Here is a 72,089-nt window from a genome sequence, read left to right as displayed (position 1 = left end):
TCTTCTGTAAGTTATATTCAGTTCAGTAGCACTTTCTCAGTATATCAGTAAAAACAAAGACCGGAGAATCCTCACATATTTATTTATTTACTTATTTGTTGTCTAGGACAATCTAACAAGGAAGTTTCATTTGCAGGGGAATCCATGGAAGACAATCTCCAGATGCAGGCAGAAACATGGTTATAATACAGTAAAAAAGATACAGTTGAACATAAGTAGGGTGATCTACAATCTCTGCTTAATATTGTTGTGCACAGCTGATAAAAGGCTCCTCAAGAAGGGGAAATGGTGTTAATGTAATTTTTACACTTTATTTGTGCTTTAAAATATATTACCAATTCTAGGCATATATATTGCATTTTATCTAGCTACTGCTTCTAGTGTGCCAGAAGGATCATGAAGTACCCTCCATGCAGTTTATTTGCGGCCAGTTAAGTCAACCTATCATTCCTCCTAGGAATAATAGCATGTACACTATCTAAGCCTACTGCCTCCATTCGCCGAGTTTTTTTGGCCATCCACAGACAATCACAGCCCTAAGTTTGCCTGTCTCTCTGCTTACATCTAATATGGGTATGCACTAGAATCCAGCTCTGGTGTACAGTTTTTAACACGAGTGTACTTTGCTCCTGTATATAACCAACCACTCACTGCTGGTCTGTCTATTCAGTATTTGCACACTACTAATTATTGTATTTAGGATATACATGTGGCCACACTGTTATTTAGTTTGTTTTCACATGTTTTTAAAACTGTAGCATACTATGTTTTATATTACTTGACTCTATATAACATAACTATATGAAACTTGACAGTTAACGCCATCTGGTGGCCAGAATGTTACAGTTCCTAAATCCAACTATTCCCACAGACATTTATTGAGACATTTCCTCTTTCCTGACATCACCCTTAGGCTTGATAAGCTACTTCTGGCTGCAAATAATACTATCCTTGGCATTTCCGGAATGTAGCAGTGCTATTGTTGATGTGCTGAGCATTATATTTCTATCATATATTAATTACTTGCCTCCATCTCTTTCTCATGACCATAGGGGGCACCTAACAGCCGAGTTAACTGCCCAGCACCCCCTCACACATACTACAGACCTACAGGAACCTCCTGCCAAAGACCTAATCAGACCAGAGAACAACCAAGCTCCCAATTAAAGAAACTAACAAGGTTACTATCTTACTTTTTTATCTGTAAGCACACCTACTGGGTTGGCCGTGGAAAGAGTTTTATTTAATCATTAGTATAGGAATTCTCATAGTTGTTTGCCCCATTCTACCCCTGTATCAGTCATACTGCTGCAAACACTTAGAACCCTTTCACAGATCTATCCTCCCTATCACACCCTTCCCTGATTCCTCCCCCCCCCCTCTTTGGGCAGTACTCAAATTAACTCATTCCCACTCAGTTTTTACTGTACAGATAGCCTTACCAATAATAGTTACTAAATGCACCTCTGGGGTACTCCTAACTTTCACATAGCCTCCTGCCCAACACACTGATTTTTTATTTTACAGCCACTTACCTGCACTGCTGGTGCAGCCCTGCTCCATTTGCCCTTGCTAATGCTCAAGCTCACTCCGCTCCCCTAGACTACCCACAATTCCCACCCCAGCCCCACCACCCCAACATTTATTCTAACCACTAATCCCACCCCTCTACCTCTTGACCAACCACATCAAATCTCCCCCACCCACCACCTACCTATTCTCATTGACTAAATCAACTATGCTTCTACAAACCATGCTTTCACTCTTTACTTGTACGCTCTTTGCACACCTTACATCTTACCAAGACACCATAATACACCCATTCAACCACTTTCACTGCACTACTACACTCACCACTAACCATCTCCCCATCTTACTATATCTCTCACACCAAATCAAACAACTACCTAATGCACCCTCCACATTATCTATCACCTGCAACACTCAAACAAAAAATCTCACTGAAATACAACAGACGAATCATCTCCTTCATAAAACTTATATCTACTGCCCTTTCTAAACTTACTCTCAGTGGTGACATACACCCCAATCCTGGTCCTATCATCTCCAACTCCACACCTAATAACCAGTCTAACAACTGCACCATCCCACAACTAACAGCCAATAGAAAGACAACTGATCTCTTTCTCCTAAGCCTAAATATCAGAAGTATAACCAATAAAACTCACAAACTCCATGCAAACATAGCCTTATACTCCACTGATATGCTCATCTTCACTGAAACCTGGCTCAAACCTCGCATTAGCAGTGAGAAAATCCTCCCAACAGGATATGCTACACTTTGAGTAGATATGGTATCTAAGAAAGAGGGTGGTGTAGCTCAAATATTTAAACACCATTGTGATAAGAGACCTTGGGACCCAGGTGGACAGTAGTCTCTCATTTGATAGTCACATCGTCACAGTAGTCAGGAAGTCCTTCTACGTGGCACACCTCATCATAAAAGGGTTCTCATCCAAGAAAAAAGAGGTAATTGTTCCCCTCTACTCAACACTCATTATAGAGTACAACTCCCCTTTTGGAATGTACCTTACAAGACATCTGCAGCAGCTGGAAAGGCCACAGAAGTACCTCACAAAGAGGATTACTGGCCTCAAACAAATGCCCTACACTGACTGTCTCAAAAAACTCCAGCTTTACTCCGTAGCATATCGCCTACTCCGAGGTGATCTCTGCCTAACATATAAAGCTATGTCAAACCCAGAGCTGTTGGACATGCTACACCTAAAGAAATCCCATTCCCTCCGAGCTACATGCTCTAGGGACCTAAACATTGTCATCACAATAAACAGGACATGCTGGAGGGATAGATTCTTGTCCCAGAGACTTCCCATACTCTGGAACAGGCTACCCATCTATGTCAAGCAAAGTTCTTCATTAGCACTCTTCAAGAAAAATCTTGATGAGTGGATGGGAAATAGGAAATACACCTTGGGGATCACGTCTGTGTCTCTGCTTGACAGTGGCTCAGAAAAATAACTTTCTTGGGTGGAGTAAGCCAGGAAACCTTGTTGGCTAGGCTTATGTAGGCACTTCGCCTGATAGCCTGGTACCTACCTATGAACCTATGAACCTAAATATTCAGATGCTAAACATATCAGCCTCCCCAAATTGGTAATGAACAAATCCTATATGCCAGCCTCAAACGAAAGCCAAACAAAACAATAAACATCATAGGATGCTACCACCTGGTTCATAACATCCCTCCACTAGAAAACCTCTTCAGTTGAGCTAACCATCACCTTCCCCAAGAAATCATAATTCTAGGTGATTTTAATATCAATCGGATATCCTGCAACAACAACCATCCAGTCCACTACATAAACATGCACGATTTCTCCCAACTTACCCAGTCACCCACCCAGATAAATAAAAACTCTAACAAACATTCTTCTCTTGATTGGATACTAATCAATAAAACCCCTCAATCATATTTAGCTGGCTGCCTACCAGACAGCCTCAGTGACCATACCACAACATTCCTACTAAAACACCACCAATACTGTGCTAAACCCATCATCTATCGGCAAATACATAACAAGATAAAGTTTAACCTGCTCACATTTATCTCATCCCTTAAAAATTGTAATTGGACCCCTCTAAAGTACCTCCATCTAGATAATGCAGTTCAGTTCTTCAATAGCACTTTCCTAAATATCTTAAATACTCATGCTCCCATAAGAAATACCAGAGTTAAAGCCCAGCACTCCTCATGGCCACAGAAATCCATTAGGTCAATAATGAAAATCAGAGACAGAGCCTAGGATCACTGGTGCACAACTAAAACCCACTATGCTAGACAAAAATTCCTCAAACTGCACAATACAGTCCAAAAACTACTAAACAGGACAAAACCCAATACTATCAGTCCTCCCTTAACACTTCCCAATTCAACCCCAAACAATTCTGGTCCTCTGTAAGCTCCATTCTCCACCCAGGTAAATTGGCACCTTTCCACCTAACAATCTCCCATTCTCTGAAAGTATCACCTCCTCATTCAACAAACACTTCATGGCAACCATTCTATCTCTAGCTAAACAACATAACCCTCTCCCCTCCCTCCCCATATCAACTCCTAATAATCTGCCCACTACCTTTTCATTTACTCCAGTTCCTACCTCCAACATAAAATAAACTCCTATTTAAAACTTAAACCAACTAAACTAGCTGTCGATAATCTCCCCTGTGAATACCTAAAAATGGCAACCGACACCCTAGCCTACCCATTCTGTATCTTGATTAACCAGTCCCTATCAGAATACTAAGTCCCTGCACTGTGGAATGTATCCCACATCATTCCCCTCCACAAAGGTGGCCTTCCACCGAATTCTCTAACTACCATTCAAACTTTATCCTCTCCCCACTTTCCAAGATACTTGAGAGATGCATTCATTCTCCAGTCCAAGATTACCTCCTCACTAACAACCTCTTCTCCAGCACATAAAATGACTTCAGACCATTCCATAGCACTACTACCACCTTACTCTCTTTCACCAACACTATCCTTCAGCATAAAAATAATGGCTTATACTCCTCTGCAACTCTCACCGATCTATCCAAGGCTTTCGACATGATCTCGCACAAACAACTTATCCCTGTTCTCTCTAATCTATCCTTTTCCCAATCAATTACTGACTGGTTTCATAGCTACTTAACTGGCAGCCTACAATCCATTGTTTGGCATAATGACATATCTCCACAACTCCCTGTCTCACTCGGTGTCCCCCAAGGATCCATCCTTACACCCCTACTTTTCCCATTTTCACCATTAATCAATACATTGCTACCAAACAGGCCTCTCTCATACAGTACGTGGATGACTCCACCATCATCTGCTTATTCCAATCCCTACCCAAACTGCAAAAGATCACTCAGGATGCCTTTACCTCTATAGAAACCTGGCTATCTAATTCCTAGTTAATACTTAACCCAAACAAGATGAAACTCTTCATCTTCCAGCCCTCAAAATCTAACCTAACCAACTCCCACTTTAAGATTACAGCCAAAGACAACACCATCATCTCCCCAAAAGAACATGCCAAACTACTAGGTGTTGAAATTGACAGCTGTCTCAAATTTGACATTTGCATTTCTCTGACTATAAAAAAAGTTCACAAAAAACTAGGCATTGTATAGAAATAAACAATTCCTCACCAAAACAGCCAGAATCTCAGTTGCCACTTCTCATCTTATTTCCACCCTACTCTACACCTCTCCAATATTTACCAAACTAAGACAAACTGACCTAAATAAACTCTAGCCTTGTTACAACAAAATAGCCAAGTTTGCCACTGGTGCTACCTATCGCAGTCACCACTGTATATCACTTACTGAACTTGACTGGCTCGAACTCCCTCAACTCCTTCACCTAAATCAACTCTCTCTTGCTCACAAGTTAGTGAATAAGCACCTTAAAGTCCCATCCCTCCAAAATCTACTCCAGCCCTACTGTACCACCGTACTACTACGCTCCAACAGTAAAAATCAACTTCAAGTAGCCAAAGCCAAGAACTCAGCCGGGGAAGCACTTTTCTCCTGTATAATATCTAAATTATTGAACACCCTCCCACCCTCAATAACCTCTATACAATCATGCAACCACTTCAAAGCTGTGCTAAAAACACACTTAAAAAATCACTGGTTATGCCCTTGCTCCAATCCAGACTAGAGATCCTCTTTTTCTACTTTTCCCTCCCCCTCCAGCCACTTAGACACCCGGCACATTTCATTTCTCACTTTCATCTCCTGTCACTGGCAGTACTGTGGACTTCTTAACTTCCTTATGACCTGACTTCATCACAATCACCTAAGGCATCTACCAACCTTCTATTGCCATCTATACTACCTACTCTGTATACTGTCTCTCTCCTTAATCTTAGGTTCATAGGTTCATAGGTTCATACTAGGCTATCTGCCCGAGGGCATTTACAAGCCTAGCCCTTCATTTTGTGGCTTACGCCACCCCTTTAGTATGGGGAACTATACCCATTATTTTGCTGTGCCTCTGTCGAGCAGTGACACTGAGGTAATCCCTGGGGTATATCTGCAATCTCCCATCCATTGGTCAAGATTTCTCTTGAACAAGGCCAGCGAGGTGCTCTGCCTCACATGTACCGGGATTTTGTTCCACAGCATAGGGAGTCTTTGGGTGATGAATCTATCCCTCCAGCACGTCCTATTAATAGCCGTGTCAAGGTTTAAGTCTCCCGCCCTTGTGGCTCTGATGGATCTAGATTTCTTGAGGTGAAGCATATTCATCAAATCTGGGTTTGACATGGCCTTGTATGTTAGGCAAAGGTCACCTCTGAGCAAGCGGTAAGACTGAATAGAGCTGGAGTTCTTTCAGTCGGGCAGCATAGGACAGATTTTTGAGACCCTTTATCCTTTTGGTGAGGAACTTTGTGGCCTCTCCAGCTGCTGCAAGTGTCGGGTCAGATACATTCTGAATGGGGCATTGTACTCAATCATTGGTCTGATGAGTGATGAGTAAAGGGAGACTATGACCTCCCTTGATCTAGATGAGAATCCCTTCATGATAAGGTGGGCAATGTAGAAGGTCTTCCTAACTACTTTAGCTACATGGGTGTCGAATGACAGACTACTATCAACCTGGGTCCCCAAGTCCCTGATAACTTCTTCTGTGCTCAGTGGATTGCCACCTATTTGGTAGCTAGTAGTAACCTTGTTTTTCCCAAGGGTATGACTATGCATTTTTGGCATTTAACTTTAGGCCGTGGCTCTGGCACCAGTTATCCGTTTCTGTGAGACCCTTCTGAAGGATATCTGTGTCAGATGTGTTTTCTACTATGGCGCCCAGTTTGCAGTCATCTGCAAACTTTGTCAGCCATAACCCTCCTGTGTTTGCTTGTACTTGAAAAGTAGATGCCAAACAAGAGTGGGCCCAGGACTGAGCCCTGTGGGACACCACTTGTGACAGGCTTTGAGTCTGACATGGCGCCAGCAGCTCTGACCCTGTGGTTTCTGTCACTCAGCCAGTTTGCAACCCATCTTGTGATGTATGGGTTGACATTTAAGCTGATGAGTTTTTCAATGATACCTGAATGGGGTATTGTATCGAAGGCCTTAGCCAGATCGAGGTAGGCTGTATGGACTGCCTTTCCCTCATCAATGGCTTTGGTGACTGTTTCGAAAAAGTCAACCAAGTTTAAAAGGCATGATCTGCCTTTGACAAAGCCAAACTGGGTTGGATCCAAAGTCTGCAAATTCCCTATGTCTTTATTTATGAGGTCCATTATGATCCTCTCCATGGCTTTGCAGATAAGGCTTGTCAAGCTAATGGGCCGGTAATCTTGCCCTGCTATTTTCAACTAGTCTCTGCACCTGCTTCTCCATCTCACCAAACACGGCTTTACATCTGACTCAGTCTACAGCCATAACTGTTATGTCCAGTAAGCTATATAACTTCATCATTGCTGTGACTGTCACTAGTATACTATGTTTCAATATGTGCAATCACATACCATCCTCCTATGTATATAAGAATGTATACTCCATGTATATCCACTGTCCTACATGTAACTTTGTTTACTCATATTTTATGATTGTGGCTTTGCTGACATTGCTTACTTGCACTTACATCAATTTTATTAACTTTTTATTATTAATTCTTTACTTAACTGTATCTTTGTGTGGAGCGTTTCACCCCGGGCCTCCACCAAAAAAGGACCTGTGTCCAGTCGGATTTTCAAAGTAAACAAATGTAAATAAATAAAATAAATAAATCTAGATACAGGCTAGAAGTATCATATAATATGCTGTATATCATGCAACATGTATAAAATATGGTGCAGGAAGAAGAATCAGTTCTAACATTAAAAAGTTCAAACTAGTTAAACACATGTAGTAAGCTGATATAGGAAATCAAAATGGAACTAAAACACATTACATTAAGCTACCCGACATAAGAAATTCTGATTAATCAGGAATTGTTTGTATACCTTTTTCATCCCTCTACCTGCCATCTAGTCCTTATTCCAGATTCCCATTCATTTCCTGTGGTGGGAAATCCCCAGATCCAGTAGGTCAGTAACCACTGGGGGGGGGGGGGTGCTATACAAACAGATGGACATTAGGGTCCTCTAGTTCTTATAGACATCCCAGGTAAGAGGGTGATTCTACTGAGAATGACATAACCCCTCCTCCTGTAGTGACATGAATGCTTGCATCACTATAAAGATTGCTGCTGGGAAACTGATACCTTTTTGTCTGTATGTGTTACTCCACATGACCTGACAAGGACTGCTGTCACTGACTTGGGGGGTTACATCCATGTCCTTCCTGCACCCGTTCCCTACATTCTGAAACAGCCCCATACTCCAGTACAGGCTACATCTGTACAGCAGCAGATCGAGCCAGCTACGACCCCCATCCCTCCCCAACAGGATGGGTATGTCCTTCCTACCTGTTTGTGCTTTCATGCACCTGAGTTAATAATCAAAGCTAAGTCACCTGGGCTGTAGTCAGAAGGATGCTTTTTTTTTCATTTTACTCTTGAATTGTTTTTTTTTTTTTTTTCTGGCATATTCCTCAGGCTGAATGGGAGTTTTTCAAAGCATTTACTGTGAAAGAGAGTGAATTTAGAGTTACAAAATTTAGTTTATGTAGTAGGTATCTGGAGACATATGCTAGTGGGTGTGCCACGATCTTGCTAAATCTGCGTTCAGTTCATTATCTGAGATACGAAGGGCTCATCATTTGAAAATGAGAATTTATGTCTGATGCAAATATGTTCAGATGTAAGATAATGATAGAACTCAAGCCAGTCTAGCTGACCTAGGACAAGAAAAGTGAACTGCAAAAAAAAAAAAAAAAAGTCTTGTTGTGGTGACCTACAGAAAAAACATTTTCAGAAGTATAATTCCATTTTATACAAGGATGGTGATAAATCCATCCATAGGTGAGTTGAGTGTAAGAGTGTGAGAAGAAAAAAAATTAGATGGCAGTAGTTACTTTAGCAAAGTCATGTGAAAATACAGCTTGCCTATAAAAAGCTTCATAGCTTTTGACTCATGGAACTCACAATGCTAATTAAATGTGGCTCAAACCTGAACTGGTTGCAAATCGTACAAACAAGTAGTTTGGATGAACTAAATTCACATAGGAGTAATATACTTATCAAAGTTAATGATTACTCTTAGATCTCATGAACTGCTAGTGATTACTAGCATTTATTTTTCTTTTTTGTGGGGAGGAACTATCTAGTGCCTAGTTACCATCAGCTCTCATGCCAGTTAATTGGTTCATTCATTTCATACAAAGTAAATCTCAGTTCTAGCTTTAGTCACTCCTCTGGAGTCATGTGCAGTGGGTATCATTCAAGCATCTGTCAATTTTTTCTTGTAAATGGCCCTAAGCCCACTTCACAGTTGCTGACATAAGTGCCTGCATCACTGCTAGGGCATACAATGTCCTTCCCTCATGCGTTCCCAATCCTCCCAACACATAGACACTGACCATTGCCATTAATGTTATTATCCATACCTTCTAGTTACCAGGCAAGCAACAGGGAAGTTACCTGAAAGTGAGAACATTGGCTATAGTTGAAAGTCACTGGTAATGTGATGCACTGCCTAGATGTACACAATGGTAAGAAGGGGGTTGCTGATACAAGTCTTAATTTGCCTGGTGGCAGTGAATGAACAGGAATCACTAACCCCCAACCCCTTGGAATGAGTAGGCTGACATCCACCCAGTCACTCTGACTCCTTCTCCTACTAGATTTTCCAATGTCTGAGTGACTAACTTAACTCTGGTCATTTGGTCATCTGGGGCACAGTTTGGGCTTCCTATCAGGACACAGTTATCACTGAACATGAGGAATACTGGAAGGAATGGCAGAGACTGACTTGGTCTTATCAGCACTGAGGTGTAGCCTTAGAATTATAAGCCTGACTTGGACATATGCGAATAAGCATGCAGTTTATCTTTGATAACTGCAATGTAGGTGGAAGAGCAATAACAGATTTATCTACATATTAAACAGCTCTGACATTACTACAGTGATTCACCATTTCATTCACAATGTTTGTGAATATAAAAGGACCTAGAACACAACACTGCAGTATACCTGTATCACGTGGAATGAGGAAAGGTAGTACAGAATGACCTTCATGATTTATATGTTAGTGTTAAACACTGTATGGTCTGTAAAAGGTTTGAGTGACTGGCCATGTGAAAAGCCATGGAAAGGTCAAGAAGGGCTTGACCTTCTCATCTGGCCTTGTCCCTTGTCCCTGGTTGATCAAATGAATTCAGCTATATACAGGAGTACAGTACTGATACTAATATTATGCTGATACTCACAATGTATAGTGGAGAAGAGATTAGAATCAGTGAAGCATTTCACAGCTGTTGATGGAGACAGTTCCCAAGGACTGTAAGTATACAAAATGGTTCTAGTAACAATTTTTAGAAATTTAGAAAGTTGTTTATCCCCTGATTGTGATCATGCTTAAGTTCTCTTAGATACTCATTTCAGTGCTGACAGCTGCTATGTGAATAATAAATATACAAAAGTATTGATAGATACGAGTTTAAACCTTTCAGTATATTTGACTGACATGAGTTTTTAGATGGGAATTTGTAAGGGTTTCTATCATATTAGTGATATCAGAGTCACTGAGATGATGGTAAGATGACGACGTAGTGCTGCTGTGGCCCAGATGGTAAGAAGGGGTTTCTAACATATTAGTGATATCAGAGTCACTGAGATGATGGTAAGATAATGATGCAGTGCTGCTGTGGCCCAGATGGTAGGAAGGGGTTTCTAACATATTAGCAATATCAGTCACTGAGATGATGGTAAAATGATGATGTAGTGCTGTTGTGGCCCCAATGGTAGGAAGGGGGTTCTAACATATTAACAATATCAGAGTCACTGAGGTGATGGTAAGATGATGAAGTCTTGCTGCTATGGCCCAGATGGTAGGAAGGTGCCATTAGCTTTGAAAAAGCAGCTTTTTCTTAGTATTCATAGTAATTTCTGACTTCGGTATAGACTTATCTGAACCTGACGTGAAACAAATTATCATTTGTTGGCCTGAAAATGTATCAAAGGTGATCTTTTGTTTTCATCATAGTTTTCATTTCTTGAAGTAACCCTTGGTAGACATATAGAATGGACCAACCTGTCAATCTTTGAATTAAAAATACAGTTAATGCAAGAAGCTGCTTCACAGAGGCCTACAGCTGAGTTCTTAAAAAGCCATCTCTAGAGTGTTTCCAATAAACATTTTAATTTTTCACAGAAATGAGCTCATATATGAAATCTGTGGTTAACCATTTAAATTATTCAACAGCTACTGCTGGGTTCATAACAAGAGGGTTGTGCCTCCATGCTAATCCAAGCAATTTAGATTTGTCAGTTTTATATTAATAATGAAAAACTCTCTCAATGGTAAGAATGGAAGTTGGTTGTCTGACATGAAACAGATGAATTAGTTGCGATAGAAAACTATAATCGCTCCAACACATTTATGGTTCATGTTGATATAATATACTGTAACCAGGTATAGTAAAGTTGTTATCCTTGCTTGCTAATTAACAGACAGCTATGTATTATGCCAGATTTGTTGCTTATGCTTTTATGTATAAGTAGAAGCATTTTTGATACCTGAGGCTTTATATAATTTAATGTTTATAGGTCCACTGGATACACATTTATTTTGAGGTCTAGGATTTTTTTGAATGCCACTAGACAGTAGTGGATTGTGAGATGTTGGAGATGCAATTAATAAATTTGTAATTTTGCTTTCTAATGTCTCTTATGATTTAAATGGAGAAAAATACTCCTTGTGCCACATTATGAGGACTCTAATACTTTGGAATGAAAAGATAAGAGTATACAAGAAAAAAATAATTAGGATACTGATAAATAGTTGCACATATTGTTTGTGGAACACAGCACTTATCAAGCAAGTAATAACTCAGTGAGTTAATAGCAAGAGGTGTGGCCTTTGGCTGATATAGTAGTACTTTATGTGATGATAAGAGGTATTGCCAGTCATGCCAGGAGAAGAAGGGCAGTGGATGCATAACTTATGCCAGCACAGCTAGCTGGAATTTTGTAAAGAATTGTATGTTAACTGTATATCAAACTGATTTGTACAAATGCTTGTGCAGAAAATGTATTTGTAAAGCTGATTGTGTTAGAAATGTATCAACAGTGTTTCCTGCTGGACAGAAAAGGAATGTACATGCATTATTGTAACTGTTTAAATGTATGTTTTAACAGAGGATGCTGGAAGAGCTGAGGTTAATCTTAATCCACCTGACTTTGCAAAATATATCTGAATTTAAATTATTTATGGGTTAAGCCATAAATATGTTATCCCACAGTTTTGAATGGAGCCAGAGATGCAATGTTTTTGCTAGAGAATATTTGGTAGCTCCTGTAGGAAGTGTGGAATGGTTTTATTATTTTATAGATCCAGATGCTTTAAAAAAAACTTAGCAAAAGGTGTAGTGAGTATTGTAGCACATAGGTGCTAAAACCCTAGCAGCTTCTAGTGATGGGGGGATACAGCAGGAAACAGAGTCAGATGACCAGATGTGTGTGATGTCATTCTAAAAGCCAGAAATAATATTTAGATATTAGTAGGAGATTGCTCTCATTCTTCTATATTTTGTCCTAGATCTGACAACAAGGACCATTCACCCATCTTGCCTTTCTCTTTCAGTAAGTAGTAACAGTAATTCTCTAGATCAGTTAGAAAAAGATACTAAGACTAGCTAAATACTGTTTTTTTCTGTATCTGAGTGAAACTTTCCATCAGTGTTGTTTTTAATATTTCATGTGACTGAAACTGTGGTATTTACTGTAAATAGATATTTAGTATTTTCATGTTCCATTATTATTCATTATTAAATATTATGAAATATAAACTTCGGACTCGACACGACTTTATAATGAAAGACAAAAAAGTTTATTTGTGGTAAGCGCTTTACCTTCCTGCTTCTTCAGACCATAAAACAACTCAGTAAAACAAACTGCTTTATACAAAGGGCTCTCCTACAATTAATCAATTCAATTAACAAATTACATATTCATTAAGTCAAAGATTAATTAATGTTTAAAGACAACTGCAGTTAAAAAAGAAGTAACAATAGTTGAAAACATGGTGGACAGCATAATTCTAAAGTACTTTCTTACCAAAGAAGTACATGTTTTGCAGACCAAAACAATATTTAAGCTTCCTTTTTAAAGAGGTTATAAACACAGTTTTCTAAGGTAAAATATTTCATTAAACATATATATTCAAACATATATTTATAGAAGTGAATCTGTGTGTATGTCCTATTTTAAAATTCCAGTTAAAAGTACTAAACTACACATTTAAGCTAAACTAATGTCCTAATCAAAAATATAAAACAATATATTACATACTAAGATGTTTTATAAGAGTCTGAACTTTAAGTTATGTCTATATGTAGTTTTTATGGAGTTTATTACACTACTCTTTCAGTTTTTTATTTTTTCCATTTTTCTATTTTTCCATTTTTCTTTTGCAGTTCATATTCTGTTGATAATTTCATAAATATGTTGCAATGAAGTGTAATAAACTCCATAAAAACTACATATAGACATAACTTAAAGTTCAGACTCTTATAAAACATCTTAGTATGTAATATATTGTTTTATATTTTTGATTAGGACATTAGTTTAGCTTAAATGTGTAGTTTAGTACTTTTAACTGGAATTTTAAAATAGGACATACACACAGATTCACTTCTATAAATATATGTTTGAATATATATGTTTAATGAAATATTTTACCTTAGAAAACTGTGTTTATAACCTCTTTAAAAAGGAAGCTTAAATATTGTTTTGGTCTGCAAAACATGTACTTCTTTGGTAAGAAAGTACTTTAGAATTATGCTGTCCACCATGTTTTCAACTATTGTTACTTCTTTTTTAACTGCAGTTGTCTTTAAACATTAATTAATCTTTGACTTAATGAATATGTAATTTGTTAATTGAATTGATTAATTGTAGGAGAGCCCTTTGTATAAAGCAGTTTGTTTTACTGAGTTGTTTTATGGTCTGAAGAAGCGTACAGGAAGGTACGCGAAAGCGCTTACCACAAATAAACTTTTTTGTCTTTCATTATAAAGTCGTGTCGAGTCCGAAGTTTATATTTCATAATATTTCTGTCTGTTGTTAACTACGGCCTCTTAGTTGTGGTGGATTTTATCTTTTTTTATATTCATTATTAAATATATTTAAACTTCTCATTGTGACTGGTACTTTTAGAAAAATATTTAAATGTTGAGAGTATTTGCATATATTTATTTGGTGATAACTGTGGTCACTCCTGAAGCCTGGCTGTTTGGTCAACATTACCATTTGTATTAATATTAATTTCACTCACTATAATTGGATACCTTTTTAAGAGCTATATGGTAACTATATGGTGGCAGTGAAATTACCTTATAGTCTGGACAGAAGGTAGCATAGCTAGTAAATCTGTTCCAGCCTTTCCCAGGTGTGTGTGTGTGTGTGTGTGTGTGTGTGTGTGTGTGTGTGTGTGTGTGTGTGTGTGTATGTGTACAAATTAAATATCATTGTGTGTGCATGTGTCAGTGATTTAGGGCAGGGACACGAAGCACTGGTTTCATAGTGCCAATGGGGAGCCTTATTGGAGACCTGGTGAGAGACAGAGAGAGAGAAAAACCCAGACACTGGACTGAGTATGTTACCTGTGTGCTCTTAAGGGAAATTGTACTTGATACAGAGAGGTCTGCATCTGGAAATACTGAGCATATTCATTTGGATTCCAAGTGAACATCTCTCTCCAGTGTCAGTGGTGAGGATTTAGGCTCCTTAATTACAGGCCCAGAGTGGGGACATCACATATTGGAGGCAGAGGTGGGATACTGAACTTCTGTAGCCTATAAGCAGTTGTTACTAAAGGTGTGCATTCTCTCAGCAGCTACACTGTTTCATATCACAGCCGTTTCATTTTTTTTTTTTGTTAGTTTAGTTAGGGAAAACAGGCAAAGATGTCAGCAGAGGATTACGGCAAGCTGACAAAGAACTAGTTGGCCAAGGTGTGTGAAGCCAAAGGACTGATGTATGCCAACCTGACTAAAGAGGAAATAATTTCAGCCTTAGTCACAGCTCAGACCAGCATCCAGGAGGATAACCAGTCTGGTGATGAGAATTTGCAGCCCTCAGAAAAAAGACAGTTCAACTTTTCTTCAGCGGACTTAAAAATCTATCTGGAATTAAAGAGACTTGAACTGGAGGACAAACATTTTGAACTAGAATTAACAGAGAGACTGTAGCATTTGGAAGCTGAAAAATGAAAGTGTTTGGCATTTGGAGGTTGAATAAAAAGAGGCACTGTGGTGTTTGGAGGCCAAAGAAAAGGAAACGCAATGTCAACATGAGAGGGAGATGCTCATTCTTCACCAGAGTCTTCAAGGTAATGAGGAAGGGAATAACTGAACCCCAGAAGAAGAAAAGGTCAGTAAATGTCTTCCACAATTTCACATGGTGATAATTTTGATAGTTTTATTAATATATTTGAAAGCATATATAAACAATATAATGTTGACCCAGGCCTCTCGGTACGGTTCCTAACCCTCTTACAACATGATAAAGCTGTAACTGCTGTTTCTAAATTGTCTAATACTTATTGCTTAAACTATGATACAGTTAAACAATGTTTATTGTAATGTTTTAAGTTAACACCTGAAGCTTACAGAAAAAAGTTTTGTAAGCATAGACACAAGACAGATGAAAGTGTATGCGATTATATTGCTGAGTGAAGCACTTATTTACATAGGTGGGTGACTGGGTGTCAGGTCACCACTTTTGAAGGACTGGCAGACCTTTTGGTGAGGGGAAAAAGCCATTAGCACTTTTCCTGAGGAAATGAGAATCTGGTTGCAAACCAAGAATGTAACTCCGCAGATGAGCTGGGGAAGAAAGGAGATCTCTACTTCATAAGCAGGGCATCACTCCACAGGAAGGGGTGGAATACCCAGTGCTGCACATGGATATAAGGGAACCATGGTGGGCAACCTAAACCCTGCCAACAATGTCCACCGGTAACAGAGGAAGCCACTAGTTCAGGTACACAGCCAGGCTCAAGGTTTAAATGTTTTAAATGTAACCAGTAGGGGCATGTATCATATAGATGTCCACGGAGGCAAGGTGGGGAACAAAAGGTGGGGTAGCCAGCAAGTGGGAATAACAGTATGCCAGTGGTAAGTTATCTTGAGACAACAGGGGTACCAAACTATCACAAGATGTTATATCCTATCTTAGTGGATGGAAAACAGGCCACTGCTAAGAGACACCACATGTGATATAACCATTGTAAAGCCTGCAGTTGTTAGAACCAAACAGTACTTGCTTTGGAAATCTTCTCCAGTCAACTTTAGGAGAGACCCCATTATAAATGCTTTTGGCCAGGGTTCACCTTGACTGTGAGGGTGGAAATGAAAGCAAGCAAGTATGTGTGTTTGAGTATATCCCTGCAGATATCCTGATAGGGAATGATTTTGATAATGCAATACATTATGTGCATGCAGTTATGTGCAGTCAGTCTTGAAGACAGGCATGTGGGTCTGGTAGCCTGGAGGAGAATCAGACAGACACCACACCTGAAGCTGGAGCTGGTAAGAAAGCTAGTGCAGGGATGGAGGTACCTTGTAGCAGTGAGTCTGAAGGTGAACCACAGCTACTGGTAGGTACTGATGCTCCCTTGGGCAGAGTGACTACAAGTGCAGAGGTGAGTGGTAGTACCCAGGCTGACAGTGAGGCACCACTCTCAGAGTATACCAGACTTCATGTGGAAGGGGAGCTGGGAAGGGTCATAAACATAGAGCTGAGACAGGCTCAGCTCTCAGAACCTACCCTAAAAGGCTTGAGGGAGGTATCTAGGGAGGCACTTGATCCTCAAAGAAAAGGGAAGTCTGTATACTGGAACAAAGGGTTGTTGGGCTAGAGGATGAGGTAATGCAGCAAGTGGTAGTGCCTTGAACCTACCATGTGGTACGTCTAGCCATAGCCAATGACATTTCATTTGCACGCCATATGGGCATAAAGCATACTAAAAGACATATTATGCAGAACCTTTATTGGCCTGAGATTGCAATGGATGTAACAGGGTACTGCAGGACTTGTCAGCAGTGCCAAAAAGTAGGGAAAGCAGGAGACAAGGTCAAAGCTACTTTGATGACTTTGCCTGTGAATGAGGAGCCATTTCAGATGGTAGCTATGGATATTGTGGGGCCTCTGAGTACCCCAAGCTGCAAATGGAAGAAGTATATCCTGGTGGTAGTAGATTATGCTACTTGATACTCTGAGGCAGTGGCTCTGTTCTCAATTGAGGCAGAGAAAGTGGTAAATGCTTTGCTAGAAATTTGTAGCAGGGTAGGCTTCACCAAGAGAAATTCTGACTGAAAGATATGCCAATTTCATGTCAGACCTGCTGGTTTGTCTATAGAAGCACTGTGGAGTGGAGCACCTGAAGACCACCCATTACCATCCCCAGACTAATGGTCTTGTGGAGAGGCTGCACTAAAGACCAGGTTACAGACATTTTCAGACCAGTTTAAGAGAGAGTGGGACAAATATTTGCCCCACCTACTGTTGGCATACAGAGATGTACCCCAGAAATCCACAGGTTTTTCACCCTTTGATTTGCTGTATGGGCATAGAGTGAGAGGGCATTTAGATTTGATTTGTGATGAGCAGGAGGGTGAGTGTGAATCCCACAAGGAGTCTATTATGGAATAGGTCCTAAATCTCAGGACAAGCCTCAGCTTTAACCTGGCAGGAGCCCAACAGCAGATAAAGGTTTGGTATGACAGAAATTCTTGAGCCAGAGAGTATCCTGTGGGGCAACAGGTTATGGTTTTCATTCCTGTCAGACACAATAATCTGCAGGCAGCTTGAGAGGGACCCTTTAAAGTGGTAAGGAAGGTCAGTGATGTTAACTACATGGTAGAACTGCTAGGCAGGAGGCACAGCCAGAAACTGTATATGTTCATACTAGGCAATCTGCCCTAGGGCATTTATAAGCCTAGCCAGAGTGTGTTTGGCTTTCGCCACCCATTTTAAATTTATTTTGCTATGCCCTTTTTCGAGGTTAGTATACTGTGCCTCTGTCTAACAGTGACACAGAAGTGATACCTGGGGTAAACCTACGATCTCCCATCCACTCATCAAGATTCCTCTTGAAGAGAGTCAATGAGGGACTCTGCTTAACCTGGACTGGGATTTTATTCCAGAGTGAAGGGAGTCTCTGGGTTATGAATCTGTCCCTCCAGCATGTCCTATTTATTTCAGTGCTAAGGTTCAAGTCTCTTGAGCACGTAGCTCGATGGGATTTGGATTTTCTGACGTGCAGCATGTCCATTAATTCCGGGTTGGACATGGCTTTATACATCAGGCACAGATTGCCTCTGAGCAGGTGGTATGCCACTGAGTAGAGCTGGAGTTTCTTTAACCGGGCAGCATATGGCATCTGTTTGAGCCCTTTGATCCTCTTGGTGAGGTACTTTTGGGGTCTTTCCAGTTGCTGCAGGTGTCTGGTAAGGTACATCCCAAAAGGGGTATTGTACTCAATTATGGGCCTGATGAGGGATGAGTAAAGAGGCATGATGACCTCCCCTGATCTAGATGTGAATCCCTTCATGATTAGGTGGGCTATATAAAATGTTTTTCTAACCACTTTGGCCACGTGGTTTTCACATGAGAGATTGCTATCAGCTTGGGTTCCCAGGTCCCTAATTACTTCTTCTGTACTTAATGGATTACCACCTATGTGGTAATTTGTGGGCACTTTGTTTTTGCCAAAGGGGATGACTATACACTTTTTGGCGTTCAGCTTGAGGCCATGGCTCTGGCACCAGTTGTCCATTTCTATGAGGTCCTTTTATAGGAAGCTTGTGTCAGCTAGAGAGTCAATTATGGTGCCCAGTTTGCAGTCATCTGCGAACTTGGTCAGCCACAGTCCTTCTGTGTTGGCCTGTACCTCCGAGAAATATATACCGAACAGGATAGGTCCCAGGACTGAGCCTTGTGGGACGCCACTTGTAACTGGTGTGGAGTCTGACATGGCTCCAGCAATTCTAACCATGTGGGTTCTGTCCTTGAGCCAGTTTGCAACCCATCTAATGACATAATTGTTTATATTTAAGCTGGTGAGCTTATCTATAATGCCCAAATGGGGTATTGTATCGAAGGCTTTTGCGAGGTCCAGGTAGGCTGTGTGGACCACCTTCCCCTCGTCAATGGCCTTGGTGACTGTTTCAAAGAAATCAACCAGATTTAAGAGGCAGAATCTGCCCTTAACAAAGCCGAACTGGGTAGGATCCAGTGTCTGTAGGTCCCCAATATCTTTATTTATGAGGTCCATGATGATCGTTTCCATAGCTTTGCAGACCAACTAGTCAGGCTTATGGGGCGATAGTTTCCAGGATCCGTTGAGGCACCACCTTTGTGGAGAGGGACCACTGTTGCTGTACGCCACTCTTTGGGCACATATCCTGTAGTAAGGCTGAGATTGAACAGTAGTTTTATGTTTAGGTTTAGCTCTTCTTGGAGTTCATGTAGGATGCAGCCTGGGACACTGTCTGGTACCATTGATGCTGTGTTTTTTACTTTGGAGAGGGTGGCTCTTACCTGAGCATCTGAGATGTCAGGAGGGCAGCACTCTGCTGGGATAGATATTTGCCCTTTTGGTGGGGGGGGGGTTTGTGCTGAACCTGTCAGCTAGGATGTTGGCAATGTCTGTGGGTTTGGTGTATTTTTTGCCATTTTGGACTAATTCTGAGCATACCTGGGAATTCCCACCCAGGCTCCTAACATAACTAAAGAAAGCCTTGTGATTATCCTTAGTGTCCTGTGCAATTTTTCTCTCGAAGCTGGCCTTAGACGATTTTATGAGTGCCCATAGTTTTTTGCTATTACTGGTCAGAGATGCCTTCCCTTTTTGGGATTTTGCTCTATCATGTAGCAGCTTCCTCCTTCTATTGTATAGTTTATTTATGGCTGGGGTCCACCAGACAGGACGCCTGCCTTTGGAGGATTGGGTCTTGGTTTTATTTGGGATTGCATGATCCATGCATTCCTGAAGGTGTTCATAGAATGCGTTTATAAAGGATTCTGTGGTCTGGGCCGTATTTTCCACAGGCCCAGGGGCTTTGAAGGATTCCACCTCGATTTTGAGGAGTGTAAAATTTGCTTTAGAGAAGTTTTTCACTGTGGTTTTCTGGGCAGGGGGTGGGGTCGGGATGCGAATATCCAGCGAGATTAGTTTATGGTCTGATCTTACCAGTGAGGGATACACTTCTGGTCTGGAGCATAGAGCCCCCATGTTGGTGATGATCAGGTCCAGTATGTTTTCCCCTCTTGTGGGAGTGGTAACAAGTTGTTCCATAGCATTTGAGTTTATAAATTCTAGGAACCTTTGGGCTAGGGTGTCGGAGCTAGAGTAATGCTCCCAGTCTATGTTTGGGTAGTTGAAGTTGCCCAATATAATGGTGTTTGGAGAGACCTTCATATTTTCCAGTGTTCTCAGGAAGGCCGAGTGGGGTTCCTGGATTTGGGAGGGTGGTCTGTAGCAGGCTATAAACTGGAAGGCAGTTTTACCCACTGTTAGTTGCACATGGATAGTCTCTGATGCTTTGTGCTGTGCCACCAACCTGGAGGTGTGGGTATCTTTGAACAATATTGATACTCCCCCTCCTTTTGTGGTTCAGTCCAAGTTTTGGGGCCAAAAAGCATGGTATGAGGTATAACCTGGTAGTGCTGAGGTGCTCTTGGGAGCCTTGAAGCAGGTTTTTGTTACTGCAGAGATATCAATGTTCTCCATGCTAAGGAGAGTTTTGAGTGAGTGCATCTTGAGGTTTAGACTTCTGGCATTGAGTAGCATTGCTCTTAGTTTCTTATCGCTTGTAATACCTATGGGGGTGGGTTTATCTTTTGAGCCTTGCCTAAAAAAGGCACTATGGGCTAGCAAGAGCCTTTGCCAATATCCGAAAGCCCAGGGGTGACAGGTGCAAGCCGTCCCTAGCGAAGCATCATGGCTTGTTGAGCATGTCATCCCAGGCTGACAGGCATTGGATCCCCTTTGAATGACACCAATACTTAAGCCAATTGCTGAAATTGATCATCTTGTCTTCATATTGTGTCATCATTCTTGGTGAGGGTAAGATACTACTCAAGGTCAGGGTCATACCAGCCTGGGCTACATGCTCAGAGAGCTCCTCTATGTCTCTTTTCATGTAGTCCAAAAAGGTACGTCTCAGGTCATTCACACGAGCGCGGACAATGACTGAGTCATATTTGTACTTGCCCTGGAGTGACCTGAGTGCTTGTGTTATGTGGCGGATCCTAGCGCCCGACAGGCAGATCACCGTGACCTTCTCCTTGTTCAGCCTGGTGAGTGGGACGTCAGTGTGCCTGACGATAGAGTCACCTATTACAAGTGTATCAGGTGTGTTGTTTAGCCTTAAGCGCTGTGACTTTTCGGCACACTGGCTTTGTGAGCTATGTGTTGCACGTGTTTTATTTTGGGGTAGCGGTTGCTTGGGTGTCTGCTTTGGAGGTCTCTGCTGCTTAGGCAGATTTTTATTTAGAGCCTCCAAGTATGTTTTTGTGTGTTTATGTGTTTGGTTTGCTGTCGTGGTAGGTCTATGTGAGACTGGAATTGTAGTGAGTGTGGTTTCCTTCTCCTCCTGAGTGGTTATGCCAGTACTGAGTTGAGAGAGCTTAGCCTCCAGTTTGGCTATATGGTTGCATCTCTCACATGTGTTGGAATTTGTTGGGAGGAGGAGAGGGTTGTCTGTGTACATGAGGCAGTTGTAACATTGCCTCAAGATTCCCAGATTCACCAGCTGGACCGGAGAGGAGATTGACAACTGACCTTTGGACATGCTAGAATAGTATTGGGAATTCCTTTATAATTGAAAAAAGGGCCAATGGGGAACAATGTACTCAAGGGGAGTTTGTGAGGGTGTAGTGCTTTTAATTTTTTAGTGCTGACTTATATAATTGCTTTAGTGAGTAAGTGCAAGGCTTTAGAGTTGGGATAGGGTATTTATTATGAGAACTAGATCAGTTCTAAGGGAAAAAGTGAAGAGCAGACTTTGTGGAGCCAAGAATGGTTTAAACACAATTAAGCAGCGCTGCCCGATGCTGCACTATGCACAAAATTGTGCAAAGCTGCGTTAAAGCAGGTTTTATACAGGGGGACTTGAAAGAGCTAGAAATTGGCCCAAAACAGCCAATAGACTACCAGATTCTTGTGCTGGGGACACTCCTCCAGGGATAGATAGGCTGCTCTAAGCTCCCCACTGCCACTGGTGAACAAAGAAGTCTCCCTTTATCCAAGAAAGGAAATGGGCAACACAGGAACTTTCCAAAAGTCCAGAATACAGCAAAGCCTGTATTTGGACTCCTCTAGGTCAGGAAAGACGGGAAACAAGGATCATTTTTTTTGTTTTGTTTTTTGCAACAAACAGCAGGAAAATGCAATAAATATGTAACACAGGCTAGCGCACTTGAGTGTGTAGCCTCAACGGGTAAATGCAACAAACAGGAAAAACTTTAAAAGTGCAGGTGCAAAAACAACTTTAAACAGTTTAAAACAGTTCAAGAAGCAGAAATACTTGCAGTTTAGCTAGATCGGACAGTCACCCAGGTAGTAGCAGGGAAAAAAACACTTTTATCAGGTTAGCAGTCGCTCTTTTAGCCTCTCTGCTGCTAGCACCACACTGCAGGATCACGAGGTGCTTGGCTGAGTAGTAACAAGCGCAAAAACTGCGCCAAAACGGGTTTTATACAGGGAGACTTGAAAGACCTAGAAATTGGCCCAAAACGGCCAATAGACTACCGGATTCTTGTACTGGGAACACTCCTCCAGGGATAGATAGGCTGCTCTAAGCTCCCCACTGCCACTGGTGAACAAAGAAGCCTACCTTTATCCAAGAAGGGAAATGGGCAACGCAGGAACTTTCCAAAAGTCCAGAATACAGCAAAGCCTGTATTTGGACTACTCTAGGTCACGAAAGACAGGAAACAAGGATAATTTTTTTTTTTTTTTTTTGCAACAAACAGCAGGAAAATGCAATAAATATGTAACACAGGCTAGCACACTTGAGTGTGTAGCCTCAACAGGTAAATGCAACAAACAGGGCAAACTTTAAAAGTGCAGTAGTATGTTAACATGATGAATCCTAACCATGACAGAGAGGTCCTTCTGCTAAGTATTTGCAATAGGAGGCTGGAGGATTCTGAGAGGGATATATGGCTACATCGAGCCAACCAGCAAAATGTCAAGTTACTGAGGTGGAGAATAGGGTTGTAGGCATATGATATGATGGTGCATCACCATAGTGGAGTCAGCAATGCCAAGACAAATGGGATCTCAAGACAGGTGGAGAATAAGGTTGCAGGCATATGATATGACAGTGTAGCACCATAGTGGAGTCAGCAATACCAAGGCAGATAGGATCTCAAGACAGGGTATGGGGTAACATATTTCCAGATAGGCTCATTCCTCTCAAGCAAAGTTTCTCAAGGGGCAATTGAAAAACTAGCTTGAGTCTTCAAAGAGGGGAGAGATGTGATGATAGGAGGTATTGCCAGTCATGCCAGGAGAAATAGGACAGTGGATGTATGACTTATGCCAGCACAGCTAACTAGACTTTTGGAAAGAATTACGTTATTTGTATATCAAACTGTTTTGTACAGATGCTTGTGCTGAAAAATGTATTTGAAAAGCTGTTTGTATTAGAAATGTATCAACAGTGTTTCCTGCTGGACAGAAAAGAAATGTACATGCATTATTGTAACTGTTTAAATGTATTTTAACAGAAGATACTGGAAGAGCCTTGGTTAACCTTAATCCACCTGACTTTACAAAATATATCTGAAATTAAATTACTTTATGGGTTAAGCCATAAAGATGTTATCCCACAGTTTTGAATGGAACCATAGACACAAACTGTGCTAGAGAATAGTTGGTAACTCCTGTAGGAAGAATGGAATGGTTTAATTGTTTTATGGCTTCCAGATGCTGTAATAACACTTAGCTAAAGGCTTAGTGTGTATTGTAGCAAATAGGTGCTAAAACCCTAGCAGCTTCTAGTGATGGGGGATAATGGGGGAAACAGAGTCAGATGACCAGATTTGTGTGATGTCATTCTGTAAGCCAGAAATAATATTTAGATATTAGTAGCAGATTGCTCTCATTCTTCTGTATTCTCTCTTGGACCTGACAACAAGGACTACTCATCCATCCTGCCTTGCTCTATTCAGCAAGTAAGAAAAGTAATTCTCTAGATCAGTTAGGAAAAGATAGTGAGACTACCTAAATACTGTTTTTCTGTATCCATGTGAAAGTTTATATTGATGTTGCATTTAATATGTCCTGTGGCTGAAACTGTGGTGTTTACTGTAAATAACTATTTCGTATTTTCATGTTCTTTTACTATTTATTATTAAGCATATTTAAACTTCTCATTGTGGCTGGTCCTTTTAGAAAAATATTTACGTTTTGAGAGTATTTGCATATATTTATTTGGAGCTAACTGTGTCCACGCCTGAAGTCTTGCTATTTGATCAACATTACCATTTCTTTTAATATGAACTTCACTCACTATAATTGTATACCCTATGAAGACCATTATAGTAACTAACTAGTGGTAGTGAAACTACCTTATAGTCTGGACAGAAGGTGGCATAGCTAGTAAATCTGTGCCAGCCTTTACCAGGTGTGTGTGTGTGTGTGTGTGTGTGTGTGTGTGTGTGTGTGTGTGTGTGTGTGTGTGTGTGTGTGTGTGTGTGTGCGTGTGTGCGTGTGTGCGTGTATGCGTGTGTGTGTGTGTGTGTGTGTGTGTGTGTGTGTGTGTGTGCACGCCCGCACGCAAATTAAATCTCAGAGTGTGTGTGTCAGCTACTTGGGGCAGGGATACAAAGCATTGGCTTCTCAGTGCCAGTGGGAGCCTTACTGGGGACCTGGGGAGAGACAGGGAGAGAAACTGAGACCCCAGGCTGAGTGCATTCCCTATGTGCTCCTAAGGGAAATTGTGCTTGATGCAGAGAGGTCTGCATCTGGAAATACTGAGTGTATCCATTTGTATTCCAAATGAACATCCCTCTCCAGTGTCAGGCTCCCTGATTACTGGCCCAGAGTGGGGATGTCACACCTTACTGGGTGCTTTTACATGTAATCTGGTGGGATGGCATTGCAGGAACATAGCCATCATGGATCTGTGACATTGATCTATAGGTCTACATAGCTTAGGGTAGAAAGAGGAGCTTTCGCATTGGGGCCTGATGAAGGCTGGGACAGACACATCTAACTTGGTCTATGATGTCTAGGTATCTTGACTGCAGTGGGTATGCTCCAAAAAATGGGGATGACCTAAAAGTTTTCTTCCTAAGTCCATACAAGGACCCATAGGAAATGTGAAATATCCAAGATGGACTAACCAGTGGAATTCACTGCTACCTATACTGCTTGATATGGAGAAAATAAGACTACTGCACCAATGGTGACCCCATGAGAATGAGGTAATGTTTCTTACACCATCCAAACCAGATTATAAGATCATCTCCCTTCTGCTCTGTATCTATCCTCCTTTCATATTCTAAACCTCACAGCTACTGCTTCCTTTTGTTTGCTCTCCCTCACTCCTACTTGCAGTTTTTCTTTCCAAAATGCATCCTATTTCTGTTTTAATCCTGTAAACCAGCAATTACTCACTTCCTACCACACCTCCTTTATTGTCAATTTTCCTATTTTTTTCTACCTTTCCTCCTTTAATGTTCTCTGACTTCCATGCCTTAACAGTTTCCTTTTTCAATTAATTCACCCTTAATAACAGTTCTCTCTTGGTTTCTTTCCCAGTTTAAGTATACTAACTGCCCTACTTCCATTTGCTTGTTTCTTACCAGCCCTAAGACTTTTAAGTCTTTCACTATTTTCCAAGCCTCATTCCATTTTTCATCACTGTTATACATCCCACCTTCCTTGCCCACCTTTCCCTTATATTTACCAAAGCAAACCATTTCTTTCTCTACCCCAAACTCTTTATCTATTCACACTGTACTTCCTTTCTCTACTCTGCTACATTCAAAGTGCTTTCTTCCTACCTCCTTTGAACTCTCCTTCCACCTCCCCTCTTCTTTTGCCTCAGTATCCTTCTAACCACTCCACTGTACATCAGCCAGTCCTACTTGCTCAGATTAAAAGCCCCTCCTATTTGCTCAAAAGTCATAAATTGTCCTTTACTGCAGTCATCCTGCCACTGCTTTACATATTTTAGTCCTTTTCCTTCCCATTCTCTTAACACCTTCCAGTATACTTACTGCCATCTGTCACAAGTTCCCTGTGGTGTTCTTAGTTCTGACTCCAAATCTACATCCCACTGTCTTTATCTACGTAAATATATTATTTCCCATCTTCTTGTCATTGATTTCCTACACTTTTGATCTAACTTTATTTTCTCTAAACCACTCAGTCTTCACACTGTATTTATCACTAGTGCATACCTCTTGAATGTGGTTGTACACCATCCCCCACAACCTTCCTCACTAACCTTCTTATTCTGTAAACCACTCAGTACTTGCACTGTATTTATCATTATTTCATGCCTCTAGAATGTGGTCGTGCACCATCCCTCAAAACCTTCCTTGCTAATCGATTTCTCTAAACCACTCAGCCCTTGCACTGTAGTTATCACTACTGCATACCTCTTGAATGTGGTTCTTCACCATTCCCAAAACCTGCCTCACTAACCTTCTTATCCTATAAACCACTCAGTCCTCACACTGTATTTATCACTACTGTATTCCTTTTGAATGTGGTTGTACACCATCCCCAGAGCTTTCCTCACTAACCTTCTTGTCCTATAAACAACTCAGTGCTCACACTGTATTTATCACTTGTGGATACCTCTTGAATGTGGTCGCACACCATTCCTCGCAACCTTTCTCACTCCCATTCTTTCCCTTCTAGGTCTATTTCTCATATCCTCTCGATACAAATCTATTGCAGTCAGCCTGCTTCCTGTCTAACCACACTGCTAATGACTTTTTCTCTATGTATCTTATTAAATAAATTACTAATACCAACATTCTTATCCTTACTATCGCTGTCCCCCTGCTCATCGTTTTCACCTTTGCTGTGTACTTGTCCAAGCCTTACCTTTACTGTATACCACAACTTCTCCCACTTTTCCTCCTTATCACCTCCACTGTAGGGTACATCTTGATTCCTATATACTTCTCCTCTCTCTTCAACCATGCCTGGTCTGGGTAATGAGCTCCCTTCTCCACCCCATTACTAGGAACTTCTTAGGATAGAACACCAAACCTTTTTCTCTGCCAAGCTGTTCAGATATATTTTACCACTTGAGGTAGCATGCCTACCAATCAGCAAATGGATTTATACTACTCTTTTTTTGTTTACTCCACAAATTTCTATCAAATTATCTTCCTGGCTAATTTTCCATTAATGTGAAAAATCCCCAATGATAAATGACAGCCCTTTCTTGTTCCTTTCCCTGAAAAGACCTTGTCCATGAAACACTTATTTACCATATTCGGAACACAGAGTTTTAATGCTTTGCACGCCATGTCCTGTGTCCAAAACCTGATCCAAACTTTTTACAAATGAATTCCCAATTTATTGAATCAAAAGTGTTCTGTTTATAAATAAGCATCACCCAAGCCCCTTTTAGTTTTTCCTCTTGTGCTTGCTCACAATGTTGAATAACAGCCACTGATGATCCATAGATGACCTAGCATTCACAAAACCCACTTGATGTTTCTCCTATTTCTGGTAGAAAGACATCTACTCTAGTTGCATATATACTCATTATATTGGCATCGCTATTGGCCTATAGTTTGACAGGTCCTGGTCATCCCCTCTGCCCTCACATTTCCTGTTATACAAAACTATGATCTCTGCATGCCAAACAGACTTCAGCATCACCACCTCTTCCACTATCCTATTAAACAGATATGCAATGCATTCTATTATCAGCACCCCTACTAATTTATAACAGTCAGAAAATGATGTGCCATACTCAGCTCTCCCTTTTTATGCATGTTATCATCACCACAACCTTTCCTAAAATCACTCCTTTATGTACCCTTTCCCTATCCTCCTTCCTCAACTCTTAGTCTTCCCATTTCTAAATTATTCCTTCCCTTCCTCTCATAAAACTTCCCCAACTTCTCTCTTGCATTCTTCTTCTCTATTCACTTTTTTTGAGTGACCCTCTTACCATCCTCTGCCTCTGTTCTCAACATCCACAGCTTCTTCTTTAAATCACTGAGTTTGTGCACAAACACCTGACATCAACATCTGCCTTATTTTATAATTACCACTCCTCTCGTTTTTTTCCTGTATCTGCTTTTCCTCTAACTTCTACATCTTCCTAATCCTCCTGACTTTAATCATCATCTCTTCTATGAATTCTTCATCCTGCTCATTTATGTCTTCCTGCTTTAGCAGTATTTCCCTTTCTAACTCCATTAATCTAGCCTGCCTCCACCTATTTACCATTCCTTATTACCCACTGCCTCCATCCAGCAAGCTGCCTTAATTCCATCCCATTCCCTTATTACTGCCTCTTCTATCTTCAGACTTATTTATATGAAACACTTAAACATTTTCTGCAGTCACTCAAACTGATCAATTCCATTCCATTTCCTTGGATTCCACCTCCGTAACTTATGCCCTTCCCTCCTTTCCTTCAGCACCATAATTACTAAGGAGCAGTCTGATATTTCATATGCACGTTGTTTCCAGTTTACACTGGTTTTGTTGTCTAGCAAACATTATTCTAAATCCCTGCTTATCTTACTGTCAGCTAAAGTTAAAGTGCTGAGTATTCCACACTTCTCTTTCCATACATTTAACATTAATAACCTTTGCATAGTCCTCCTTAGATGTTTCTGATATTTCACACTGAACTCCACCTTCCCCAATAGCCCATCAAAATGTGGATCCTACACTTGTTCAGAATCACCTCTGCATTTCACTCTCATCTTTATTTTTTACTCTTTGTATCACCTCAACAAACACCATCATTACTTCATCTTCATCCACATTTGAGACCTAATATGAAACTTTCACTGCTCTTTTGTCCTCAGAGGTACATCTGCACAGCACCAGTCTTCAGTCATACCCATCACACTTTCTCCCCACTTCTAACTTCCAGCTTCTTTAACTAATAAAGCACCACACTGTATAACAAACCAGACCTTACACCACAAATTACAGGCCAGATGAACTCACTCAGTTTAGTATATAGACTGATTTATTAATATATAAAAATTAACTTCTGCAGTAAAAGTTAACAGCAAAACTTCAAACTCTTATACCATTAAGAACAAGTAACACTTCTCTGGTGCCTCAGCTTTCAGAAAAGCCTTTTCAGAGTACATCTTTCTGCTAGTAAGCATACATTTAAATACATGCATTTAATCAATTAAATAATTATCCAATTAAGAATTCACTAAAAAAGCCAACTAAAAGTTAATTTTTAATATTCTTTTTTTAATCTTCTTTTATTAAATGCTTCCAAGAGAATTCCCTATTCAAACCTCTTGGAAACTTTGTATCATATTTTAAAATAAATATTGCTTCCTTCCTTCTTAAGTGTTCCTTAATTTTTTCATCAGTACTAAGCCTAGTATTCACTTGTTCCAAAACAGTTGCTTGTAACCCCTGTGCACATATGCTAACTTATTTATAAGTTTCTATGAAAATTTGTGTGTATATAGGAATGACTTTTTTAGAAAACATGTTGTTCATTTTTATACCTAGATTGATGATTTGATTTTTGTTTGCAAGGGGGGGGGGGCTATGGAGAACTGGAAAAGTTTGTTCAAGAACTGCAAGTGAACATGTTTGAGATCAAGTTTGATGGGTTAGAAAAAGCAAAGACAATAAATTATCTGGATATTACAATAGAAGGGCAGGAAGATGTTAAACTTAAAACTAAAATATTTAGAAAAATGGGACAACCAAGCTTTATGTTGCATGGAACTAGTTGTCACCCCCCCCCCCCATGCTATTTCTTCCATTCCTTATGGGGAAATAGGGTTAAATGTTTATGTATTGACAGGAAGGAATGTGAGAAGGAAGTTCAAAATACAACTAATATGTTCATAGAAAGGGCTATGCATCAGAGAAAGTATGGTTGGGATATAATAAAATAATGAATACAAAGGTGAATAAAGCATAGAACATAATAATGCAGAAAAAGAAAGCTGAAGAAAAAGAAACTGAGTTATATTTTGTGTCTAAGTATACTGAATTTTCTAATATTTTAGAGAAAAAAGTTAGGTCTTACTGGTTTTATATACAGAAAGAAAAATCCTACCTAAAAAATGTTAAACTTTGTTTTTTTATATAAAAGACCAATAACACCAAACCAATGAACCACGGAGACAAGAAAAAACCCACTGTACATAACAGCCACCAGTATCTGTAAGCATTACAGTGTATGTGGTCCATGTGCCTGATGTACAACATGACTGTACAATGAGGTACAGATCTACTATCTGTAGACATGTACCTGTCACATAAGTTCATAGGTATGTAGTAGACTATCTCCACGAAGGCATATATCAGCCTATGCAAGTTGTGCAGCTTTCACCACACCATTGGGTAGTCTCCCAAGGCCTAGTTCTAATAGTTAGTACCCTAAGCCCCTTTCTAGTGGGGCTGCTGATGTGATGCCTGGCATGAATTGTCTGTTTCCCATCCACTCATCAAGGTTCCAATTGAAGAGTGTCAGTGAGGGGTTCTGTCTGATGTACATTGGGACTCTGTTCCACAGTAAGGCAAGTGTCTGGGATGGTACTCTATCCCACCAGCATGTTGTATTCATCATTGTTATGAGGTTCATATCCCTGGAATGTGTAGGGTGACTCAGTGTTGTTATCTGTAGATGGAGCATGTTCAACAGTTATGTTTTGGACATGGCTCTGTATGTTAGGCAGAGTGTGCCTCTGGGTAGGCAGTACGCAATGAAGAACAGATTTAGTTTTACCAGTTGTGTTGCATAACACAACTGTTTGAGGCCAGTAATCCTCTTGGCGAGGTACCTATGTGGTCTCTACATCTGCTGGATATGCTAAGTCGAGTACATCCAAAATGGTGCACTGTACTCAATGTTGGGTCTGATGATGTAAGAGTAGAGTGCCAACACTACCTCTTTGGATCCTGATGCAAACCCTTTGTTGATTAGGTGGGCCACATAGGATCTCCCAATCACTTTGGCAACATGGTTGTCAAAGGAAAGATGACTATCTACTTGTGTCACCAGATCCCTTATCACCTTGTCATTTTTAAGGGGGTAACACCTACGTGGTAGTTTGTGGGTATTTTGTTTTCAACAGAGAGGATCACTATGCATTCCTCCACAGTGAGCTTGAGGCCATGATTCTGACACCACACATCTGTCTCATAAAGTCCCTTCAAACACTTTACAGTTCCCAGCAAACTTAGTCAACCACAACCCTCCTGTGTTGGCATGTACATTTGAGAAGTCTATACCAAACAGGAGGGACCCCAGGACTGAACCCTGGGGAACACCAGTTATTACCGGTGTAGAGTCTGACATGTAGCCAGCAACTCTTAATGTGTGCGCTCTATCTGTGAGCCAGTTCGCAATCAATCTTGTGATGTATGGATTCATGGCAAGGTTGGTGAGTTCATCTATGATACGTGACTGGGGAATGGTGTCAAAGACCTTAGCGAGGTATAGGTAGGCTGTGTTGAGCTCATTTCAATCATCTGTAGCCTGGGTAACTGTCAAAGAAATCCTCCCAGTTCAGGAGGTGTGGTCTGCATTTGACAAAGCCAAACTGGGTGTGCTCAACTGTGTGAAGGTTCCCAATCTCTGTATTGTTGACTTCCATTATGATTGGCTCCATTGCCTTGCAGAACACTCGTCAGGCTCATAGAGCATGAATGCCAAGGGGTTTTTGTGGCCCCACCCCTGTGGAGTGTAAAGAACATTGCTGTGCAACATTCTATGGGTACATATCCTGTAGAGAGCATGTAGAGAGAGGTATAGGTATCCTTGATGAATATGGATACATCCTCACCCTATGTGCTATGAATCAGGTTCTGATGCTGGAAGGTATGGAATGAGTAGTATCCTGGTAGTGCTGGTGTGCTGTCTGAAGCCTTGAACTAGGTTTCTGTTACTGCACAGATATCAATATTCTCCATAATGAGAAGTGCCTCGAGTGTGTGCATCTGGAGGCTGAGACATCTGGCAATGAGTAGCATTTAGCTCACTTTGTGGTTATTTGTGTTACGGGGGTTACGGGGTTTGGTTTGTCCTGCGTGACTGGTGTTCCACACCTGAAGTCAGCACCTCATTGGTCCCATTTGACCATAAGCTAATTATCCTACATATCCACATTCTGGACCCACACCCCCATTAAGGAAACCATGTTAAAAAATGTCTCCAAAGCCAACTTCATGCTTCTTAAGACAGAAGTGCTGAACTGCAGGACACCGATGCAGATGGACAATACAGTTACAACTACTGAATCCTTCACAATTGCACGTTATAAGCACTTACATGACTGCATGCATCGTGCTATCCCAAACAGAACCAAGACGCTATTCTCCAAGAAAAGGAAGCCAATCTGGTGTTCCCCTGCCATAAACAAGCTGCACAACAGAAGGAAGAAACTGTTGCAAAAGAGGGTAAAATCCCTTGAGGGGAGGAGCTCCATGGTCAACATCAGTAAGAAGCTGTGATCCCTGATAAAATCCTCCAAAGCTAGTTATGAAAACAAAATTGACACTGTTTCCAAAGACAACCACAAAGCATTCTATAGCTATGTCAAGAATCTCAATGGCAACACTCAGATCTGCTCTGAGTTATAGCACAATAGCACTAAATATACAGACCCAATTGATATTGCCAACATCCTGGCAGATAGGATCAGTGCTAACTTTACCCCCCTCTCACCCATTAAAGAGCACATCTCTATAACGGAAGACTGCAAAGTTACTGTCATCACGGCTGCACAGGTAAAAAACACTCTCCAAAGTGAGGAACACAACATCCATGGGATCAGATAACATCCCAGGCTGTGTTCTACACAAACTACAGAACAAACAGGCACCACACCTACATACCATGTTCAGTCATAGCCTCACCTCAGGCTTTGTGCCTGCTGAAAGGCACATAGCGACAGTTATCCCACTACACAAGGGGGGAGCCACCACGGACCCCAGGAACTAGTGCCCCATTAGCCTGATGAGCCTGCTCTGCAAGGCCATGGAATGTATCATCATATAACTTATAAAAAAATGACACTTGTAATCTCCAAACTCTAGACCACAACCATGTTGGGTTTGTAAAAGGCAGATCATGTCTCCTAAACCTGATAGACATCATTGAAGCAGTCACTAGAACTGTAGACAAGGGTAAGGTGGTTCACACAGCCTATGTAGATCTTGCCACGGCTTTCAACACCATCCCTCACTCTGGAATTATAGATAAACCCACTAAACTAGGTATAAATCGCTATGTCACAAGATGGGTTGCCAACTGGCTTACTGACAAAACACACACTGTGAAAGTAGCAGACTCTTTGGACCAGTGACGAGTGCAGTACCACAGGGTTCAGTCCTGGGTCCTGCCTGTTTGGTATCTACTTCCCTGAAGTAAACATTAACATGGAAGGTCTCTGGCTAATGAAGTTTCCAGATGACTGCACACTAGAAGCCATAACTGAAACTACTAAAAATGTGGACATCCTACAAAAGGGCTTCACAGAGACAAATGCCTGGTGTCAAAGCAATGGCCTCAAGCTCAATGCCAAAAAGTGCATTGTCATTCCCTTTGGTAAAACCTCTGTAGCCATGAACTACAACATAGGCGGTAGTATACTTAACACTGAAAGTGTGATTAGAGACCTTGGGTCACAGGTGGACAGTGGACACACCTGTGATAATCACATCCCCACAGTAGTCAGGAAATCCTTCTATGTGGCACACCTCATCACAAAAGGTGTCTCATGCAGAATAGAAGAGGACATTGTTCCCCTCTACTCATCACTCACTAGATCCATAATAGAGTACAACGCCCTTTTGCTATGTACCTCACAAGACATCTACAACAACTGGAAAGCCTGCAGAAATACCTCACAAAGAGGATTATCGGCCTGAAATACATGCCATACACAGACCGTCTCAAAATGCTCCAGCTGTACTCTCTCGCATATCGCCTACTCAGAGGTGATCTCTGCCTAACATACAAAGCTATGTCAAACACAGAGCTGTTGGACATGCTCTACATAAAACACTCACAATCCCTCTGATCTTTGGCCCCAAAACACAGAGTGAAATACAAAAGGAAGGGGTGTATCCATTTACCTTATGGATGCCCACACCTTCAGGTTAGTGGCACAGCATGAGGCCTTGGAGACCATGCAAGTGCAACTAACATTGGGCAAAGCTGCTTATCAGATTGTAGCCTGCTACAGATCACCTACCTTTTCCTCAGGAACCTCACTCAGTATTCCTGAGAATACTAGAAAATATAAAGGTCCTACCAAACACCATTATATGAGTAGAGTACAACTACCCAAACACTGACTGGTAGAATTACTCGTGTACAACATCCTTTGTCCAATGCTTCCTAGAGTTTAAAAACTCAAACGCACTGGAACAGCTGGTCACCATGCCCACTAGAGGTAACAACATACTGGGCCTGATCATCACCAACATGGGGTACCAGTGTTCCACACCAGAGATAAACCCCTCGCTGGTAATATCAGACCATAAAGTAATCACACTGGACATCCACATCCCCCCCCCCAGTCAAGGAAACCACTGTGAAGAAATTTTCAAAAGCAAACTGCACACTTCTCAAGACCAAAGTGGAATGTTCCAAAGCCCCCTTGCTATAGGATAATGCTGTACAATCTGCAGAATCATTTACAAGTGCATCCTATGAGCATCTACAGGGATGCATGGATCGAGACATCCCAAATAAAACCAAGATGCACTCCTCCAAAAAGAAGAAACCAATCTGGTGGTCGTTGCCCATAAATAAGCTATACAACAGCAGGAGGAAACTAACACATGATAGAGCAAGCTTCACAAAAGGAAAGGCATCACTGATCATTATTAGGAAGAAACAATGATCACTCATAAAATAATCCAAGGCCAGTTTCTAAAGACAAATTGTCAAGGAATCTAAGAATAACAACCACAAAGCCTTTGTTAGCTATACCAAACATTTAGGTGGCAACTCTCAAATATGCTGTCAGCTACTGCAAAATGGCAAAAAATACACTGAACCAACTGACATTGCCCACATCCTGGAGGACAAGTTCAGTGCAAACGTCACCCCCCACCCCCAAAAGGGCCTATGCACATCCCAGAAGAATGCAGAGCCCCAGACGTCATGGACATGCAGGTAAAAACAGCCCTCTCCAAAGCTAAGAACACAGCATCAATGGGACTGGATGGTGTCCTAGGCTGCATCTTACACCAGCCCCAAAAGGAACTACACCCTCACCTACATTCACTGTCCAGACTCAACCTTACCACAGGCTATGTACCCAAAGAATGGAATACAACAACAGTTATCCAGCTCCACAAAGGTGGTGCCACAACAGAACCTGGAAACTATTGCCCTATAGGCCTACTCAGCCTGGTCTGTAAAGCTATGGAGCAAATTATCATGGAACCCATAAACAGAGACATTGGGAACCTCCAGACACTGGACTCTACTCAATTTGGCTTTGTTAAAAGCAGATTCTGCCTCCTAAACCTAGTTGACTTTATTGAAACAGTTACCAAGGACGTAGATGGAGGTGAAAGTAGTCCGCACAGCCCATCTGGACCTCACTAAGGTCTTTGACACCATTCTCCACTCTGGCATCATGGACAAGCTTACCAGCTTGAACATTAACCCCTATGTCACAGGATGGGTGGCCAACTGGCTCACAGATCAAACACACATGGTTAGAGTTGCAGGTCAGACAAAGTATATCCTGCACGCAAGGAGTTGCACGGCTGCAATTCCAATGAATAACAAAAGTGAACGCCAGCAACAAAAATCGGACTGTGAAAAGTAGTTTATTGAAGCATTAATAAACTACCAAAACACCAAGTAGGTCCCACACATACCGGTTTCGGCCCAGGTTCAAACCCAGCCTTCTTCAGTGTATACCAACAGAACCCATTTAGAAAAATTTGGTGTTTAAATACAGCATACAATTCAATGATTGGTTGTATAAATCAATCAATCAAACTCATTAATATTAAACATAATAATATATCTGGTATTGCAATAATAAATGCAAAAAACATATACATAAAAACAAAAAATGAAAAATAATATAATGACATATCATGTATAGAAAATATTATGTTAAATCCATGTTTATTATATTTATTATTATGTACTATAAATGTTCATTTAGTCCTGGATTTAACAGAGCACCAAGTTTGGTGATACACTTCTTTTCTTTTAGGTCAAGTTTAGTGTGCCAACCCCCTTTGTTGCTTTTATCACCAATAATTTTATCAATAATGGTGAAATGAAATTGAGCTTTATTATGTATCAATGTGTGTTTAAATAATGCATTAGATGTTCTTTTACATCTAATGTCACTCAAATGTTCTGATATCCGTAACCTAACTGGTCGTGAAGTTTGTCCAACATAAAATGAATGGCAGTTACAATGTGCCATATAAATGGCCCAATCCGTGTTACAATTGGCAAAGAATTTTATGTCGAACACATTATGACTGTTTCTACTGGTAAACTCTTTTGTTTTTGTTATGAATTTGCAGTTAACACAATGACCACAAGGAAAACAGCCAATGAGTTTATCACCCAAGATGGTCGTTTGATATAAATTAGATAAAGAAGATTCAAAATGGTGTTTGTAATGATTAAAGTATCCCGCTAAATTTTTACCTTTTCGAAATGAAAACAAACGTGTTTGGAACAATGGATTTGGTTTTAACATCTGATTCCAGTATATTCCAGTTTCCTTTAATGATGTTAATAAAGGTGTTGGTATTCCTATCATATGTGGTGGTAAAACGCAATGTACTTTTCGTATTAGGTTTTTGTTTGTACGTTAACAAATTTGGTCTCTGTAACCCTGAGGCATGATTTAAAGCCATTGTAACAAAACCTGAATTATAACCCCTGTTCTTAAACCTGGTACACAAATCTTGAGCATGATGACCAAAACTGACATTGTCAGAGCAATTTCTTCTCATTCTGATAAACTGCGATTTGGGAATATTTTTGGCAATGTGTTTTGGATGAAAGCTGGAGGCGTGGAGAATAGTGTTATATTCGGGAAATTTTCTATAGGTCTCAGTTTTTAGAGTATTATCCATATTTCTTGTGACCAAAACATCCAAAAAAGTTATTGATGCTAGATCATAATTGATGGTGAATTTTATTCCCCATTTATTATCATTCAGATATTCTACAAATTCAAGAAGATATGGAATATCCGATCTCCACACCATCCAGCAGTCATCCAAATACCTCCGCCAGATGTCTATCTCAGGCAAAAAAAGGTTGTGAGTAACATCATAAATCATAATGTGTTCCAAATAAGCCATAAATAGGTCAGCATATATGGGGGCAAAAGATGCCCCCATAGCTGTACCATTGGTTTGCAAAAAACATTCCTGATTGTAAAAGAAAACATTTTTGGTCAAAACATGCTCAGTTAGATTTAATAATAAAGTATTGAATCCTGGTTGGTACATGTTGGATTGATGTAACCAGAATTCAATAGCATCAAGTCCGGCCCAGTGTGGAATACTTGTGTATAATGAGCTCACATCCAAAGTACAGAGCCACCAATTTGAATCTAGCTGCATATCATTGACAATACTCAAAAATTGAGTAGTATCCTGTATGCGAGATCTTACATATGATAATAAAGGTTTTAAATACATAGTCAAAAATTCAGAAAGTGGTTCTGTCAGTGAGCCCATACCTGACACAATAGGCCTACCAGGTGGATGAAACAAATCTTTATGTATTTTGGGTAGAAAATAGATGTATTGTCTAATGGGATCAGAAATTGTTAAATGGTCTAATGTTTTCTTAGATATGATGCCATTATCAAAGGCTGATTGTAAGAAATCATCAATCTGTTTTTTAAAAACTGGAGTAGGGTCAAGTGGCATCTTAGTGTAGTACTGAGCATCATTCAACTGCTTATAAGCTTCATTATCATAGTAAGCCCAATCTAACACTACCACTGCCCCTCCTTTGTCTGCATTTATTATCACCAAATCCTTGTTACGTACCAATTCGTCCAAACATGATTTCTCAACCTCTGTCATGTTATTGGGCATAGGTAAAGCATGATTATACTGGAGATGTAACTCATTTAAGACACTACGCAAAAATAAATTGACAGTAGGATGCATAGGGGGTGTGAAGGATGAACTGTGGTATTTGAAGGAATCAAATTGTGTTGAACCACCATCTTCTTTGTCCTGAAAAAATAACTTAAGATTCATTAACCTACAAAATGATAATAAATCCTGTGTAAAATTATCCTCAGACACAAAGAATCCAGGAATGAAAGACAATCCTTTATTGAGTAATGATGTTTGTTCAGCTGTTAATGAGATTTTTGAAATATTATGTACATTATTTACTTGTTCGACAACATTTGTAGCAAGTTTTCCAGACTTGTGACTTTTTTTGTGCTTTCTACCACCCCTCCTCCCTCTGTGTTCCCTAAAGGGGACATATTATTTTTTCGTTTAGGGTTGGGGGAATCTAGAGTGGACTGTGTCTCCGTGTCTGTCCCAGATGATGTATCATAATCTGTTGATTCTGCATTAATACCCTTAGTTTTAAGTATGGATCTCGGGCGTTTCCTTTTGGAATTAGATGGAAACTTATTGTTATTTTTAATGTATCCCTCTTGGAATTTGACATGTCTGACCTGTTTGAAAGGTTGTCCTTTGTCATAGTCCATAAGATCGCGAGAGAATTTTTTAATCTTTCTCTCTTTCAAAATAGTTTCAAAACTCAGTAATTCACTGCTTAGTTTGGATAACAAAGCAGGAAAGAATGTCTCATGTTGATAATGATTACATTCTTGAATAGATTCTAAGACTGTATTTGTCTCTTTGTCAATGGTTCTAGTGTAATAATCAGACAAAGAACTGACAAACTTCATTGAATATTCCTGTTGGATCTGAGCCCATTCCGTCATTAAATTATCATCAGGATCTCCCACAAGTGGTTGAATTTTGACTCTGAGACCTCTCGGACAAATGCCCTTAGCCAAATATGCCTTTAATAATTTATGGTGCCAAACACTAGATCTTAAACTTTTCATATTTTTGTTTAGATTTAAAAAAAAGTGTCTCACATTTTGCTCTGGTTTATTAGCAGTAGTAATACCAGAGATCATAGCTTCATTCCCAATTCCAAAGGGTGCAAGGTCATCCTTGTCTGCTGACAGATCCAATAATATTTGGTTTAGATCCATAATATTTGGCTAATTAAATATAAGATATTACCACGTCCTGTAAATTTTAGACAATAATGGTCATATATTGTGAATGCATAAATAAATGCAAAATATTGCCACGTCAGCTACAGGACAATAATGGTATAGTGAAAGCAACAAAAAATATATAAAAAATCAGAATAATGTTTGACACCCAAATCCAAAGGTAGACTCAATTCCAAATTCTGAAATATATTTTTTATGGGGTCCCAGAGTACCAATATTCAACTATGTTTGTAAAAACAGAAAGAAATTCAATGAAGTTTGAAAAAGTGTAACTTAGACTATATCAAAAGTTACATTTGAAAAATATGTAAAAAATGTATTTGTTTGACATGTCACACTATGTTAATTAAATAGCTGTATCAAAATTAGCAGGCCTACTAGCCAGTCCCAAAAGTTATAAATGAAACAATCTAGTTCAACCCTTTTGTCAATGTTGTAAAACAAAGCTGATTTTTATGGAATATTATGTCAAATTATTTTGTATAAAAGTTACATTAACTGATCTATCCCACATGTTACCTGTATGGGGGCATAATATATAAACAACAATATAATAAGGGCAATATTTATAGCTAACAGAATAATGATTGCCTACTATTCAACAGTTAAATATTGCTATTGGTATACTTATGCCAATTGCCAAACACAACACTAATCCCTTGTTGTTAGAAACCCAAAAAATGGATCATCATTGTCTGTGTTGTTGAATATTGTAAACAATCCACTATATGAAAAGAGGGGGGGGGGGTAAAGCGAGAGAAATATATGTGTAAAGATATATCTGCTTGTTTGTTTCAAAAATAACACTATTAAGTCATAATATATAGTTGCTGATGTAATGACCTTAGTATTTTTGTTAAAAATAAAATGATTTATCACTAAACATCAACTAAATGTTTGCATAAGCATACACGTAACCATATCAAGAGTATTACTCTGCCGATGTAATAATCACCTTAATGCTTGTAAAAAGAAAGATGATTAAGTGTTTGTATAAGCATGCACATAACAATGTCAACAAGTATAGCTCTACCAATATACTCTAGATTAGTTATACAAAGTCTTAACACCTGTAATATGTTACATAAAACATAGCTAACAAATAATTTTAAATTGCGCCCAACAGTTTTCAAAAGTAATCAGCTCACTGGTTAACATTTCTAAACCATTGCTCAAATGATGTATAAATACCATTAGTTGAAAATATGGCCATTCAGAAAAATCCAAATCTAGTAAAAAATTCACAATGGGTTCAATGCCTATAGAAATAGTTCACCATATCAATAATTTTACAGTCGAATACATTAGATTCCATATAACCATATTTTGTATATAGTCCATGAAAGTTTAGATGTGAAATCGCTGTGCTGTATGTTGCGACCCTTTAGAAAATAAGCATCAACCCGAAAACAGTTCGTAATGTGCCCACGATTTTTAATAGGCAACTGTTTGTTGTTTGAAGACCAGAAGGCTCCCTGTTACATCAATCACTTGAGAAAACATGAATTTTGATGTTTTAAATAACTATATGCTAATAATGACACAAGTTATAAACACACACATATGTCAAAGAAAGGCCAAATGTTCTTGGTACACAGTTACGAAATAATTGTCCACAGAAACGTATAAACATGAGCGTTGTTCTATGCGACAAGTTTTTACTGTTGTTGATGTAAAGGACAGATAGATATGGTCATACCACTATGTATATTATGGCCCCTCGATGATTAATAAAGTCCACGAAATGTTTGTAGACAGTTTAAACCAAGATGGCGTATCATACAAAGTCTATTCGTAACACACCTTGTCCAAAAGAAAAGAATCCAATTAAAACTTGTAGACTAACCAATATTCGAACATGATATGTCCCAAAATCATGAAGCTCAAATATAAATTGAGCCAAAAAATGAGCTTGGTTAGTTTAAAGTTGCATAAAGACCTTAACGGTAAGGCGAACACGCCGACACAGTCCAAACGATTCCCCCAGCAGGAAGTGAAGCAACGTACCTCAGACAAAGTATATCCTGCACGAAAGGAGTTGCACGGCTGCAATTCCAATGAATAACAAAAGTGAACGCCAGCAACAAAAATCGGACTGTGAAAAGTAGTTTATTGAAGCATTAATAAACTACCAAAACACCAAGTAGGTCCCACACATACCGGTTTCGGCCCAGGTTCAAACCCAGCCTTCTTCAGTGTATACCAATACGAATTGGTACGTAACAAGGATTTGGTGATAATAAATGCAGACAAAGGAGGGGCAGTGGTAGTGTTAGATTGGGCTTACTATGATAATGAAGCTTATAAGCAGTTGAATGATGCTCGATACTACACTAAGATGCCACTTGACCCTACTCCAGTTTTTAAAAAACAGATTGATGATTTCTTACAATCAGCCTTTGATAATGGCATCATATCTAAGAAAACATTAGACCATTTAACAATTTCTGATCCCATTAGACAATACATCTATTTTCTACCCAAAATACATAAAGATTTGTTTCATCCACCTGGTAGGCCTATTGTGTCAGGTATGGGCTCACTGACAGAACCACTTTCTGAATTTTTGACTATGTATTTAAAACCTTTATTATCATATGTAAGATCTCGCATACAGGATACTACTCAATTTTTGAGTATTGTCAATGATATGCAGCTAGATTCAAATTGGTGGCTCTGTACTTTGGATGTGAGCTCATTATACACAAGTATTCCACACTGGGCCGGACTTGATGCTATTGAATTCTGGTTACATCAATCCAACATGTACCAACCAGGATTCAATACTTTATTATTAAATCTAACTGAGCATGTATTGACCAAAAATGTTTTCTTTTACAATCAGGAATGTTTTTTGCAAACCAATGGTACAGCTATGGGGGCATCTTTTGCCCCCATATATGTTGACCTATTTATGGCTTATTTGGAACACATTATGATTTATGATGTTACTCACAACCTTTTTTTGCCTGAGATAGACATCTGGCGGAGGTATTTGGATGACTGCTGGATGGTGTGGAGATCGGATATTCCATATCTTCTTGAATTTGTAGAATATCTGAATGATAATAAATGGGGAATAAAATTCACCATCAATTATGATCTAGCATCAATAACTTTTTTGGATGTTTTGGTCACAAGAAATATGGATAATACTCTAAAAACTGAGACCTATAGAAAATTTCCCGAATATAACACTATTCTCCACGCCTCCAGCTTTCATCCAAAACACATTGCCAAAAATATTCCCAAATCGCAGTTTATCAGAATGAGAAGAAATTGCTCTGACAATGTCAGTTTTGGTCATCATGCTCAAGATTTGTGTACCAGGTTTAAGAACAGGGGTTATAATTCAGGTTTTGTTACAATGGCTTTAAATCATGCCTCAGGGTTACAGAGACCAAATTTGTTAACGTACAAACAAAAACCTAATACGAAAAGTACATTGCGTTTTACCACCACATATGGTAGGAATACCAACACCTTTATTAACATCATTAAAGGAAACTGGAATATACTGGAATCAGATGTTAAAACCAAATCCATTGTTCCAAACACATGTTTGTTTTCATTTCGAAAAGGTAAAAATTTAGCGGGATACTTTAATCATTACAAACACCATTTTGAATCTTCTTTATCTAATTTATATCAAACGACCATCTTGGGTGATAAACTCATTGGCTGTTTTCCTTGTGGTCATTGTGTTAACTGCAAATTCATAACAAAAACAAAAGAGTTTACCAGTAGAAACAGTCATAATGTGTTCGACATAAAATTCTTTGCCAATTGTAACACGGATTGGGCCATTTATATGGCACATTGTAACTGCCATTCATTTTATGTTGGACAAACTTCACGACCAGTTAGGTTACGGATATCAGAACATTTGAGTGACATTAGATGTAAAAGAACATCTAATGCATTATTTAAACACACATTGATACATAATAAAGCTCAATTTCATTTCACCATTATTGATAAAATTATTGGTGATAGAAGCAACAAAGGGGGTTGGCACACTAAACTTGACCTAAAAGAAAAGAAGTGGATCACCAAACTTGGTGCTCTGTTAAATCCAGGACTAAATGAACATTTATAGTACATAATAATACATATAATAAACATGGATTTAACATAATATTTTCTATACATGATATGTCATTATATTATTTTTCATTTTTTGTTTTTATGTATATGTTTTTTGCATTTATTATTGCAATACCAGATATATTATTATGTTTAATATTAATGAGTTTGATTGATTGATTTATACAACCAATCATTGAATTGTATGCTGTATTTAAACACCAAATTTTTCTAAATGGGTTCTGTTGGTATACACTGAAGAAGGCTGGGTTTGAACCTGGGCCGAAACCGGTATGTGTGGGACCTACTTGGTGTTTTGGTAGTTTATTAATGCTTCAATAAACTACTTTTCACAGTCCGATTTTTGTTGCTGGCGTTCACTAGAGTTGCAGGTGCCATGTCCAACTCTAAACCAGTCACAGGTGGCATCCCACAGGTTTTGGTCCTGGGACCCCACCTGTTCAGTAGATACTGCTCAGAGGTACAAGCAAGCATGGGAGAAGTATGGCTGACCAAGTTTGCAGATGACTGCTAGCTGTGGTCCATAATCGACTCTACGGCTGACACAGACATCCTCCAGAAGGGTCTTACAGAGACAGATACCTGGTGTCAAAACAATGCCCTCAAGCAGAATGCCAAAAAATGCATAGTCATCCCCTTTGGATAAAACTAAGTGCCCACAAATTACCACATAGGTGGTAATCCAGTATGTACAGAGAATGTAATTATGGACCAGGGGACCCAGATAGATAGTAAACTCTCCTTTGATGATCACATTGCCAAAGTGTTTAGAAATTCCTTCTATGTAGCCCACCTAATGTCACCTAATGTAATCCACTTTGTCAAGTCTGATGATGTCACCATCCTACAAATATATCTGTGGAAAGGAGAACTTCCAGTAATGTGTATAGCATGTTGTGTAAATGCGTACTGTTCTAGTAGCATAAAGTAGCTAGATAGGGGTTTGAATCCTGCACTTGGCAACTGTATGAGAGTGTGTGTGTCTCCTTGGAGAGGAGTAACCTTCTTTTGAAGACTACTGAAACACCTTAAAAGTGGTATACTCATCTTTGTCAAGTCTGATGATGTCACCATCCTACAAATATACCTGTGGAAAAAAGAGCTCCCAGTAATGTGTATAGCATGTTGTGTAAATGCATACTGCTTGAGTATTATAAAGTAATTAAGTAGGGATTTGAATCCTGCACTTGCCAACTGTATGAGAGTGTGTGCGTGTCTTCTTGGAGAGGAGAACCTTTTTGAAGACTACTGAAACAACTTAAAAGTGGTATACTCATCTTGTCAAGTCTGATGATGTCACCATCCTACAAATATACCTGTGGAAAGAAGAGTAATGTGTATAGCGTGTCATGTAAATGCATATTGCTATAATATCATAAAGTAATTAGGGGTTTGAATCCTTCCCTTATCAACTGTGTGTGTCTCCTTGGAGAGGAGCAATCTTTTTGGAGACTACTGAAACACCTTAAAAGTGGTATACTCATCTTTGTCAAGTCTGATGATGTCACCATCCTACAAATATACCTGTGGAAAGGAAAGCTTCTAATAATGTGTATAGTGTGTCATGTAAATGCATGCTGCTGTAATATTATAAAGTAGTTAGATAGGAGTTTGAATCCTGCACTTACAACTGTATGTGTGTGCCTCCTTGAAGAGGAGCAATCTTTTTGGCGACTACTGAAACACCTTAAAAGTGGTATACTCATCTTTGTCAAGTCTGATGATGTCACCATCATACAAATATACCTATGGAAAGAAGAGCACCTAATAATGTGTGTAGCACATCGTGTAAATGTGTACTGCTGTAATATCATAAAGTAGTTAGGTAGGGGTTTGAATCCTGCACTTGGTGACTGTGTGGGTGTGACACCATTGATCAACGTGTTGTGGGTTTTGCTTTTACTACTGTATGACATATCACAATGACAACAGTATGTGCATTACACGTCAGGTAGCTGTGTGGCAAATACATATACATACATGTGACCTCAATTATTTCATAGGTGGGAACCCTGCTTTCTCCATGAACACATCTGTTATCTTTGCCAGAGTGTGCTGCCACTTCCAGACCTTAGGTCACATCTGTATACTTGTGACAAGCCTAGCCACTGCAGTGATCCCTGGCCTATGTCATCCATTTCACATACACTCATTACAGTTTCTATTGAATAGTGGGAGTGAGGGTTTATGCCTGAGGTATATTTGAAACCTGTTCAAAAGCAGCAAAGTCTGTCAAAGATGGCTATTTATTATAGGTGTGCAACAACCTTTGTGGATATGCATGCAGACCCCTTATTGCTTATGTGATCCACAGAAGGATTTCCAAAACCCTTTGGAAATGTGATTATCAAAGGAGAGTTGACTTAACACATGGCTCTATGTATACATCGGTACCTCTTCCACATTTTGGGGGCTACTACCTATGTGGTACTCTGGGGATACTATGTTTTGTAAAAGTGGATGACTATGTTTTATTTGGCTTATAGCTTTACAGCATGGGTTTGACACCAGGTATCTGTCTGTATGATACCCTTTTGGAGGATGTCTGTGTCATCTGGAGAATGCATTATAGCCCACAGTATGCATTGCCAAACATGGCCAGACATATCCCTACTGTGTTTGCTTGTACCTAAGAAAGCTATATGCCAAACAGGAGTGGTCCCAGGACTGAGTGTAGGTGAATACCATTTGTTACTGGCATAGAATAGTACTTGAAGGCTGCAAATGTTACTGTGTGTCCTACATCTATGTGTCAGTTGTCAAGCCATCATCTAACAATTGTTTATGGGCAGACCATTGAGGTTATGTATACTACCAGAATGCAAACCAATGACAGATAGTAACAACAGTATCACCCACAGCACAGTGTCAAACCATGTCATACACACACGTGTACTCAAGTTCCACAATGTGTGTAGTACAATGCATACTGGCCACCAATAGAAACTATGGAGTGTTAACACTGTCTAATACAGGGCATGTCACCCTGACCATGTGTCCAATATGCACGTACATGCAGACAGTGCACCTCAACCATGTTCACAAATGTACACCTGCAAATCTGTGCTGCACAGATCCCACACTTACTGTCCACTCTATAACACATGCTGACAAAACTACACACATCAGCCAAGTGGCACATGGGCAGACAATACACAATTGGAATAAACACTGGTGTAAACAATACTACATTGATAATTATAGCTTTAATGCATCATGCCTGCTCAGCTACACCTTCAAGGATATCATTACACTTTACTGCTGACAACATGGTACATATTAAAACATTGCTATACTGTAATAAAGTCACCCTGTGCATCAGCACCATGTTATCCTGTTCCTGCATCAATGTTACAGATGACAGGAGGTGGCACAGGTTTCATCATATGCACAAGGTGTGTTGTTGGTTTGCCAGAGACCTACATTGAGCCATACAATCGACATGTGTGTGTGAGTGTGTGTGTGAGGGCCAAGAGTACTGTTATGGGCCAATGTGGATGTAATGTGTGTGGGTATATGTTTGCCCTAGGTGTCTGGTTTATGTGTGTATGTCTGCTTGCGCACAGTTCCACCATGTAGCTGCCATATACAAGGATTTGTGGGACAGCTACAGACTGTACCTGGCAGGCTTTACAGATCACCGTCTCTGGCCACAGATACAGAACCTGTGCCTGGCAGGGGTGCTACAGACAGTATCAGGTACTAATCCAGACTGGGTACTATCCTCAGAGGTTGACATATGTCCACTGGATCCAGGTCCCTGCTGGGACTGGCCAAAGCCATGTGCATGTGGTCTTCTAGGATGGTCTATGGAGAGCCCCCTCCAACATTGCTGGGGCTAGTACTGGCACTACAGGAATGGCTATGACTTGATGGATGTCCACGGTGACTGCCAGCTGATGATGTTGCTGGCATACATCCACGTCAATGTCTCAACCATCCCACACTGTCCTGATGCATGGACATGACACTGTGGAGGACATCTAATGTCTCACCCCAACATCTATCAATGACCTCAGTGTAATTAAGTATGGCACCTGCTAGGTCATGGATACTGTCATTTACAGAGGTGTTATGAGCCCTCTGTGCCCTTACTCCCTGTCTGGTGTACCGCTCCATACGTGCCTGTGCCTCAGTGACAGCCTGGAACATGCATGTGGTTGTAAGAGTTGTGGCACGTCTGCCAGGGGCATGATGACCAGCAGTGCCCTGACGAGAACCCCTGGACATCTGCCTATGTGGTACCATTCCAGACATCTTGCTGTGGCTGCTGTGTCCTGATGCATGTGCCATAGATACCACACTGTGTCTGTGGCTGCTGTGTCCTGATGTATGTGCCATAGATACCACACTGTCCTGGCCATTGCCGACTGTACACTGTCCCTCTGCTAAGGGCATTGATGATGATGGATGTACAGGCAGTATGACTGTCTGCATGGATGGGGTGGAGACTTGTGTACAGTCAATTGGTGGCCCAACAACAGACCCTGACAAACATGCCTGTGCCTCAACACACCTATCCTCATCATCACTATTTGTGCCAGTGACATCAGGTTCCCTGCTGCACTGAACCAGCCCAACCTCAGCACCTGTGAGAGTAAAACAGGAAACACACTTTAAGACCTGTACATGATGTCAGAACACATGAACACATGCACACATGAACACATGAACACATGAACACACGAACACATGAACACATGCACACATGCACACATGAACACGTGCACACATGAACACATGCACACATGAGCACATGAACACATGAACACATGCACACATGCACACATGCACACAAATACACTCCTCACTAAAGAAGACACACACACACACACACACACACATTTATAACACCACCAGCAATCTCAGAACATACTCAATAGCAGTAAATAGTGGGGTACAGTACCACAAGCCAAACAGTCATATCACACATATCAGCATGCAGGACATGTGTTGCTCAACAGCATGCAGTGCGAGTGTAGACAGTCCTTGTTACTAACAGTATACATGGCTTTGATGCATGTGTTTTGTTGTTCAGTGATTGGCCTCCCCTTGGAACGCAATGTATACATGGACACATCATTGCTGTGCAAGTATTAAAAACTCTTTAATGTACTGTGCACCATCACTCGCAGGTATACATACCATGGCTGGATGTGTATCTGTGTGTCACATATATATCCAATTCTAATTAGAGCCTCTGTGTCTTTAGCAAATAATTGTGGACACAGTTTTAGCTCATACATGATGTGTATACACACAAGATCAGTGGTGCATGTATAACTGATGGAATACCATTGGTCCACATAGCCAATGTACTGTAGTTACGGTGAGTGTAGATCATATTGTGGACATGCCATTGTCATCCATGACATAGCATGTTGAAACACAACTACATATTTAAACATCACACATACCCAATGTGTGTCATATGACCTAGCCACTCAGTAGCATTACAAGACATATATGTGTCAGTTGTGAAAATGGTGATTGGTATGCATATTGTTTATAGGTGCATATGTTTGCACACACACAACATTGAGGTGTATAGCAATGAAAACTATGTGCAGTACTGTGGTTACAATAACTGGATGGGGTGTAGTACCATAAGCTATCATTATGAAGTATCATGTGGTCACACAAGGCTACAAATGTTTCCCAAACCAGCACCTATCATGCTGTACCAGAACTGCACTACCATGGCTACATTCACCATTTCACAGCCAGTTGTTACATGGGTTTGTAAGGAAGCCAATAAGGAGCATTGCCTAACATGAATGTGTTGTGTGTTGCAGAGTGTTTCACTACCCCATGATAGGCCTCTACCCCTCAGGTATATTATGTGTGCTGTGTGGATGACATTTGGGATACTGGAGTGTGACTTTACAGAGGGTTTGTGAATACTTCATGTGTAGCATGTTAACATGTTCTGTGTATGACATAGTTGTGTATGTTGTGTGCATGCGTATCGACTCTGCTTATCCAATGATCACTACAGTGTAGCCACATTTGTTTGAGATGGTCTGTGTATTGCATGTGTTTGAAGCAGCTAATCACATCTCTGAGATGTCCGTAGTCTCACAGCAAACAAGCACAGCATGCATTATGCGTAGGTGTGTTACCTGTGTACATGGCCTTCACCTTAATTATGACTTGCACTTTTTATTTGCAATAATAAATGTAGAACACACTCACCAGCATGTGTCCACTGCCTTGCTGTCACACCAGAGGGGCCTACATGGATATGAGACAGCTTGTCAGTGGCGACGACTGTGGCATTGCTACTGTGGGTTTGCAATCTTACAGTAGTACAACTGTTTACATTCACAGGCCTACAGATTATCTTCCAAATGATCAGTATTGCACAACAACAGGTTCCACATCTTCTACCTACAGAGTACACATCTCACATATGCATGATCTACCAATAGAGGTAAAAGTAGTCTACAGATATGCCGTGTTGCTTGCACGCTCCATGTGTTCTTGCTGGGTGGCTACAACATCCATCAAGGTAAATGTCTGATGTTGTTGTTGTTGTTGGGCAGGTGCCACCAGGCTCAGGAGCAGCTCCTCCACTCTGGTGAGGGGGGATAGATGTTAACCCCACCACCTGTTGCAAGCTGTTGTCTACAGACATCAGAAGCATGCTGCTGGACATGTCTAAGGAAATCACTGCAGTGATGGCGTACCTGCTCATACGTCCGGTTATGCATGCCTATGTCATTTACCCTCCGGACAACATCTTGCCACAGTGCAGTACACTCATACTGGTCTTGGCTGGTTCTCAAGAATAGTAGGCTGTAGTGCTGAATCAGACAGCTGGTAATAATGTCATCCTCAGCACTACTGTAGCTAAGATTACGATGGTGGGCCATGATCCCTGGAAGACAAAGAAAAAATATGTCTGAGCAAGTCATATGGCACACTTAACATTATACAGTACAGATATCACTGAACTGCCATATATAGCAACCTATTAGCTGACTGAGATTAAACACTTTCAATACCACTTATCAGTGCTCACCCCACAAGTGCTTGAAAGTGCCTGGCATGCTCTATATAATAAACCATGTTCTGCACAGCAACAAAATAAAATCACTATATTAGACTATACAACAGTACATGGCACACTGTATGCGACACAATGCACCACGTAGCCACAGAAGGTATAGATCAAGTGAATACATAAAGAAATATGTCATCCATCGCAATGTTTGTAAAGTCCAGTTACAGTATTACCATTATACCACACAACTTGTTGATGGCAAACCTGTGGCCAAAATATGTGCACAATTGTGGATATAGGTGGCATACTGCTGTAGTAAACTATAAATGTTGCTAGATATGCAGTTATATCTTGTAACACAGATATGACAGAGGACATGTTACAGGCATACCCACACATACATCAGACATAATTACAAGACACAAAGGTATGGCAACCAAGATAAGCTTTACGTGTGTACCATACAGTACTGTGTGTCAGTACTTACAAAACCTTAAGCCTGAGGAATGTAATCTGTGAGGACTACAGGGACCACACAAAACAGTGGTTCCAAGCAATGTGCTCATACACCATACTTTGTTGTTTAGGCCTACAGCTTCAAGTAGTACTACAGTTCATACAGGATTTGGATTCAACATCAGTACCAATCAATAAGCATACATGTAGTGCTTTAGGCTCCAATGACACACCCCAGTTAATACCAAGGGACTACATCAGACTGTATGCCATAGTGCTTTATCTGCCTAGCAACAGCATACACAGTTTTTGCTGGGATCAAAGCAAGGACACATAATACCATGACAGAAACAGTTTCCCACTAACCTTTCTCACAAATACACATCTTTGACACATTCACCAACACATTGACCATCACATTCAGTCAACTTTACATAGAATCTATTGCAACAAGTAGATGTGGGTGTGTATGACTATATATGACTCTCTCTCTCTCTCTCTATATATATATATATATATATATATATCTATCTATCTATCTATATATCTATATCTATATATATATTAAAATATATATATATATATATATATATATATATATATATATAGATATAGATATATACACATACATATACACATCCATTGGTGTACATATACATATAGGCACATATACAGTCCACCTTTCATTGTGGGAATATCAGTTATACAAAGGATGTTGTGTAATAATATCGCACAGTCTTGTGAGTAATACATTGAAAGTGTTCTCGGCCCAGGTAGCTTTAGCAGGCCTCACTGGCTGCAACATTGCAAACTGAACAAAACACACACAGTGTTTAACCACCACATGTCATATACCAGCACTGTATGCTGTCTTGTTTGTCACACACTAAAACCTACATACAAATATGCATATAACAACCTTTAGCAACATATATATGTCCACCCTTCACAAACTATTGTGCAATATGTCCCTTGCTCTATGCACATATACAGATGTTAATATATATGGCACATATATATATCTCCGTATCTGTGTGCCACACACACAAGGTCCACACTGTTGTAAGTCCATGGACCTCACAGCTGAACTGTTGGGCCTTGCTGCAACATGAACAGGTGTCACATGTGAACACACAGTAACATTAGAGGGAGTATATATAGCTGCAAATGCTAGATTAGCATACTAACCTGGTACAGCAGTTGCCAATGCTAAGCTAAACTTTAATATGACTACCATGCATGTGTTACTGTGTCACAACCATGTTTATATAAATGTTTGCACTAATCCCCCAAACAGCCATTGTCCACACTACTATACAGAACACAGATAACATGGATCAGATGTTTGACATTTACTGCTGAGCTACATATTTCACAGTTATGTCCCACTGCACACAGCTACACACTGAATTGTCCATGTCAGTAGTTATGCAGGACATCTGTGCATAGATACGTACTACTGCCACATATGAATGGTTCACATTATGTAGAGTACTCTTCAAAAACTCCTCACAAGGTCAGAAATAAATAAGAAAACACACAGCCAGCCAGTACTTCACCAGTAACTTGCTTTTTTTTATTCCAATGATCTGGTACCTCAGCAATTCTCCTTCAAGGATCACAATTAATTCCTTACAATCATTACATTTGTATACTTTGTCATTTTAACAATTAACAAATTAATCTCCTAATTAATCAATTTAACAATAAAAAATTTTTAAAGTGACCATAAACCAATTATAAATTTCTATGAGTTCTATTTCAAGAGAAACATGGTGGGTCTTCTAATAGTTTAACATTTAGCGTTTTGGGGAAACCCTTCCTTCAGAGGGGAGATGATGTTGTAGGAAAACTACTGGAGCTTGAGACTAGAATGATTTTTAAGTTCCATACCTTAAAGCCTAAACCTGAAGAAGCATACAGTCCGTATGCGAAAGCGCTTGTTATTTTAATAAAATCATCAAATTTATATTTTTACATCGTGGTGATCTTTGCTTGGTGTTCCTGGGACTTAAAGCCTAATGGTATGAATAAAGAATTAGGCATCTAATGAATTATTCATGTGTAGTACACATTCACTTATTTATTTATTTATTTATTTATTTATTTATTTATTTATTCATATATTTACATTTATATCATAGAAATTTACAATTGGTTTATGGTCACTTTGAAAATTTTTTATTGTTAAATTGATTAATTAGGAGATTAATTTGTTAATTGTTAAAATGAGAAAGTATATAAATGTAATGATTGTATTGAATTAATTGTGATCCTTGAAGGCGAATTGCCGAGGTACCAGATCGTTGGAATAAAGAAAAGCAAGTTACTGGTGAAGTACTGGCTGGCTGTGTGTTTTCTTACTCTTCAAAAACATCTACTACATGCCAGCAAATACATATCTGTTACATACCTTTCCTTTGTATGAGTTGGTATTATTTATTTTCCGTTTTCCTTTTGCTTTTCAATGTCTCCCTCCCTCTCTCTCTCTGTCTCTCTCTCTCTCTCTCTCTCACTCTCTCAGTCTCTGCAATAGAGTGATTGAGTTTGTGGGCAGCAATTACAGCCTTTTTTTATAAGTATTTGCACATGTGCATGTGATGGCCTCTGCACCAATTGGTGACCACCATTTGCTAATTGCATGCAGCCTGCTGTGTGGTAATTGCAGTAATCACTGTCATAGCAACCCAATGCTATAAATTGCTAACTCAGGTAGGCATAGCCCTTTCAGCTTTCCAAAATGGGGATCATGCTTGTTTGCTGTGGACATCGTTGTTTAAGTCAGAAGGTTTGCATAGTTCTTATATCTGAAGCCAAGGGTGTAGCCAGTGATGTGAATGTTGTACTCAGACCTGAATGTTGCTGCTTCCAGTACACACTTGTCAGTGTAGAATTGTACTCACCCCTCCAAATGCTAACACAAGATACATGGGAGTATGTACTTTCTTTTCTAATTATACAATTAACTGCCATACAAAAGTAGTTATTGAGATGTATTCTTTTAGCACATGAACTGTTTGTGAACTGCTATACCGTGAATATTAATTTACTCACTTCTGAACAATTTGTGCTTTTTTAGTGTTAACATTAGCATAGGCTGCTCAAGAAAACTGGACAAATTTCAGTACTGAGTATGCCTACCTACATCCTTGGTAGACCCTGAACACACAGGTATATTGTACATTTGGGTAGGGGTGCAGAAGTACAGAGAGCATTATGTATTATTGTGTGAATTTTATCTTGCTGGACTTAAAGGGTTGCTGTGTACCTGTTAGTTTATCAAGGCAAGTAGTCTGTCTGCGTAGCTCCCAACTGTGGACCTATCCAGATGGTAGCCAGAGGTTAGCCTGTTATTCTTTGTCTGTGCACCACACCGGTCTTTTCAGCACTGGAACAATGGCATTGTCACAGTTGGTTGCTACCAGTACATGGCTACATCCTTTGGTATTTCAGTGTTGTACTCCTACATAAGGGTATGCTTCTGAAACTCCTTCCAAAGCTATTTGCACAGTGTGTAACAGCAGAAAAGCTGATATGTCTGTGTGTTTCTGCCTCTGCCAGGCCTCTCAAACACTCAGGTGCATATCTGAACAGACTTAGGGAAAAGTAGGTAAAAGTGAGATACACCTTTAAAATATTAGAGACATTAAGTTGAGACTTTGAGAGAACCACAGCATATGGATTAATGCACCTTTTCTGAAGTACAAGCAGTGTCTAACTCTTACTTATTATCATTATTCATTAAGTGTAATTCCCAACCTTTCTGCCTAATGTCAGTACTTTTCAGAGGGATTCAGAGGGACACAGCTAAAATTTGTTTCAAAATCAGGGACATCCCTGAAAATTAGTCACAGTTGGGAAGTATGGCCTCTGCCCTAATCAGATATGCCAGTGTTTGTCCTGCTATGATACTGTGTGGGGATTGTAAAGTGCTGCTGTAACATTATTTCCTGCTAGAATGGCTGGTTCTCTTATCACAGTTATGTAATGCAATTCCACAACAACTGCTGGTAAAGATCCACAGAACAAGATTTGTGTTATGGTATTCCTATTTTTCCTTTACATTCACTCATTCTGAGGCATGATATATTTATTTCAGCACCAATGTGTTGTATGTCTACTGTGGCATAGTGGTACTTCATGTAGTCTAGTGTGTACAAGTTCCGGGGTTTGAGACTGACAGAGGTGTTTTATTTTGCTGCTGAGCAGAACAAGGGCCCTGACATAGTGACTAAGGCACTTTTAAGCAGTTGTAAGCAGGTTTGCGAGGGTTTGCATGATGCTTAGCAATGCTTAGCTAAGTGCACACAAGCGCACACAGGCGCACACTCGTGCAAACCCTCTAACTACTGCTTAATAGTGTAAAAACAATGTAATAATGAATGAGTACTTCCGATATGGTAATAATAATGGATGCCTCGGCTCGGACACAGAACTCTTTATTCTCACTTAAAATTGACTGCAATAAGAAACGTTAAGCGCTTTCATCTGTACCAACAGACTTCTTCAGAACGTTAATCAATTATCCAAATACTCCTTAAATAGCCCATCTGATCATATTTTGGCGCCAAAAAAAGTTGTTACATTTTTTAAAAAATGTTATTACAATTTTTTAAAAACATTCTATTAAAAGTATTCTATTAAAAGTATATGCATAAAATGCATTCAATACAATACAATAAATCTAATACAATGACTTGAATAAATTCTTATAATCATACAATCATATGAATGAGAAATAAAAATTACATAAATGCATGATGTGTTGAACATTCTACAATCAATTACTCTAACTATTTATCATATAAAAATTATAATCTAAAAGTGCATTCTAAATGTGAAATGTATGTAGTTTAATATATAATAATTGATAATAATTGATATATGATAGTATTTGTGCTCTGTGTATAACTATATTGTCCTATCCTTATATGTTAAAATTCTGAAAACCGTAATGTCTAATGTGAAAATATTATCTAATATGAAAATATTGAAGATTAAAAATTAATATTAATATAAATATTGAAAACTACCTATTTGGCTAGTGTCAAAAATGGTTTTATACTGATAAAATCATTAATGCCTGGGTAGTTAGTGGCATCTGTGAACATCTGCCACTTGCTTTCTTTCATAGCAAGTATAGCTTTGATGTTTCCTCCATATGGTGAAGGCTCAACCGTATCAATAATATTAAACATAAAATAATACCTGTCATTTGTATTCACTATGTGCCTATACAGGGCATTTTTATTGTCCTTAACTCTAATACAATACTGATGTTCATATATTCGACGTTTGAATTGTCTTTCTGTCTTGCCAATGTAGAAGGTGTTGTATTCCACACAAGTGGCAAGATAGATCACAAATTTGGTATTGCAATTCCCATGTCTACTGAACAGGTAAGTTCTATTGGCATTCTCTAATCTACTCCCTCTACATACTCTGATGTGCTTACATTGGTTGCATTGTCCACATTTGGTAGTGAACTTGTTTTGCCTATTCGCTTTCCTACCATTAGATTCCAATAATTTTTTAATATTGTACCCGGTCTTATATACAATTTGTGCCTGAATGCCTAAAACTTGCATAGATTCTTTATTGGCTATAAACTGATTCCATCATTCCTTTATAAATATTTCTATTTCTATCTGATAAACTGTAGGTGAATAGGTCAAAACACATACCCTTTTGCTATGCTCCTCTAACTGCATGCCAGTTTGTGTAGAAGACACAAACTGGCATGCAGTTAGAGGAGCATAGCCAGTTTGTGTCTTCTACACAAACTGGCATGCCAGTTTGTGTAGAAGACATTTTATTGAAATTGCCCAATAATGGTTTGTACTTGTTTCCCCATTCACCAATAATATATCGATTAATGTCATTTAATAAATTTACTGGGTAACCTCTATTTATGAACATGTTCTTAATAAGATCCATTTCTTTTAACATAATATCTCTTGTAGAGGACATGTGGGCAGCCCTTATACATTGCCCTTTATAGATGTTACGAAACACATTTTAAAAAATGTAACAACTTTTTTGGCGCCAAAATATGATCAGATGGGCTGTTTAAGGAGTATTTGGATAATTGATTAACGTTCTAAAGAAGTCTGTTGGTACAGATGAAAGCACTTAACGTTTGTTATTGCAGTCAATTTTAAGTGAGAATAAAGAGTTCTGTGTTCGAGCTGAGGCATCCATTGTTATTACCATATCGGAAGTACTCATTTATTACTGCTTAATAGTGCTTACTCTCGCTAACCCCCACGCTCATTTCTTTGAAAGAAAAGAAAATGGGGATATAGGAAAGTGGTGAAAAAGGGGCACAAAGAGGGAAAGACAGTAGGGAAAACAGCTCGGGATGTGCAGGATGGGTGTAGGGAAGGTCCATAGCTGCCAATTTCTTCAACAGCAACAACTGTGCATATGCAATAAATTTGGAGGGAAATATGAAACCTTCAACCCCTGTGAGAGGGTTGAGGACAACAAAGTATTTTGTACTGCCAATTAAATATCAGTTTATGTGTCCAGCAGACATGTGTGCAAAATGGGCAGCTATGTATGGGGCGTAATTTTTTTTTTTGGGAGCAGATTGCCCTTTTTTTTCAGGTGAGAGTGGAAAGTGGGGTAGGGGAAGTAGGTATATTTGGGGAGGTAGGTTGGGGAGGTAAACAAACAAGACAAACAAGATGCATACAGGAGCAGAATATGACACATGTGGTGGGTGAACACCATTGATGGGGAAGGATGTTTGGAAATCGCAAGCCCATGAGCCCACAGATGGCAATAGTGGAAATGAGATCCCCACCCATGGGCAGTCACCACTGCACCTTCACAGCCAGAGGGTGGCTGTGCTGGGGGCTGCATAGGAGGGGCAGGCTCACCTGTGAGTCGCACCACTTGTGCCTCAAGCTGGCGTAGAGGATCAACGACAGAACACTCAATCTCACTATGCACTACAGCCCGGACCGTTTGGAGGGTGATAGGTGGCCCTCCTCTGCCCACACTTGCACGGGGGGATGAGCCATATCCCCTGTAGCACCTCCACCCAAAGGTGGCACAGGACCAATGGAGGAGGAGGTCCCAGGCTAGGCACTGGACCTGCTGGTGCCAGGTGCCATCACCAGCTGAGGTGGGACAGGTGGGTCTGCTGGGACCGGCCTTCCCATACATTCTATGTTTAGGAGGATTTAATGAAAATATGGGTTAGTAACAGTCAACAGCATTCCCAATTAGTTATAATAGCATGCAGAAGTATTCCCATTAACCCAACACATCAGAGTTCCAACAGTTGAACAGCAAGCATGACACATGCATATATAGAACAATAGTGGACATTACAACAGCATGCAGGTTTAATTGATGGCAACAGGCCACCAATATTGTGGTATTTGAACAGGGCACATGCTTCAAAATAAATGCAGATATTTATAAACCAATAGGACATATGTCCCAACAAATGTTTTGAGATTAGACATACCCACTGAGGTGTGGAATTGCATTTTTTATGCACATACAGTAGGGTGGAAAATGATAGCTCCATTAACAACTTATATATCCTTGTAGTTTACACTACATTCCTATTAACTGCAGTTACATGAACTCTACATGCATTATTACACTACCCAATTGTCCTTAAATTGTGAAATGGGTTTTGCTAGATCTTTATATACATGGGCTGTATCTGTTATGCAAACTGTCCGGGATGCAGATGTTACTGCTACATATTTTGTGAGTTGCTCAGACACACTACTGCTGAGATGGTACACTGACAGCTCTACGTTCCTATACTTATCTAGATATGTTTAGGTGAAATTATCAGTTATATGTTAACAGCTCCCTACATTTCTGCCAGCACAATGACATTTCTGGGGAACACAATACCAAGCTACTCATGTGCCAGATTAACCTGTACATGCTGGGCATGAACCAACAGTTGAGGACTGTGAATATGCTTAAAAGCTACTGGCACTCCCTTCATCCACTTTATATGGGCCTACCCAACTTAGTGTTAACAGCGCTTAATACAACAGTACTATTTATTTATTTTTTATTTATTTTATTTTACATTTGTTAACCGGGAGAGACCGACTGGATACATGTCCATTTTCAGCGGAGGCCTGGGGAGAAAAGCTCCAGGTACATAACAGACATATGAACATTGTTAATGCAAAAAAGGAAGATAGTTGAGTTCTAGATACAATATAAAGATACATCACATCTTGGGAAAAAAATAACAGCAGCATATAAAAAAAAACATAGGTCAGTTACAAAGGCGAGGTGCCTTGTTAAAAAGCGGTTAAGGATAGTGAGGTAAGAGAAGGGTAAATGATAGTGGTTAATCAGGTTTGGAAGAGGGACATTGCCAGAGAGTATTGAGATGGGGTTTAAGCTTCTTTTTGAATTGCAGGAGTGAAGGTTCTGAGGTGAGCATGGTCGGTAGGGAGTTCCACATTTTACCTACAAAGTTTGAGAATAGAGAATCCCCAGCAGAATTATTGGCTTTGGTAGTTTGAGCTAAGATTTTATTGGAGGAGCGTAAAGATTGCAGGTTAATATAGGGGTGAATGATGTTTTTCAGAGCTGGTGTTTTCTCTGGGTGATACAGTATCTGGTGAGCCATTTTGAGTTGGTTGAAATGGAGTTGTCTGGAAAACTCTAACCACCCTAGTTGCTTCAAGTTAGTGCAGTGGTGCGTTCTAAAGGTGGAATTTGTGGCAAATCTAGCTATGTGATTGTAACAAGAAGCAAGTTTGTTAAGGGTTGTCTTGTTTAGGTTTTTAAAGAGGGGGGAGGCATAGAAAAGAGTTGATAGTAGGTGTGTGCTGGCAATTGTGATTTTAGCGTGAGGAGTGAGAAAGTGTTTTACTTTATAGAGAGAGCTAAGCTTTTTATTGACGGTTTTGATGGTTAGATTGAAATGGGTGTCAAATTTAAGGGAGTTATCAATGGTAACACCTAATAGCTTTGTGTGAGCTTCTGGTGATATAGTGATTCCATTGGAGGATGTAATAGAGAAGGTGGGGGGAAGAATCTTGTTAGTGAGTGAGAAAGTAAGTAGTTTTGTTTTGTTGGGGTTGAGAACTAGTTGACGACTTGAGAACCATTTTTCTATTAGGTTGAAGGTGTCTTGAGTTGAAGCAGTGAGGTCTGCCAGGTTGGAGGCAGTGCTGATGATAGTTGAATCATCTGCATATTGAATGCATGTGGCATGGGGGGGTGATTGTGGGCAGGTCATTAACAAAGATGTTGAAGAGAAGAGGGCCAAGAATAGATCCTTGGGGAACTCCAAGTGTAGCAGGTAGGCATGTGGATAATTTGTCCTGCCATAGAACAGCCTGTTGCCTATTGGACAGGTAGGAATGGAACCATTTCAGCGTGGAATTGCTGAGTGATAGTTTTTTTAATGTATGGAGGAGTTGAATGTGGTTCACCATATCAAAGGCCTTGGAGAGGTCTAAGAAAAGAGCAGATGATAGTTTATTTATTGTTTCTGAAGTTATTGATGGTATTAGAAAAGGATAGTAAGGCTGATGTGGTACTGTGATTTGGCCTGAAGCCATGTTGGGAGTTGGCTAGAATTTTATTTTTGGTGAGGTGTTCCATCAGTTGTTTGTGGACACACTTTTCCATAATTTTGGCCAGGGGTGAGAGTATAGCTATAGGTCTGTAGTTGGTTAGCTCTAGTGAGCTAGCACCTTTATGTACTCTGAAAAGGCTTTTCTGAAAGCTGAGGTGCCAGAGAAGTCTTACTTGTTCTTAATGGTATAAGAGTTTGAAGTTTTGCTGTTAACTTTTAATGCAGAAGTTAATTTTTTATTTTATGTAGTCCAATCCAATAAAGAAATCTAGAGCCAACACCATAAACAGCAAAGGAGACTTTATTAACATAAAACAAAGACCAAATCTAAATGAGTGCATGCTTTCGCATTCATGAGAATGTTTCTTCATACTTAATAATTTCATTTCAAAAGACATCAGTTTAAATCCTTCCTGGTATTGCATCAATTAATTATTCAACCATTCACCTAGTTGTGTGGTTTTCTAAAACAACTAGTGCATATTTCATGAAATATTTCTCTCTGTTGTCAGTTCAAAACAATTCAATTATTCTTTGCATGAATCATATATACAATAAAATATCTATATACTTAAAAGCTTAATATAAACATTTTTTAATATAACATTTTTTTAAAAAGTTAAAATACTAGTCACCGTGGACTTGTAATGAAGGCATTGTGTGTAGTCATTATCATTAGATGGTAATATGACTTCGTCCCCTGTATCACCTAAGAACATAGAGAGATCAATGAAATATGTATGTAACAAGATGTGTATATAAAATATATCAATATATATATATATATATATATATATATATATATATATATATATATATATATATATATATATATATAAAGCTGAGTATATTTTTGGTAGTACTTACATGATATATATAATGCACTACACAATGTACCTGGATGATTTATTTTTAATTTGGACAGGTATGGAACAACAACTAGAGGAAATTTTGTCATATTTATGGCACCACAGTATTTTTATAATTTACCCATTCATTTAGTATGGAAAATTAATTACTTGGATGTTGATTTAACTGTGGGGAATGCAGATCAAACATTCACATCCAAGATTTTCAGAAAATCTACATTTACTAACTCATATTTGGATTTCTAGAGCTGCCACCCTTTCCATCAAAAAGGGTCAGTAGTCAAGGGGCAACTGGTCAGGGCAGTGAGAATGACTACCAAAGAATCTGATTTTTTGATTGAAATTGAATTTATGTTAAGTATGTTTAGGAAAAGGGGTTACCCTGAAGGCCTTCTTCAAAAAGTATGTCAGGAGATGGTTTATAAAAGAGAAACAGGTGTTTATAAACCTATTCTTTGTCCCCATATTCTCCCTTTAGATATGGATGATAATATTTTGGGAACAACAATGCATGTGGTAGTACTTATTTTAATGGTACATTTAATGGAAATTTTTCTTTCATTACCACCTATAACAGGCACAGCGGAGAAATTGTTATTGCTGTGAAGAAAAATTGGACATTACTTTATCCTGATAAAGGAATTGGTGACTTGTTAGGTATGGTTCCTAACATAGTTTTTAAAAGAGATTTGTCTTTTAAGAATTTGTTAGAGATGAAGTATAATTGTCATAAACGATCCAGTAGTAAACCATTGGGAAATTTTAAATGTGGTGGTTGCAGGCAATGCCCATATTTTATGACCACTAATGAAGTTTTAAAGATTGGACAAAATAAAATATTTATTAGCGATTATTTCAATTGCAAAACTAAAAATGTTGCATACATTGCTAAGTGTTATACTTTCCTGTATTTTATATAGGAAAAACTATAAGAAGATTTCGTGAGAGCTTTTATGAGCACCTTTCAGATATAAAGAAAGGTAAACTCACAAATGCTTTGTGTAAACATATAAGTGAATTTCAGGGACATAGATTTTATTTTGCAGTGGTTCAGCAAATTGTTAAGGCATACAAGGAAAAATATTATCAGTGCATCTAGATGTTTGTAAATTAAAATGGCAGCTTCACTTGAATGCATTTGTATATCCAGGGCTTAATGAAAAACTTAATATTAACTATGTTTTAAAATTAAGGCACATACAGGGTTGATGTTTTTCTTTTCGGTGTGCCCTTTTAATTGGAGGTTTTAATTGACATAATTAAGTGCTATTAAGTAATTAGCATAATGCTTTATAATGTATGTTTTTTATGTAACATTCAGTTCTGATGAAGACCCTCTAAGCTTTGGGATAAAAGTGCTTAACTAGTGGATTTTACTGTGGTTTTACATTTGGTCGTTAGATTAAAGGTTAGATTTACAGTGGCTGTCTTTGGCTCAAGGCTGTTTTTTCACTTTTTGCTGATTTGTGCTGTTATCATGTCATGAAGAGAAAGACAGATGTTGACTATGTGGCTCAAGCTGTGGATTTACAATAACAGCTGAATGATAATTTAATACATAATGAAAACAGTGGGATTAATTTGACTAATGGTAATGAAGATCTATGCTTTGTATCAATTGATAGAGCAGATGTTATAATATTAGAAGTTGAAGATTCTTCAGAGCTGGCTAACAAACATATTTTTGTAACTGGAGATTCAATTATTAGACCAACTGATACTTACATTTGCAGAAAAGATAATCAACACTGAATAGTGTTATACTTGTCAGGAGCAAAAATAGAAGATATGAGACAAGCCTTAGAATGCCTTATGTAAAGAAGTGTGGATCTGTTTTTATTCATGTTGGTACAAATGATGTCACCGGTAAGGATTCTCTGACTATAAGTAGGGAATTAACAGCCCCCTTAGATAGTATAGCATGTTAGGAAATATTTTTCACAAATCACCTTTAGAAAGGATAGTCAGGTCACTGCAAATGAAAAGATTTTTTGGGTAAATACCTACATGGAAAAAATGTCCTGTTTTAAAAAAATGGAAATGTGAAGGACATCCAAGCCAAGTTTTGGGCACACATATGTTCAGAAAGGATGGTGTGCATTTGTCAAACTCAGGGAAGAGACTTTTTGCAGCAGATATATTGCAATTTCTGACAAACACTAGGCAGGATTTTTGCCAGGTTGAAAATTTAACAGTTCACAGATAGCCACATTTGATGCATCTCTGATGGTTGTTATTGCTAGGAGCGTTAATAATAAAGTTTTTTATTGGAAAATTTGCTACATTCCCACAAGAATGATGTTGTTATTGCTTGTGAAACATGGTTAAAGAACAGTTACTGGAAACCAGTTCTGTCGGGGTATATATGCTTTTACTGTAACAGACATTCTAACAAAAAAATCAGGTAGAGGTGTTATGATAGGAATTAAAGATAGTTATGAGACCTGTGATTATTACATGTTCAGTGATAACACCAATACTATAGACTGTGTAACTGTGACAATAAAGACAACCCTGGAACATATAACAATTGTTGGAGTGTACAGACCACCAAAGTCAAGTGCAGATGACCTAGAGGAATTCATTAATTTCTTGCATGAAACACAAGACGGAAGAAAAATATTAGCTGGGGAGTTAAATTTACCAGAAACAAACTGGAATAATATTGATTTAACAATGTTAGTAAGAAAATTATTCACAACATATATTCAGGAATAGCAATTGCTTCAGATTGTAAAAAAAAAAAAAAAAAAAAACTACCAGGAGACGGAACATACTAGACATTGCTTGTGTTCTTAAAGAAATTACTGTTACTTCAAGTCAAGTTTTACCACCATTGGTGTACAGTGATCATGGGGTTATAAAGGTTAATTTGTTGCTAGATAATTCTGCCAAACTGAAATCTAAACCAATGCACAGAAGGTTAATTACAGATTATATGGAAGCAAAACAGTCACTATATAAAACTAACTGGAGTGAGGTGTTCAGTGGAAAATCTGAAGATGGAATCTGGAAAGTTTTGAAAGAGAAATTGTTTGAGTGCAAAAAATCCAAAAAAATGTTTAATATCAGGATCTAGGCATACAGTGTCAGGGGGATATATTTCCACAAGAACAAGATATCTGATTAAGGTGAGAGACAAAAAATATAAAAATGGAAGAGAGGTCAAACTACAGCTTTGACAACTGAAATAAATAAACTGCACAAACAGATTAAGCATAGTGTGAGACAAGATCAAGAAAAATTTGAAGAAAATTTAAGAAAAGATATTGAGCATAACAGGAAATCTTTTTATAGATATATAAGATGTGGAAGAAGTAAAGACATACAAACTGATAAACTGTGTCGAGATTCTAAAATTTATTCTCAGACACAAAAGATTCTAGCTATATTTACAAAATCTTATGCAAAACAGTTTGGCTCCACAAAAGGGATGATAAGTTTTCCTAGTGACATCCAGGTAGCCCAGATACTGGAATCAGATTAGATTATACTGAAAAAGAACTGTGCTAACTGGATCCAAACAAAGCACAGGGAGGAGACGGCATTAGTAACAATGACCTGAGAACACTTTATCAACTTAGAGTACCATTATATCTATTATTCAATAGGTCATATAAATATGGGGAGATTCCTCACGATTGGAGAGATGCGCTTATTAAACCTGTTTTTAAGGGAAAGGGAGAGTAGGACAAACTCAGAGACATATAGACCCTTAAGTCTACTTTCATGTTGTGGAAAAATAATAGAGAAGGTTGGGACTTGAATCTATATATCATGCATATGTTGAAAATAGATCTATTACCACCTGTAACATGATGTTCTATAGCAATAAAATAACAGCTAAAAATGAAAAAGTGTGCTGTTATGTAATTTATATAGATTTAACTTCAGCATTTGACAGGGTGATACACAAAACACTGATCAATAAACTAGAACAACTAGGTATTGATGTACTTTTGATAAGATGAACAGATGCATGACTTACAAATAAGACATGGCAGGTATCATACAGCAGCTTGACAGGTAAAATTCTTGCTTACAGTCAGGGTATCTCACAGGGCTCACTCATAGGACCTTACTTGTTTAGATTGTATTTTTCAGACGTAACCTTTTCATCTGAGATGTTCTACAGTCTATATGCAGATGACATGAAATTGGACAAACTGATTACGTGTTACACATAAGGCATGTCTGCGGAATAACTTGACTAAATTGACCATTTGGGAACAGGAGAATAATATGTTGATAAATACATCAAAAACTAAGCATATGAGATTTGGGAGACATAAATTGAAAGATGAATATTTAATACAGCACATAGTGCTTGAAACTGTAGACTCATTTAAGGACCTGGGTATATGGGCAGATCCAGCTATGAGTTTTTTTAATCATATCAGCCAATTGAGTAATGATAGTTATAGAACTATTGGTTGCATAAAAAGTTTTATAAAGTCTAGGGAATCAAAAATGATGAGGTCATTGTTTGTTTGTTACATTAGACTCAAACTTGAGTATGGAATAACAATATGGAAAGCCTATAAGAAAACAAGCATGAATAAACTGGAAAGAGTACAGCGGAAATATACTAAGGGCATCCATGGATGTGAAAATTTAAGTTATGAAAGACTGAAATATCTGAACTTGTACAATGTCTCTTACAGATAACTAAGATGAGATTGTATTCTTGTTGTGATGCCCCTGCACTGGCCCGGTAATCAAGGAACCTGAATCCTCACCATTGGCAACATTGAGGGACATACACAATGGGAGGATGACAAGTACACACACAGTAAAGTACAATTTTCCTCAAGAACACACAGAGATCAAAGTCAGTTTGGAGCTGGTTTCTGCCTCTTTCTCCAGATCCTCAATAAAGCTCTCCACTGGCAGAGCAATAGGGTTGAGATCCCAGCTGACTGGCCAAGCTAAAAGTTCTGGTACCCTCTCTGTCCAACCAGTACTTTGTGTCCCTGCCTAAGTAGCTAACACACACACACTCTCACACACACACACACACACACACACACACACACACACACACACACACACACACACACACACACACATACACACACACACACACACACACACACACACACACACACACACACACAAACACATACTTTGAGATTTGATTGATATACAAACACACACACACACACACACACACACACACACACACACACACACACACCCCTGAGAAAGGCTAGCACAGGTTTACTAGCTATGCCCTCTTCTGTCCACACTGTAAGGTAGTAGCAGCTGCCACCAGCCACCCTTACTTATCAGCTACTTTAAGGCCTTTACCAAAAGGTGACCAGTCCTATTGTGTAATGTTGCTGTTATCTAAATGATAGTTTTTCACCAAGCACCAGGCTATTAGGAGTGGCCTGTACAGTGTCACCAAATACATATGCAAGTACCCTAAGAGCGTAAATATGTCTCACAAATATCAGCAACAAAGATAGGTTTAAATATATTTAATAATAAATAATACAAGAATAAGACAATAATCAAACAACACAGTAACTACAGAGTTCAGAATCACAGGAAATATTTTAAAACAACATTGTGGGACAGTCTCAAATAAATACAGAAAACATCTAAATTAATATTTACTATATTCCTATCTATATCTAAAAGAAATCACTGTACCCTAGTTACCTACTATTAGCAAGGGAAGTGCAGATGGTGATGAGTGGATGTTCTTGCTAGGTCCAAGACAAAATGCCCCCTCTCTTTCTGAGAGAGTTCCCAAATTAATGTCACATATTACTGCTGGGTTAGCGTGGATGACAGCACTTTTGTCACCTGACTTTAGTTCCCAAGCTAAACCAAAAACTAACATCTCTGTGTTAAAAATACATATCTCTCAGATGTGCAGCTGTTAGGAAGTCACAAAGCAATGAAATGCTTTTACATTTTAAACATAGTAAATACTTCTGTCCAAGACAATAGAAAAAACTTCTAGCTCTAGACATCTTGTCTTCTTGTTGCATTGAAACTAACTTTTATAGCACATCGTAAAGCACTTTATTTCAACTTATTCTCTTGAAGTTCTTCTAAGTTAATCTTCTATGTTCCAGCAGGGTATGCTGTTGTTACATTTTTGAAACTCAGTACATAACATACAGTTCTGTATAAATCATATCAATATTCACAAATTACATAGAGAGAGTTATTTACAAAATTCCAGATAGCTGGGCTGGCAGTGCCACACAGTTATATAGGGCATGTAGAGACAACCACCTCTGGGAATGTTTGGGGTTATCAAAAAGTACTACAGAATCATCAGACAACCTATGTAGAGCATTCTATAGGAATGAGAGGTGTACTAATTAGCTCTCTGACAGAGTAGCTGAAGCATGGAGCAGACTACCAAATTACATTAAAGCAAGTACTAGTTTAGATATTTTTAAGAACAGCCTGGACAGTTATTAATGGAACAAGTGTTTTTGTATATTTGAAAGCACAAAGGACATTAATGCCAGTGCTTGAAATATTTGTATATATGTATTTTCTGACAAAGGTGCATGTACTACAGCGCTTATTCTGCTTAATTTAGCTGGTTCAGAAGCCATTGAAAGGGAACATTTATTTGTGTATGCCCCAGCTGTGTATGCAGGGGAGGAGGTAGACCAACATATTGTGGTACCGGCTTAGTCTAGGGAAGACCCAGAATACTTAAAACATAAATTTAGAGGGGATGTGTAATCTTCAAATGAATATTAGAATGGAAAGACCCTTATTTTACACAAGGGATCAAAAGCCTGGTAAAACATTTGCTGCATATATAGTGGACTTGAGAAACAAAGCTAAACTGTGCAGATTTTGTGATTTGAAAGGTGAGTTGGTAAAGGACAGGCTTGTGTGTGGTATTAGCAGTGACACTGTGAGAAAGATGTTGTTTTGAGACAGTGTTTTTACTTTGAATAAGGCCATTGAGATTTTTCAGATATACAAGCTTACAGAAAAGCACACAAGTATGCTTACAAATTAAAATAATTGTGTAGGCATAGTGAGAAAGCTCATGTAGACAATATGCAGCATGTAGTTAAAGGAAACAGGCTCAAGTGCAGGGCAGCTACTGCAAGCTCTATAGCAATCCCTGGGAAACCCTGTTCCTTTCTAGAAAGTTCCAAGTAAGCTCTGTAAACAGACATGCTCAGTGCAGCATAGGGGTGACTCAGCAAAACCCATAGTAAATCTCATAGTCAACTGTCATAACTGTGGTGGTAGTCATGACCCAAAAAAAGAAAAGTGCTTAGCGTTTGGCCAGTAGTGTCATTCTTGTAATAAGTGGAACCATTTCATAAGATTTTGTAAATCAAAGCACATTCATTTATTAAAAGAGTGCATTCCAAGAGACAAGTCGATCAATTAGATAGCTGCGACCCTACTTATTATGTTAATAGTGTGTCTGTGCTTGGTGAAACAGTTAATGCAGTAGACTTGTTGGCAAAGAACAAAATATTTTGTACTGTTTGGATTAATGAGACCCCCCCATAGAGCTCAAAGTAAATACTGGCTCAAAGTGCAATGTTATGTCAGCAGAAACATTTGCTAGAGTAAGGGATGCAGAACATCTTGATGTGACAAAGTGTGCAAAGCTTGTAGCATATGGTGGTGAGGAGATTCAAATCAAAGGTTCAGTATTGCTTTCATGTTACTCAGCTGAGAACAGCTATGACTTGCAATTTTACGTAGTCAAGAGACATGTGCAGTCATTATTAGGTCTCAGAGACAGTTTGAAACTAGGACTGTTTTCACTTAATAAAGAAGTTCACCATGTAAGCTTGCATAACAGCTCAAATTTCATCCAAACTATTTTTTCAGAGTATGCTGATATTTTTGCAGACAAACTAGGCAAACTACCTTCTGTGTACTCTATGAAGTTAGACCCAGAGGTTAGCCCATTTATCACACCAGCATAGAAAGGTCCAGTAGCTATGCAGAGCAGAGTCAAAGGCAAATTAGACAGAATGGTGCAGCTAGGAGCAATTTGTCCAGTAGAATAACCTACTGAATGGGTATCCTCCATGACAGTAGCTCACAAGAAAAGCTTAGATGATATCAGAATATGTATTGATCCAAGAGATTTGAACAAAGCAATAAAAAGGCCTCATCATCCAATGTGTACAGTCGAGGAGGTTGTTGCCCTCATGCCAAATTCCACTGTTTTTCTGTCTTAGATGCAAAGAGTTATTTCTGGCAAATTTTCCTTGACCAAAAATCTTCATTACTGACCACTTTCAGTACACCAGTTGGCAGATACAGATTTTTGAGAATGGCATTTGGAATAAATTCTGCCAGTGAAGTCTTTCAGTGTGCAATGGAGCAAATTCGTTCAAGCTACCCGTGTGCTATTATAGTAGATGATATTCTAGTAGGAAGCAATGGTGAGGCTGAACATGACAGGAGCTTCAAGAAAGTTATGGAAAGAGCATGTGAACTGAACCTTAAGTTCAATCCTTATAAGTGCAAACTCAGGCTAAGATAAGTTACTTATATTGGTCACTTGTTTACTAGTTCAGACCTAAGACGAGATCCTTCTAAGCAAACAGCCATTCTTGAGATGCCAGCTCCAGATAATGTTCAATCTCCACAGCATTTTCTTGGCATGGTCAATTATCTAGGGAATTTCATTCCAGATTTAAGCCATCTTTCAGCACAACTATGAGAGCCGATATGTAAATATGTAATTTGGTCATGGTCAGAACAGCACCAAAGAGTATTTGATGTCTTGAAACAGACAATTGCTAGTAAACCAACTCTCAGCTACTATGATGTTCACAAACCAGTTACTCTTTCCTGTGATGCTTCTAAATTTGGCCTAGGAGCAGTCATTCTTCAAGAGGGTAGACCAGTAGCCTTTGCTTTGAGAACTCTTACCCAGACTGAGATGCAGTATGCCTATATTGAGAAAGAACTTTTGGCAATTGTGTTTGGTTTGCATGTTTGAAGTTTCATGATTTATGGTTGACCTACCCAGATCAGAATGGACCACCAAGCTTTGGTCACTATTTTGAGAAAGCCTATGCATTCAGCTTCAGCCAGATTGCAACATGTGATGCTCAAATTGCAGAAGTACAATTTCAAACTTGTCTAAACAAAAGGCCAACTTCTTGATCTTGCTGATACTTTATCCAAATTGCCCAGAAAAATACAATGAACATCAAGACAACAAGCAACTTAATTTTGACTTCATGGAAGTGAGAAATCTTTCTTCCACTTGTCTTGTTGAGCTCAGAACTCATACAGCTTCAGATCCAATTCTCCAGAAGCTGAACCTCTATCAGTCAAGGATGGTCATCAAAACAATCTTGTTTACCAGGAAAAGTGCAACTCTATTTTCCCTACAGAGATGAGAGTTTGTCAGGCACTGGTATCATCTTGAAAGGTCATAAAGTGATTGTACCAAAATCCTTGCAAACTGAGTACATTAAGATCCTGCATTGTGGCCACACAGGAACTGATTCTACCAAAGAAGGATGAGAGATCTAGTATTTTGGGCTTCTATGTCAAGAGATATTGAGAATATGCTTTCTTCTTGTTCATTATGTAATAGTGCAAAGCCACATCAACAGAGAGAACCACTTCAGCTAAGCCAGATTCCTGAACTACCTTGGCTGACAGTAGCTACAAATATCTTTGAGTGGAATGGTGTTCTACTACCTGGTGTTAGTAGACTCTTATTCAAATTGGTTTAAGATTACTTTGCAACCTAACTTCCAGCTCTGTCATCATTAAGTTGCAACTTCATTTCTCAGTCCATGGTAGTCCACACAAAGTTATTTTTGATAATGGTGCACAGTTTACTAGTCAGCAGTTCAAGAAATGTGCAGAACTGTGGCACTTTGTTCATATTACCAGTAGTCCTGAATACCCACAGTCAAATGGTTTGGCTGAACGTGCAGTTCAAAGTGTGAAACAGTTGCTAGAGAAGTCAAAATATGACAATACCAATGTTTTCCTCAACTTGTTGAATCTCAGAATCATTCCTCATGGTAACCATCTATGCTCACCTGCACAACATCCTATGATGAGACAAACCAGAACTACACTAATATCAGCAGTACTATATTGGTTCCAAGTGCTAAAAATAATAAATCAGTAAGAGCCCAACTGTTAAAAAAGCTTTTGCCCCAGAAATTTTCCTATGACAGATCCAGCAAACCACTTCATTATTTACAAAAAGGAGCAATAGTAAGGATGTAGATGCAAAACAGGTTTTGATTGCATTGGATTTGTGAAAGATTTATGTCAGGAGCCTGTTCGTACATTGTGGAATCACAAGGAGTGGAATTCCAATGAAACCAAAAGATCTATTACCAGCATTTTAACTGATGTTACAGCATCCTGCCTGTGACAAAGACTCTACATCTCAGAGGAACTTATTCAATGTTCCAGTACCAGACAGCATTTTGCCAGAAATCCCTATTCCTGAGGAAATCCCTGAGATTCCCCAAACAGAACACTCACAAA

The sequence above is a fragment of the Protopterus annectens genome, chromosome 9.part0 (assembly GCF_019279795.1).
Source record: "Protopterus annectens isolate FY-2018-M chromosome 9.part0, PAN1.0, whole genome shotgun sequence".
Classification (NCBI taxonomy): Eukaryota; Metazoa; Chordata; order Ceratodontiformes; family Protopteridae; genus Protopterus; species Protopterus annectens.
Note: the sequence above shows the minus strand (reverse complement) of the source record.